General features: G+C 32.8%; 8 protein-coding genes across 15 annotated transcripts in view; 2 read left to right on the plus strand and 6 right to left on the minus strand.

Annotated features, from left to right (window-relative positions):
* Positions 1 to 7,725: 7,725 nt before the first annotated feature.
* Positions 7,726 to 10,195, minus strand: LOC112795844 (uncharacterized). Of its 2 annotated transcripts, none has more exons than XM_025838031.3 (2): positions 9,963 to 10,195; positions 7,726 to 9,429 (listed from the first exon to the last, which is right to left on the minus strand). In XM_025838031.3, the coding sequence occupies exon 2, from the start codon at positions 9,337 to 9,339 to the stop codon at positions 7,918 to 7,920; it is 1,422 nt and encodes a 473-aa protein (XP_025693816.1). In that variant the 5' UTR covers positions 9,340 to 9,429; positions 9,963 to 10,195; the 3' UTR covers positions 7,726 to 7,917. The 2 variants fall into 2 exon arrangements, with proteins under 2 accessions (XP_025693816.1, XP_025693821.1); XM_025838036.3 differs by having other exon boundaries at positions 7,726 to 9,465; positions 9,963 to 10,193.
* Positions 10,196 to 10,407: 212 nt separating this feature from the next.
* Positions 10,408 to 14,114, minus strand: LOC112795862 (uncharacterized). Of its 2 annotated transcripts, XM_025838042.3 has the most exons (5): positions 13,528 to 14,114; positions 12,186 to 12,243; positions 11,768 to 11,851; positions 11,454 to 11,595; positions 10,408 to 10,777 (listed from the first exon to the last, which is right to left on the minus strand). In XM_025838042.3, the coding sequence occupies exons 1-5, from the start codon at positions 14,021 to 14,023 to the stop codon at positions 10,499 to 10,501; spliced, it is 1,059 nt and encodes a 352-aa protein (XP_025693827.1). In that variant the 5' UTR covers positions 14,024 to 14,114; the 3' UTR covers positions 10,408 to 10,498. The 2 variants fall into 2 exon arrangements, with proteins under 2 accessions (XP_025693827.1, XP_072093392.1); XM_072237291.1 differs by lacking the exon at positions 11,768 to 11,851 and having other exon boundaries at positions 13,528 to 14,101.
* Positions 14,115 to 18,835: 4,721 nt separating this feature from the next.
* On the minus strand, positions 18,836 to 20,128 carry LOC112719023 (protein GOLVEN 7-like). Its single transcript, XM_025770246.2, has 3 exons — positions 19,963 to 20,128; positions 19,684 to 19,721; positions 18,836 to 19,305 (listed from the first exon to the last, which is right to left on the minus strand). Exons 1-3 carry the CDS (start codon positions 20,054 to 20,056, stop codon positions 19,096 to 19,098), a joined length of 342 nt encoding a protein of 113 aa, XP_025626031.1. The 5' UTR covers positions 20,057 to 20,128; the 3' UTR covers positions 18,836 to 19,095.
* Positions 20,129 to 48,796: 28,668 nt separating this feature from the next.
* LOC112795872 (DNA-directed RNA polymerase 1B, mitochondrial) lies at positions 48,797 to 56,622 on the plus strand. Its single transcript, XM_025838054.3, has 20 exons — positions 48,797 to 49,595; positions 50,122 to 50,418; positions 50,727 to 50,981; positions 51,067 to 51,200; positions 51,304 to 51,364; positions 51,513 to 51,571; positions 51,915 to 52,032; positions 52,131 to 52,244; positions 52,539 to 52,670; positions 52,773 to 53,189; positions 53,424 to 53,474; positions 53,828 to 53,898; positions 54,131 to 54,215; positions 54,424 to 54,576; positions 54,663 to 54,737; positions 54,861 to 54,950; positions 55,048 to 55,095; positions 55,364 to 55,478; positions 55,590 to 55,693; positions 55,773 to 56,622. The coding sequence occupies exons 1-20, from the start codon at positions 49,071 to 49,073 to the stop codon at positions 55,881 to 55,883; spliced, it is 3,015 nt and encodes a 1,004-aa protein (XP_025693839.1). The 5' UTR covers positions 48,797 to 49,070; the 3' UTR covers positions 55,884 to 56,622.
* Positions 56,623 to 57,038: 416 nt separating this feature from the next.
* Positions 57,039 to 60,347, minus strand: LOC112795896 (amino acid transporter AVT6A). The gene is made up of 5 exons (XM_025838086.3): positions 59,709 to 60,347; positions 59,034 to 59,186; positions 58,737 to 58,940; positions 57,929 to 58,394; positions 57,039 to 57,552 (listed from the first exon to the last, which is right to left on the minus strand). The coding sequence occupies exons 1-5, from the start codon at positions 60,136 to 60,138 to the stop codon at positions 57,414 to 57,416; spliced, it is 1,392 nt and encodes a 463-aa protein (XP_025693871.1). The 5' UTR covers positions 60,139 to 60,347; the 3' UTR covers positions 57,039 to 57,413.
* Positions 60,348 to 62,666: 2,319 nt separating this feature from the next.
* Positions 62,667 to 65,243, plus strand: LOC112795907 (uncharacterized). Of its 2 annotated transcripts, XM_025838117.3 has the most exons (5): positions 62,667 to 62,962; positions 63,071 to 63,645; positions 64,192 to 64,300; positions 64,375 to 64,695; positions 64,791 to 65,243. In XM_025838117.3, exons 1-5 carry the CDS (start codon positions 62,810 to 62,812, stop codon positions 64,806 to 64,808), a joined length of 1,176 nt encoding a protein of 391 aa, XP_025693902.1. In that variant the 5' UTR covers positions 62,667 to 62,809; the 3' UTR covers positions 64,809 to 65,243. The 2 variants fall into 2 exon arrangements, with proteins under 2 accessions (XP_025693902.1, XP_025693893.1); XM_025838108.3 differs by having other exon boundaries at positions 64,375 to 64,870.
* Positions 63,032 to 68,487, minus strand: LOC112795881 (putative pentatricopeptide repeat-containing protein At1g68930). 2 transcript variants are annotated; one of them, XM_025838067.3, is made up of 2 exons: positions 65,737 to 68,487; positions 63,032 to 64,781 (listed from the first exon to the last, which is right to left on the minus strand). In XM_025838067.3, exon 1 carries the CDS (start codon positions 68,436 to 68,438, stop codon positions 66,204 to 66,206), a length of 2,235 nt encoding a protein of 744 aa, XP_025693852.1. In that variant the 5' UTR covers positions 68,439 to 68,487; the 3' UTR covers positions 63,032 to 64,781; positions 65,737 to 66,203. The 2 variants fall into 2 exon arrangements, with proteins under 2 accessions (XP_025693852.1, XP_025693859.1); XM_025838074.3 differs by lacking the exon at positions 63,032 to 64,781 and having other exon boundaries at positions 65,330 to 65,985; positions 66,105 to 68,487.
* Positions 68,488 to 69,684: 1,197 nt separating this feature from the next.
* LOC112795912 (transcription factor bHLH49) overlaps positions 69,685 to 70,424 on the minus strand; it is a 4,286-nt gene continuing 3,546 nt past the window's right edge. For all 4 annotated transcript variants that reach the window (XM_025838141.3, XM_025838125.3, XM_025838149.3 and 1 more), the window contains exons 9-10: positions 70,367 to 70,424; positions 69,685 to 70,265 (exon numbers count right to left, since the gene is read on the minus strand). The exon at positions 70,367 to 70,424 is cut by the window's right edge and continues 30 nt beyond it. In XM_025838141.3, the coding sequence (XP_025693926.1) occupies positions 70,228 to 70,265; positions 70,367 to 70,424 (96 nt within the window). In that variant the 3' untranslated portion in view covers positions 69,685 to 70,227. The remainder of the gene's footprint in view (positions 70,266 to 70,366) is intronic.

Consider the following 70,424-nt stretch of genomic DNA (forward strand, 5'->3'; position numbering starts at 1 on the left):
TCTGATTCAGAGACTGACAAAGGACTGCTGATGCTGTTAGATTCTGACCTCCCTGCACTTGAAGTAAATTTTCTGGAGCTACAGAAGTTCAAATGGCACGTTCTCAATTGCGCTGGAAAGTAGACATCCAGAGCTTTCCAGAAATATATAATAGTCTATACTTTGCGCGAGTTTTGATGATGTAAAATGGCGTCAAAATGCCAGCTCTCTACCCTTTTCTGGCGTCAAAACGCCAAAACTGGCATAAAAGTTGGAGTTAAACGCCCAAACTGGCATCAAAGCTGGTGTTTAACTCCAAGGAAGACCTCTACACGTGAAAGCTTCAATGCTCAATCCAAGCACACACCAAGTGGGCCCGGAAGTGAATTTCTGCATCATTTACCTATTTCTGTAAACCCTAGTAGCTAGTTTCATTATAAATTGAACTTTTTACTATTGTACTAGGGGTCTTTTTCCCTATTTTCAAATTCACATGTCATTTGGGGAGGCTGGCCACTCGACCATGCCTAGACCTTGTTCTTATGTATTTTCAACGGTGGAGTTTCTACACACCATAGATTAAGGTGTGGAGCTCTGCTGTTCCTCGAGCATTAATGCAATTACTACTGTTTGCTATTCAATTCATGCTTATTCTTATTCTAAGATATTCGCTGCACTTCAACATCATGAATGTGATGATCCTTGACACTCATCACTATTCTCAACCTATGAACGCGTGCCTGACAATCACTTCCGTTCTACCTTAGATCGAGCGTGTATCTCTTAGCCTCCATTTCGAAAGATCAGAGTCTTCGTGGTATAAGCTAGAATTATTGGCGGCCATTCTTGAGATCCGGAAAGTCTAAACCTTGTATGTGGTATTCCGAGTAGGATCTGGAAAGGGATGACTGTGACGAGCTTCAAACTCGCGAGTGTTGGGCGTAGTGACAGACGCAAAAGGATCACTGGATTCTATTCCAACATGATCGAGAACCGACAGATGATTAGCCGTGCGGTGACAGTGCATTTTGACCATTTTCATTGAGAGGATGGGAGGTAGCCAGTGACGCCAGTGAAACCCAACATACAGCTTGCCATGGAAAGGAGTATGAAGGATTGGATGAAGGCAGTAGGAAAGCAGAGATTCAACAGGAACAAAGCATCTCTATGCACTTATATGAAATTTTTACCAATGAATTACATAAGTATCTCTATCTTTACTTTATATTTTATTTATCTTTTTAATTATTAAAACTCCATAACCCATTTGAATCCGCCTGACTGAGATTTACAAGGTGACCATAGCTTGCTTCAAGCCGAAAATCTCCATGGGATCGACCCTTACTCACGTAAGGTTTATTACTTGGACGACCCAGTGCACTTGCAGGTTAGTTGTGCAAAGTTGTGAAAAAGAGTTGAGATTACAATTGTGCGTACCAAGTTGTTGACACCATTGTGTATCACAATTTCGTGCACCAAGCACCCACAAGCAAATGGGCAAGTTGAGGCAGCTAACAAGGTTATACTGGCTGGGTTGAAGAAAAGGTTGCAAGATGCAAAAGGAGCCTAGGCTGAAGAGCTCCCTCAAGTGCTATGGGCTTATCGGACTACACCTCAGTTTACCACAAGAGAAACACCCTTTCGACTTGCTTATGGCATAGAAGCCATGATACCTGTTGAAATCAATGAGCAAAGTCCAAGGATGAGATTCTACAACGAGGTTGACAACGTCCAGGCATATAAAGAAGAACTCGAGCTACTCCCTGAATTTTGAGGACAAGCCTAGATAAGGGAAGTAGCATTGAAGCAAAGGATGCCAAACAGATATAACAAGAAAGTCATTCGAAGAAGCTTCATCCCAGATGACTTAGCTCTGATTAGAAATGACATCGGTGTCAATAAGTCGAGGGAAAGAAAACTAGCTGCTAATTGGAAAGGACCATATAAGGTTAGGGAAGTCTTAGGAAAGGGATACTACAAGGTAACTGACTTGAGCGGTACCGAGCAACCAAGGTTGTGGCATGCTTGTAACATAAAAAGGTACTATAGTTGAAAGCGAACTCCACTCCCTGGTGTACTCTTTTTCCCGATTTCATGGTTTTTTCACAAAGAAGGATTTTCCTGAAGGGGGTTTTAACGAGGCATCAAAGTGGAGGCTAAGGGGCAATAATCTTAAAGTCCCTTAGTAGCAAAAGGTACCTTCATCAATAAATAAAGATCTTTTCATTACATCTCTTTATAAATTCCATTATTGTTATAATTTTTCTATAAAACACACCGACTTAAACTTGAAAAAGCATGAAAATCTTATGTCCGACCTAAGTGGTCGGCAGGATAAAACGACAAGGTACAAGTCGGTGTAAAGAGGTTACAAAAAGACGATCATAATAACTCGGGAACATTTTGACCTACTAGTCAGAAATCTCAAGAACATCGAAATGCATCGAATAACCTAAGTTACAAAACAGTTCAATAGACAAAAATTGAACACGAAGGGAACACAAAAGAGATAAGGAAATCTATCAAAAACAAAGGCAGAAGTTATCCCAAGTCGCAAGTAACTTGGACAAAAAATAGCCTGCCCAAATAAAAGGTTTTTTCCAAAAATGATCAAAAGGTTTTTCATAAAACCTAACAAAAGGAATCGCGACAAAGCATGCACATATATCTTAAAAGCCCTTATCCAAAAAAAGGGGCGAATTTGATAAAATAAACTATTTTTTGTTAACGGCCATAAAAGGCCAAGAGAGTCAGAGACAACCACCACAAACATATAAAAATAAAATTGTTCAAAGAGGGGCCCATAAATCGGGCCCCAAATAGCTGAAATCAATTAATTGGAAGGAGGAATGGAGTCACCAAAAAGAAGGGAGCTCAGATCCGAAGCAGGAGTTGGAAGGGTTGGAATAGTCTCTTCAGCAGCAGAAATTGGGGCCTCTGAAGAACACAGTAGGTATCCTTCTTGTTGCTCCCCACGAGGAGGAGATTCAATAAGCCTTTGCCCGTGATTCTTCAACTCGGAATCCGTCTCAGGACGAGGAGGGGAGACAATATCTCCATCAACAACAATCTTGTCGGGATGGAGGGGAGAAAGGTCCAAGCCAGGAGCAATGACTTTGACTTGTTCCTTAAAAATCCTCTAAGCCTCCTCCGAGCTCTCCACCACAGAATTCTCCAAGTCCTGATAGGCCTCCCGATTCAACTCAAGCTGCTTCTGAAGATCAATGTTATCAGCGAAAAGCCGGACGTAATTCTGCTCCGCCTTCTCCTTCAACCCCTCCTCCATAGCACACTGACCCATGAGCTTCTTCTCTCTCTCTTGAAGCCTGGCCAGATCCTCCTTCATCCAGGCCACCTCCTCTGGAAGCCGCTTCTCCTCCTCTTGGCAAAGGACAACCCTCCCCTGAGGTTCCTCTATAGTATTTTGAGAAGAGCCCAAAGAACTCAGGGGAGTTTTGTCCAAAATATCAAGAAAAGCAATACAAACTCCAGCAGTCCGAACACTCCCCCAGACTATAATTTGAAGATGATTTCAAAGAAAAGCATCATCCATATTAATTTGAGTATGGGGGAAGATGTGATTTCGAACGAACTTAGGGCCATCAAAATTGGTCTCTCCAGAAGGAGAAGAGCCAGACTCCGAGGTCTTGCGCTTCTTCTCAGACTCAGAGGGAGGTCAGACTGGGGGGATAGGAGGAGGAAGAGAAGAAGCAGAGGCAGATGTTACCATAATAGGGCGAGAAGAGGTCCCCAGGTCACGAGGAGGAGGAGGAGGAGGAAGAGGAGGAGGAGGAGTGCCAGCAGCCCTCGCAGCATCAGTATGGGCCCAAGCTCTCCTCTTGGCGTCCTAGACTTTCTAGTAGGAAGCACTAGATCCATTCTTCACCATCTCTAAAAAGAAGAAATAAGCAATTAGACTACAAGTCAGAAAAACATCACAAGTCGGAAACTTCAGAAATGACCATAAAAAACTACCTAGCTGGGTCCGCACAAAACTTGAGAGCCCAGAAGAAACTTCTTAGTATCCAAATTAGGGGCTCTCCCCCAAACTTCTTGGAAGAACCCCACTACAGCCTCCTCAACCTCATCTAAATCATCTAGGTCATACTTTTCTACAGGAGAGGCCTCTAGCCAGTATAGAGAAGAGCGGGGGTTGGAGTTTTCATCAAGAAAAAAAGAATGGTGACCCTCTATGGCTCGGACTTTGAAAGAAAAATTTTTAAAGTCATGGAAAGAATCGTCAAAAATGGAGAAAACTTTCCGACATTGAATGGCCCGGAAAGAAATCCATTGCTGCTTATTGTTTTGCCCACTAAAGGGCTTGGTCAGGTGAAAAAGATAGAAAAAATCTTTATGGAAGTCGGAAAGTCTTGCTCTCGGCTAACAAGTTGGTAAATTTTCATGGAATCCCAAGAGTTGGGGTGGAGTTGAGTGAGAACAACTCGGCAATGGGATAACACTCCCATTTCAAAATCGGAAAAAGGTCAAGAAACCCCCAGACGGGTAAAAAAGCAATCGCACATGAAGAAGAAATGAGGATCAGAGGCAGTAACCCTGCCACAACAAACCCGATCTTCAAGACCCGTGGCCAGTAATTCGTACTTGGGCTCATCCTCCTCTAAGACACAAATCCTATGATGAACACGAAGTTCAGAAAGGTAGTCGGTATCCACTAAGAGTTCCTCCTCAAGGACGGTATCATCTACCCACTTCGACAGGGACTCAGAAATATGAAAAGACATCATTCCAGACAAAAGAAAACAGAGAAAAGAGAGGGAAAAGTATTTATAACACGCTAGGGGCATAAGTGTAAATCGATCCAATCATTAAAGAAACGCGCAGTTACCAATGTAACTGCTCCCACATGTAAATACGAAAACCCCAACGGACGCGACGGTTGAGTAATTTAAATCACGTCAGTTTTAAAAATCACGTCGGCGACGCACACGAGTTTAAATACTCGAATCCAACTTATAAATAAAAGATATTGGACTCGAGTAGGGGCACTGTTCATACCCTGACTCAACACTATGACCCGGGTCCAAATACACCAAAAGGCCTAGTCCAAGGATTGGTCTTCACCACCCATCGACCTCATTAGAAGATGTCGGATCCAATACAGACTCCACCTCAAAGAAGTCGGACTCGAAGGATAGCTGGCAGATAACATTTATTCAAATAAGTAACTGCCCCTAAAATCTCTAAACCCACTTCCAGGAGCTATATCTCAACTACCCTAAGATAAAGGGACGGTTATCTACCTTAAAAGGTGGAACTACTCCAACGGTGATTATTGGATCACCACTATAAATACACTGACGCCCTTCAGGTATCTCTAAGTTCCAATACTCTCAAAACCTGCTAAACCCTTTGCTGACTTAGGCATTGGAGTGTCTTTACAGGTACCACCCCCATTCTTTTATACACACAAGTCGGACGGCGGCTTCCAGACGCAAACCAAGTCGAAGACTATCTCATCTTGACGTTTGAGTCAACCTTACAAGCCCAATCCATTAAGTTCAAGTTACCCGCGTAACAAAAGTATTATTGAATATTGTGTATATATCTAAAATTTGTATATGTCAAAGTTATATATATATATATATATATATATATATATATATATATATATATATATATTGTGACTATCAAAGTTAAATATATAATCATATATATATAATTGTCGACAAATTCTAATTTAGAAAGTCTTGAGTTCGAACTTCACCTTCACCTGGTATATTTGGAAAAAAAGAAAAAAAACTTACATGATCACTTAACTCTCTACAATAAATGATCATAGTTAGGGTTTTGATTTGATAGATGAGGGTGATTGAAAAAGTGAGTTGGTAATGAAGTGGCAGCCTAATCTGTTATGTTTCCCGTAATATTATATTACAATTTGTCATTTAAAAAAAAAAAAAAAAAAACCCTGGCCAGTGAGAGTGTCCTAATGTGAAGCTTTAGATTTCATGGTTTGCATTGCAAGATACTATAATGATATGCAACAAACACATATATAAATATAATAAGGTGAAGAAAAAAGAAAAGAATTAAAGTGAGACTGAAACTTGTCTTCTTGTCCCCTTAATTAACCTTTCAAATCAAAGGTTTTTTTTTTTTTTTTTAGTTATGACATTCTCAAGTTTAATTTTCAGAGAGTAATTTGCATATTTAAATTTTAGTTTAGAGACTAATATATATATATAACATAATTTTATCATGTTAAAATGTAATTAACCCTTATAACGGTTAGAAGTCTCATGGTTTTATGCATACATTTATAATTTATTATATATGGTCATAATAATAACCCTAATATTTATAATGCATATATTTCTTTAATAAAAATAAAATAATAATGTATATATTTCTGACCAAATAAAGAAATAATTCTGGTAATTAGTAGCCATGAGTGAATTGATTGATGGAACTCCACCAACATGAATAGAGAGGAGCATTGTCACGTTATCTTTGGAATATTTTCGAGTTTCCAATAGAAATGATATATAAATCATTTAAATGAACATTTTCAGAATTTATATATATAAAAGTTAGATAATTAGATAATTTAAAATTAATTCATCCTAATTCAATTTAGTAAGAAATTTAAATACTAAATATAAATTTTTTGTTTCAATTTTTCAGGTATTTCCTGATTCAACAAACAAAGAATTGATCTGTTGTAAAGACCATTTTAAGTACCATTTACAAGGTTCTAAAAATTAAATCGGTTATCGAACTGATATAATTAGTTAATTGATTTTTTAACTAATTTCTTAATTTTTTATTGATTCGCTGTCAAATTTTTATCTTGAACCAGATCGATTTAGTGATTGATTTCTGGTTAACCGAATCGAATCGGGCGATTTGGTCCAATACTCATAACTATGACCATTTGTGTTAAATGATTAAGACTCTCAAATGAAAACATGTTGGTAATATAATTTGAAATAATTTGCTAATCTTACACCACAAGATATATAATATGATGTTACGTATAACTTAAAAGTTCTTATAATTGAGATATAAAGCAAGGCATCTAGGTCCATTTCAACAAATCAAAGTAACAATAATTAATATGTGTGTGATTATCTATGAACAATGGAAAGCTAAACAGCATACAAGTGTTAAGATGCATGTGAGTTAGAGTAAAATTTGTGTCAAGAGAAACCCTTTTTTATGTGTGTGATTCAGTCACATATAAAGAATAAAAGCAGGTAGAGGCCAAGGCACATGCCTGTGAATGATAGACAAAGGTTAGACATGGAAATTAAAATACTCTTGAGGCTCAAGTTTCATAGAATGTTAATTGAAAATTATGAGGATGAGGATTCTTAGTTACTCTCTACCTTTGGATTATGTGGGCAGAAAGAATGAAACATTCTTAGTCACACCATGAAATATCTCTCTATTATGGGTGTTTTTTTTAGTGTTCTTTTAAAGGTTTTTTTTTTGGTCATGTGATATAAAATTGAAGAATTTTTAAAATTTTTTACGGTATCTTTCGGTCTAACAAACTAAAATGATTGTTTCAGTCACTTTAAATCCGAAAAATTCCGTTGCACTTCAATGTACTCCAACCCAAAAATTAAAAAGAAACCTAGTTTTATTAAAATACATATTAATATTATCTTGACTCAATGATAATCTCTTAAGAGATTATTTTCAGCATTAATCCAATTATCCTCTGTTCCAAGGTCTTGAAATCCTTGCTCAAAGATGTGATTATTTTACACTGGATAACAATTTAAAGCACAAGTAAACCCCCAACATCAATGAAGATATGAATAAAATGTGTCATTACAAGTTTATGTCCCTAGATCGAGTATTATGAGTTTGAGCTTTACAATTAAACTTTTGAAATGTTTACATAAAAACAATTCAAGAAGTTACAAATTTTCAATTAGTACTGCAGTGCAGAAACTGGATGGTAAGACATCATATCTTGCTTATGGAATTTATCCATGATTCTGGAATCACTGATTTCAATTGCATGAGAAATGAATCGCAATGATCCGAAACAGGAGAAATCTGAGGCGATACAGCAGCAATAAGAACGAAATTTTCACCATTTCTTACATCTATCTTGTGCAGTTCACAGAAAACTTCATGCAAATGGTTTTCCAGGGACTCATAGAAAGACTTGCTCAGAGGAATGACATTAATAACAAGAATTCCGTTTTCGGACAGAATTGATTTAGCAGCAAGAAGAACATCCCTTCTAACAAATTCCAACGGCGGCGAACTAGTGCCGTTTCGTATGTCTCTTGAATCTAAATCTACCATAACAACATCAAAATTATGGCTGATCTTGGCATCTAAAAAGTGATCAAAATCATTATGCTCAGAACTAGCAAAAGAACTACCATTGTACATCTTTTTGTGGTCTGCAATCTTCTTCGTAAATTCAATTCCATCTCCGATAACAACTCGAATGGATTCATCAGCTTCCAATCCAAAATAGTGCTTTGCCACACTCAAAACTTCGCCATCGTTCTCCACACCTGTGACCTCAAAACCCAATTGAGTTGTCAAGAAAGTAAGCAAAGCTCCACCTCCAACCCCAAGGCATAAAGCTTTTGGTTTAAACCCATCTTGAATTTGCCTTGCAATGTTTTCGCTGATCAACGAAAGACTAGCCACCATTGGGGCCAAGTAAGGATGCACCAAAACCCGATGATCAAGCATAAACTCCACATCTTTGATGCTTACACCATCACAACTATGATCTGTTTCTGGAACTATATGAATCTCTGTTTGAATCAAATTAGGCATCCTCTTAAACCTCAACCGCCTTCGAAACTCTCTTTTAAGGCTACTATGATGAACACCATTCTCACTTTCCATTTCAATTTCAACATCTTCAACCAACATCTCACCAACAAGATATCCAACGCATCGATGAATTACTACACTAGAAATTAAATTGTCTTCATAATTCAAAAGGGCTATCTCAGGGATACCATTCTTGAACAGAGATCTAGGAGACAAAGCCAAGAGAAGAGGCTTAGACCACACCTCGAATCCCTGCTGATGCAATGAACATTCTAATGGACGATGATAAATATTCGATGTACAATCACCCTCCTTGGGTTGGTTTCCTACCAAAATTAAACGAGATATTCCCTGAGAACTATACAGAAGCTGAGAATGACCTGATTTGGTAGAGAAGATCCAATCCGCTTCACGGCCATCCGGAACTAACATGCCACCAACTTGAGGGCTGTCATCAGCAGGTTGGATATGCGAGTCAAGCACAGCAACTCGGAGCAGCGAATCTGAACAAGATGGATTCGGTATAGTGAAGCAGATAAAGCGAGAAGGATGAATGCTTTCGAATGCTCCTGCTTCAAGGGCCATCACTATAAACTCATCTAAAACAATTGATTTTAACCATAATTATCTCTTACATCATTGCTACTCATAACATCACCACACCTAAACTTGCACCTGCTCAATATATTGGAATCAACGAAACAAATACACCTTGAGAACGTAAAGGAAAATACAAAAATAGGGTAAGTACAAATGAAGCCATAAGGATGGATAATTAAACATAAAACAGAAAGCAAGTATCAAGCAAAATGTTAAATCAAACAAAAAACAGCTAGATGCAAGTTATTGCAGTGACAAGGATTTTAAAAACAAAACCACAGATACACTCATATGAACAAAGCAGATACAAATATGCAAGTACTGTACTTAATTCATGCAATGGCCAGAAGCTACTATTTTCTTTTTCATGATTATGATACTCATGTATCCATCAAAAGCTAGAAATCGAAAATGAAAATGAAAATACAAAATCAAATCATTCATTCCATTCAATAGGTGTCTCTAATTTCTTTCGGGCATTTCATCAAACACCTGGTATGCAACTGTGCAAGTAACCATAACAAAAACTAAACTAAAAGAGAGACTCAATTCTCAATTAAAAATTAAAAAAATTAAATTTAAAAATAAAAAAGACATAGATTAGCTACCGTAGTGAGAGGTGATTCTTAAACAGTGATGAGGTCTGTAGCATAAGCTTGCTACGATCCTAAGACTACTTGTTTTTCTTTTTTGGTGATACTGGAATCCTAAGACTTGAATACTATACGTGGTTGTTATTTTATTTTTGGTTGCCCAAAACCTTAGTCCGACTAATGATTAATCTGTCGTGAATCGGATTTCCATTTGAAAATCTATCATTGGCTATGATTGTTGCATACACAAGGTGAAATTTAGACCTCAATACTTATTTAAGTAGACGAGTGACTCAACCAACTCAAGTTAGTTATTTTATTTTATTTTTTTACTGACAGGAGTAGTTTTTTTATATATTGGGCTTATAGGATACACTTTACTTGGGATTAAAGCCCAATAAGGGCCCAAAATAAATCAGTTTGATTTTAAAAAACATGTCGAAAAAAAATTATTCACAACTAAGTACAACAAATATGCATTAATCATTGAGTTATTACATTGTTTTTAAAAGTAAAAAGAAAAAAAAATGGTGATAGTGACATGATGTTAATTAGATATGCCTCCAAGGTCTTTCAGCTAGTCTCACACAATCACTATGCCTATAACAATGAAGAAGATGGTCAATGGTCAACCCTGCAGCTTGCATGAAAGAGTGAACAATAACTGGGCCCACAAACCTAAACCCACGTTTGACCAAGTCCTTACTAAGGGCCTCAGATTTTGGGCTTCGCAATGGCACATTTCTTGGGTACCTGTATCTGTTTATTATTGGTTTGTGGTTCACATACCCCCATATGTAGCTACTGAATGATCCAAATTCTCTCACAATCTGTCCACAAATAATAATAATAATAATAATAATAATAATAATAATAATAATAATAATTTAATAATTTCTCATTAACAAAAATAAATAAATAACTAGGATGAATAATATTAAAATTAATGGTCAAAATAATTCTTAAAAAATTAATTATACATCAATCTTTAAATTAATTTTTAAAAGATATAACTGTGAATCAAATTATTTTTTTATGAATTAGATGATAATACGTTAAATTAAACGTCACGTGGCATGTTAATATAATGTTTGACTTATGGGTAATTTTTCAGATGCTATTTTGACCATTAATTTTGAAAAAAAAAATTGTTTTATCCTTCTACAATGTTGGATCATATTATACATGGTGCTTTTTTAATTTGTAAAAATTAGATGATATTATTAATTATATTGTATGTATGAAATTTGAAAGTTTTTTTTTTTTTGATAAAACATTTTGGGAGGTTAATGTAAGTATGAAAAAAATACATTAAGTGATTTAATTTTATTTATAGAAATGAAGTTATCTTTTCTCCATCTACTACCACAAGATAATTTGAGTCTTAAGAAATAAATACTTCAATTATGGGTTCAAAACTTCAAATAAATAGTATATATAACTGCTTAAGAAATTGATAAAAAAAATTGTATAGATATGAATATAATAATAAAAATGTGTACTTGCCTTCATTATGCATTTAGCATTGTCTACTATGCACATGATTCTACTATCTGCTAAAGAAAGTGCCTTGTTTGATATTATGTCCATGATTTCCTTTTCCTCCATTTTTGCAACAATATTTGGATCAAACTCAGCAAAAACTTCTCTGTGCCAAACACATATAATAATCTAATTACTATATATACCCATATGTATTTTTAATATAATTACTTAGAAAAAATAATTAAAACTTAGATACACAATTATTAGGAATATTTACATAATAATAATAATAATAATAATAATAATAATAATAATAATAATAATAATAATAATACCTAAGTGTTTCCTTTCTTTTTAGAATTTCTGTCCAATTGTAATCAATGAGCAATCCACACAATGCTAGCAGTTCAAACAATTTGCTGTTTCATAATAATTCAACCAACAATATAATCAGGAGACTTTAATTAAGTTGGAATCAATAATGCATTATAGGTTGTTGGTGTTTTTTTTTAAATAATTTTTTCTGTTAATATGTCTTTATTGATAATTACATATGTGCCAAAATATTATTGTTCTATTCTATGTTGTTAGTTATGATATACTTAAGAAAAAAAGACAACCTCTTTAATTTTTTTATTTTTTAAAAATGTAATTAATTAGGAACTAATTTTTTTATAATTATAATAAAAATGAAAAAGATAAAATAATAGGCTAAAATTATAAACATGTTATTATTAAAAACTCTATACTTACTTGTCATCATAAGCTGGAACTCCCCAGCATTCATCATGAAATTCTATATACACCTTATCTGCAAGAAGAAAAAAAAATTATGCTACTTTTTCTATTGTTCTATGTCAGCAATAATATTCAAACACAAGTTTTATGTTTAATTTGTATTAGTTAATAAAAAATTATAAATCTATAATGTTTTTGTGTAAGTGTATATAATCTCATTCATTCCATATTTAATATATTAGGTGATTAAAAAAAAAAGAACATTGTTAGAGTCAACTTATAAATAGTTAGAAGTAGGTGGAACCCAACCATATATAGTTGAGGAAGCTATGACTTAAAATTGTATATATATGGTAGTGTTTTAAATTTTTTAGATGAACATCATAAATGTTAGATCCAACAAGAATTTGGTCAACACTATTTTTCTATTTTTGTTATTTTTATTGTAACTGATTGTAACAAAGTACCAACTTTAATTTCATTATTTAATTTACTTCTTCAGATAAGTAATTAATTAAGTTAAGTAACATAAAATAAACAACTAAATTCAAGGCATGATTTGACATTTGAACTAAGTAGAAATAAATTAAACAATATGCTCTATTGAATATATCTTCATTACATAAAATAGAATCTTATGATAATATAATATATAGAATAGAGACTTGTTTTCAGAGGGAATATAATAATAATAAAAATATGTTTTGCATTTTTTTTAATAAATATTTAGAAACAAACCAATCCAAATAATATACAATTTCTTAGCATTATGATGAGTGGTGATGAGAACTTCAACTTAATTATTAGGTAATTATATATCAGATTATATTCAAAACATTCAAATCATTATTTTCGTTTAAAAGTTAACAATTGATGAGAGTAACAAAAGTTATAGTTATAAAATTTGTTCATTCCAAGAGAAAAGAAAGAGCCTAATGATATATAAAATTTTATTGGAAAAAAAAAGTTAATCTTACACACAAGATTCTTATATACTAGTAGATAGGGTTAACAATATATACAATAATAATCTCTATAATTAATAAAACACAGCCAAAATCTCTATAATTAAAAAAATTACTTTTAGGCCATAGGGGTCACAAAAGTAACAATATTACTACTATTGTATACTAGACTCATAATAACCATCATTTAATTAAAAAAATAACTATGTTACATATACCTAAAAAATAGTTACTAATTTAACTATTTATATAATAAATATATTAAAAATAAATTAAAAAATATATATATTTATATATAAATAGATAATGACTGATTTAGTAGCTAAATTTTCGTGGGCATACAATATTAATAAGATAATTAAAATGGAAATAAAATTGATCATAAATCATACCACTATTCTTTGTGATCCAATTGCATCTTCTCAATTCACCAGGCTCATCATCATCATTGTTGAGTAATATTGTTAGTGAACTTGGTTGTTGTTGATGATGAACAATTTTAGGCAGTGAGTTATTAATATTAACCTCGTCATCTCTAAGAACTTCATGACTAGTAGTTTGTGGTGAAATCAAACGCAATGCCAATGAAATCTTCTCATCAAGTGGAGTAGTATTAGTGACCGAATCATCAGCTTGAGACAATGAATCATTTGAGTTTTGAGACAAAGACAATGATATTGAAGACAAAGACAAAGAGGAGTTGCTTTTTTGAAGACCAATTGGGTAAACTTTCTTTAAGAATTTTGGGAAGAAACTTTGGCTCAATAATGCTTTATGATTATTATTTTTATTATTATTATTATAATTATGATTATTATAACGTGTTTCTTTCACACTCTTGCTCTTCTCAAGAACATGTTTTCTTACACTATTTGATTTAGACATCATAGAAAGAAGAAGAAGATGATGAAGAAGAAGAAGAAGAAGATGTTAAATTGTGTTGTGTTGATTGTGGGATTCAAAAAAATTAAAGAATATGGAGGGTTTTTATATGGAAAATAATATAGCATTTAAGTATGTAACAATCAATGATGTCTAAGGTGGTTGTTAAAATGTGAGTTTCATGCAATATGGAATTTTTTTTTTTTTGAATGTTTGGTTCTTAGGGTTCAAGCAAAATTTAATTATTGTGTGAGCATATAGCATTGGCAACTATTTTTTTTTCTTTGAAATGAAACTTCTGACAATGGCCCACTGAAAACATATTATAAAGTATGTAAGATTACATAAAATCTTTGTATTGAAATATAAAAGGTCCATATTGATATATACTAATTATAGTGTATATATATATAACTATATATATATATATATATATATATATATATATATATATATATTAATTATAAGTAGACTAAGACAGTTGATGGCATATATAATATAATGATTTTATGGTCAAACAGCACCATTATATTTAATTAGCTTCTTTTATATATAATTCATACAGGAATCTAAAAAAACAAAATATTGGGTGCTTTCATATATATATATATATATATATATGGCATTTTTTTGGCTGGCATAATTAATTTGTATTTAGTGGTGGTTCTGGTAATTCTAACGATTTTGAACCGCTATTATCACGTAGCTATAAAAGGCATAATTTATGTTGAAAAATTAATTTGCAGTCAAACACAGCATTGAGTGTGCAACAAGAGAAGAGGCTAAAGCAAATGGGTGCAACAATGAGGAATGCAGGGTCATACATAGAGGCTGAAACTGAATCAAGAAAGAGAGAAATTGGCAAGAAAGGTTATGGAGAAAATGTCTGTGGAACAGTTATCTAATCTATTGTCATTCTACAACTCAATGGGCCAAATTTGCAATGAAGTTTTGGAAATTAAGATTCACGGCCTTGAAATTGTCAATGAAATGAGTGTGTACCTATGATTTTGTTGACCATGGTTGATGTAAATGTACTAAGTTAGGTGTGTGCTTTAAATTAGGTGATGTGCTCTTTATTTTTTTGGTGGGATTTTGATGTGTACAGAAAATTAAATGATGAGAATCAATGTATAATATTTGGATAAATTTAGAATAAAAAAAGTAATTAAAATAGAGTTGATTTTTTATATTTTGTTTATGGATTATGATTTTTTTATTGTGAAATTTTAATAAAAAATTATTTGTTTAACGCGATAAAAATTATCTTTTTAAACGATAAAAAATATAAATTTTATTCGATAAAAAAGGGCAGTTTGTAATTGCCATTTTAAATAACATGAAATGTCAATTTAACCTTATAAAAATGACGGTTCAAAAACGTCGTTTTAACCAATCAAAACAACATTATCAAAGTAAAAATAGCAGTTTGAACTATCGTTTTAATTCTGGAAATAATGGCAGTTTGAACCGCTATTTTAACCAACTAAAAAGTGTCATTTTATTTGGAAATAATGGCGATTTGAACCGTCGTTTTAATCTATCCAAAAATCATCATTTTTATCAAGGTAATTATTGCGGTTTTCTAAAAATCGCCGTAATAACTAAAATGGTGCCCAAAATAATAGCGTTTCTTGGAGATGCCATTTTTGGTAATAATGACGGTTCTAACCGCCGTAATTTCCAAAAATAACCGTTATTTTAACTTTTTTTTGTAGTGTATGGTTATAATAAGATATGCTATATTTTCTTTTAAATTAGAAAGAAATTTCATTACCGCTTATGAAATTAATTTTAACCTTAAATCTTTTTTGCAATAATCCACACCACATTTTTTATTTTTTATAAAAATTCTATAACTTGCAAGATTACATATATACATTTGTATATTTTAAAAAATAAATAGACAAATATTATACTAATATCATTAATTGGTATGTCACACATTTGTATATCGTTTCCTCACTAAATTAAAGCTGGAACATGATTCACACGTTATTATGAAACGTATATAGATCCGTTTAAACCAAAGTTAATTATCAAAATGATACAAGAAATTTTATTCATCATTATCATTAATTGGTTTTTATAATTAAGACTCCTACAATATAGGGTTTCTTTTTTCGTGCAAGATAGAATCTGTTATATATAGGGGTTTCCTTTATCCTTTTTGGTTAGGCCGGAATTTTTTTCATTTAATTAACTTTAGCTTAAGTTTCAGTTTGATATAATTCTAAATGTTGCAAATTTTGGTTTAAAATTTTATAAAAATACTCTCTAATAAATTTTTTAAGTTCATTATTATTGAAGAGTAGTTACTATAATTTATTTTAATTCTTTTAAAATAATATATAATTTGAGTTTCTTGAAAAATCAAAATTTAATTATTTGGTTACTATTGTATAATATATATTTTTTTATTGCATGTTAGACGACTTTAAAACAAATATACACTAAAAATCACTAATAAAATCAGTCACTATTATTCTAATTATTTTAGTGATATATTATTTAATTAATAAATAAACATATATACAAATTATACATATATATTGAGTACTCCTAACTATTTATTCGATAATGTTAGAGAGATAATGCAAAAAAAATCCAAATTTATTTTATTTAATATCTATTAATTCTAACAATAATTAATAAATATTAAATAAATAAATTTTTAACTATATTTATTAATTTTTTTATTATCAAATATTTTCGTTATTAATCTAAGACAATAATAATGAGAACTCTTTTTAGTTGCAGTGTTTTTCTCAATGCAAGGTGGTAAAGGGGTCCGCCATGGCATTACATTCTTAATTCTTACTCTTAAAATTAAAATATTATATTATTATTATTATTATTAGTATTGTGCCTTTAATTCTGAGACATACCTTTGGCCTGCAAAGACAAAGATATACCATCCTTCATTCTTCTTCATCTTCTTTTTTGTCCTTAGTCATTTAATTTCCCCTTGAAAATTCTTGCAAAAAATTATATATATATCTTTGTTCTTTGATACAATCAATCAGCTTATCTAACGTGAGATTGAGATATTAATGATTTGATGTTGATTGTATATATTACATTATTTAAGTATCTATATGAGAGGATATCACGTGGAAGATAATATTATTAAAAAATATTTGGTAAAAAAAATAACAAAAAAAATTAGAATTTATCTTATTTAATATTTATTAATTATTATTAATAAATATATAATATAATATTATAGAATTAGATATTAATTAATATTATTTTTGCATGCACACCAACTAGAAAAAATGAGCATTGTTAATTAACGGTTATTAGAAAATAAATACTTTACACATGGATTTGAAAACATAATTATTGAAACATTTTAAATAAAGAGTAATTCAAAGATAATATGAGAGTGACAAATATTTTAAAACAAAGGAATAAACTAATAAAGTGAAGAAAACATAATAACGGACTTTAAAGTATAAACATCTATCCATAAACTTGAAACCAACAATAAAGGCATTTAGTAACCTTTAAGGATTTATACAACTAAAAGTTTTGTTCTATTAATGCCCAAAGTAACGTAATCCAACCGAAACTAGAAAATAGAGTTTAAATATATTGTCTAAGGTCTTAATAAACTTTAATAATTATTAAATAAATATAGGCTTGTTAAGTCGAGCCATATTACACTCAAATTTAGCTCATAAAAATTATGTTTGATTCACAACTCAATTAAAAATTTAAGTTTAATTACCAAAAATTTATGAATTAGTTCAAATTATCAATTATATATTATCTATTTGTCAATTATAATTTATGACATCTATTATAATTATATATAAAATTATATTTATCTGTAAAGTTATATTATATATATATATATATATATATGTGCATGATTAAATTATATATAATCTAATCGAGTCATAAATCGATGAGCGAATTTGTTCAAATTCAAATTCAAAATTTAGGCTCAAACTTAAGTCAGACGTTCATATATGTAATTTTTTGAGTTATTAATAAATTGAGTTCAAACTAACTTATTGAATTGATTTGATTTATTTTTAATTTTAACTTTATGTATGCATAATGAAAAGAAAAATCATAAAAATATCCCTTAAGATATATTTTCATCCACAATAAATGTTTGAATACTGATATTGACACAAGATACGATACGACACGAAATACGTTAACACACAAATTTTAAAATTTTATAAGATACGGAGATACTCATATGTGTAAAATATGAAATATTTTTTAGAAAAATAGTAATGATATTTTGATATTTTATTGATATTAAAAGATAAATTAATTTTTTAATTATTTTTAATATTTTATTTTGATTATATAAAGTATTTAAAATAGTTTTTGTTTTAATAAATAATAATATATACTATTTCTAAATTTATTTCAACAATACATGTTAAAATTAAAATAAGGTTGGACACACTGACATGTGATGATATTTAAGTGTGTCCAAACATGTTCGAAGAATAATTTTTTAATTTTTATTAAGACATGACATATCAGACGAATGTCGATGAATATCATATTCGAAATATGTCCGACACACGAATAATACAGCAACTCAACAAAATATCCGTACTTTATATATTTTTATATTACACATCTCCTTATTTTAAACTCTATTTATCTCCCTTATTTTATTTTATTTTTACCAAATTCCACAAATATCCCTCGATTGTTTTATCTCCGTTATTTTAAAACTAGAAGCTAATCTAACATGCATGAGTACAAAAACATTATACTTCTTGATTAATTAACCGGAGAATGACTATGCTAAAGGAGTAGAAAAAAAAATAAAAAATAATATAGTCCTAGCCAAGAGTTATTGCTATTAATTAGCTAACAAAAAGTTGAAACAAATTAAATACTGAAGGAACAAGTTAAAAGTAAAATACACATCACTTTGATTTGACATGTTTAACCTTACTATGAAAATCAAGATACAAAACACTCGTCTCATATATCATAGACACAAAGCATAAACAAAAACAAAAGTTCGTTTGAGTAAAAACAAGAAAATTAAAATATACCATATATTTCAAAATGAAAATATGAAATATATATTATATTCATTTGTTGTTCTTAGGTGGATGGTGCCTTGGTGAATGGTAATCGGCAGTAAAAGCCACAAATCCTCCATCAACAATCTCACCACCCAAACGACTCCTTAAACTTCTCTTCTTCTTCACATATTTTCTTACATTCTCCTTTCCACTTTTCTTATTGCCTTCAATTTCAACTTGGTCTCCCATCACCTTACTAGTGTTTACAACACTAACCTGTTTAACAAGTTCCTAATCATAATTAATATATGCTAAATCACCTTCTATTAATTTATCCAAATAAAAACACCTCATTTTTTAAAATATGTTTGGTTAAAAGGTAAAATATGGCTAAAATTTTGTATATACAACATAAAATTTATTCATAAAAATTTTAATTCGATCTATTTAATTTTTATGTTAAAATAATATTTACGAATAAAATTAGGGTGAGATAGAATTTTCATAAATGAATTATTTGTGTAATTTTACATATTATTAAATTCATGGATAACAAAATTTCATCCATTTTAATCTCTAACCAAATATATATACCCTTAATTATTATTATATAAAAGAAGATTAAAAAGATAATATATATAGTAAACAAATTACCTTTGTAATAACAGGAATGACATTAACTTCAGCTCCACCTGCATTTTATTTTCACGTTGAATGGTCAACATTTGAGTATCATAATCATATAATAATGTATTCTTACAATTATTAGAACAAATAAATTCTAATTATTTATATATATAGTTAAATATTATATATATGAGTGACTATTAATACATATATACATAATAACACTATAACAGTATAAATAATTAAAAAAAACTATATAAATATATGAATAAAAACATGAGAGATAAAGATTTAAATTAAAGAAACCTGAAGGGTGCAACCGAGCATTGGAGAAGCAAGAAGCACTAAGCAATAAAAATAAAACACAAAAAATGCTTCTCTTCAACATCACCATGACCATGTATGAATGTGTTTGTTTAATTTTTTCACTCTACTCTCCCTTTGGTGTATATATGTTTCTCCAAAATTCATAAATGGCAGAAAAGAGGGAATGACTCCAAAGGAACAAGTTGCTATTTATAATTAATCTAGTGTTGTGTTGATTTAATTATTTTAAAAAGAAATTAATAAAATAAAAATAATGTTAGTATAGATATACGTACACACCTATAGCTAGCTATATATTATTAAACCCTAAGTCAAAGATAGGAGCTATTCTTCCAACATTCGCCTTCTTCAAAATGTTTTCAAATCCCCATACATTCATCTAATGTCTCAGATGAATCTCATGCATAATAATAACAATAATAACAATAATAATAATAATAATAATAATAATAATTCAAGTCAAGGAGATAGCTTATGTGGTTCAAAATTACTTCCAATGAAAATAGATGGAGCTGCGAACCGATTCTTTGTAAGACTGTCCCGGTAAACGTTAAAAAAAAAAAATTAAAGATGCAGTTTTTTCTATCGATCTTTATTTTGCTTTTGGAGATGATGGAATTATGATAAAAATGAAAGTATGAAGAGTCAATAGAATATTTGTACAATGTATACAATAGAGGTTTATGGAATATTAGAGATATAACTATTAGTGTTATTTTTTTTTATTAGCTGAAACTTTTGGGATGAGTGGTATCATAACATGATATTAGAGCGTTAGATTCGAAAGGTGGTGAACTCTAAAATCAATTTAAGCTTTTGGGAAGATGTTTATTATTCCTAGTACTCGGATGGTTATTTTAGATAATATAGAGATGTTCATTTTGTAACTCAATAACCCATTATACACATTGTACAAATAGTCTATTGTCTCTCTAACGAGATCCATGACAAAATTCTTTTAGTTTTATTGGAGAATAATCAAAGTAGACATTATCACTGCGATTAAAAGCTTCTTTGGGGAGGTAAATTGCTTAAACATTTCCATCATACTCATATTTATTATCTTATTCTAAAAATTCAGCATGCTACCACTGAGATAAATCAGGCCTATTAGTCTTAGCAGTGTGGGATATAAAATTATAGTTTAATTACTCTTTTAGTCTTTATAGTTTTGTAAAATTTTTAATTAGATCTTTATACTTTTTTTTAATTGGATCCTTATACCAATTTTTTTTAATTAAGTCCCTCTTAGTAGTAATTGGCTTAATTTTATAGGGATTCAACTAAAAAAAATTGGTACAGAGACATAAATAAAAGAAAAAAAGTGTAGGAACCCAATTAAAAAAAAATTGGTACAAGGACTCAATTAAAAGGAAAAAAATATAGAGATCTAATTAAAATTTTTGTGAAACTATAAAGACTAACAGAGTAATTAAACCTAAAATTATCTAAAAAAAATTTGTGCATAGAATGCAAGGTGTGATTAATAGAGTTATTAGTGATTCGCAGAATGTCTTTATAGAGGGTCGGCTCATAAATAACAATATATATGAGTTTATGCACTATTTAAAAAATGGAAAAGTATAAGGAACCAAAAGTTTATTAGCCAAAAACTAAACAAAACTATATTAATTTATATCAATAATTAATAAAATTTTAAATTGATTAAATAAACCTAATTAAAACCTATAAAAATCTTCATCTTTTTTCTCACATTAATCTATCCACTTTTAATAATCACAAATTCGAAAAATATATAAAAGAACATCCATTTAATATGAAAAAGAAACATTCTAATACTTAGTAGAGAAATATCCATATATATTAACTCGTAAAAATTTTGAATTCATCCAAAGGTATTTGACTAGATTTTGGCTGATATGCTTTTGGTTCCTTAGCTTTACTCTTAAAAAATAAGTGAAACGAAAATCATGATTTAACTCTTAAACTGGACATGAATAAAGTATGTGATAAAATTGAATGGAGTTTTGTAAGTAATAACACGGGGAGAAGATGTGATTACTTGACCAAGCATTAAGATTGGATCGTACGCTGTTACTACGGGCTACATTTGTCATGTATTGGAACTCTATTTAAGGGTTTGTCACTAACCAATGAATTATTACTATATGTATAAGACGAAATTTGAATCTCTAATACTTATTTAAACATACTGATAAACTAACAACTAAACCAACCCAACTTGTTTTAATATTTAATCCTATGAGAATTTTGATCTTAATTAAGTATGGATTAATAGATACTAAATTAACCAAGTGTGAAGGCATGTGGTCCAAAGAATGTAAAGAAGAAGAAAGACATGAGAGAGTGTGATAAGGGCTCAAAGGGCAATGTGCCACCCACCATATATATTATTGGGAGAGGAGAAGAATGCACAAAGGTTGACACATACAACAATGGAAATGGAAAATGCTTATGATCACAATACCGTAGAATGCAAGTTAATTAATTAGGTGTGTTTTGCGTTTGTCTACCACCGTTTGTCTCATGCATCCATGCATGGATTTAATTTATTTCCCAAAAGCTGTGCTTTTATTTCAATTGCCGAGCCAATAGTACATATAGTACGTAAAACAATGTCATCTTTAATTATTATTATTATTATTATTATTATTATTATTATTATTATTATTATTATTATTCACACTGGGATTTCCCACATAGAAGAACATGAACATTTTGCAATTCAAGGACTCAATTTAAGTTTTGAAAATATATACCATATATGGGTAGCAAATTAAAGTTGTTCAAAATTAACTTTTAACTACTAAGCTTAGGCCGATGTATGTTGTTATGATTATTATTAGATATATATTACATTATAGTAAAAGGTTTAATTATGTTCGATTGTTCGTTAGGATGAATGGTCGGCGGGATATTGGTCAAGAACAACTAGAGAAAGGAAAGTATCTAGATCTGATCGTGAATTTTGCAACGAAGAGTGCTTCCACGAGCGTTGATGGGTTGGCGGGTGGGGCTACTTGGAAAGATATTTCGATTTTAAAGCAAATGTCTATATGATGAAACGACTAATTAGGGGTTGGCCATCTGATTTGAGCCTGTCTGTCTGAGAGCTTCTGTCAGCTGTTCAAGTCTTTCTCGAGTGGTAGAGTGACATGTGGGTCACTTTTGTGCATACGAATTGAGAACCCATTGGGTCAGTAGCTCATAAAGTAGAACTTCGATCTGTGTTGGAGTGAATAAGAACAAATTAATAAGTAAATTTTTTATATTTAAAAATATAATATATTGTAGCAAGATTGATTTGAAATTAATAGATCTTGGAAATTAGACAAATATAATAAGAATCAATGGAAAATTAAAATTAAAGGATAATTCAAATAGAAAAAAATGATTTAATTGTTTTGTTGGTACTTATAGTTTTGTAAAATTTTCAATTAGGTTCCTATACTTTTTTTTATTTTTAATTTGGTCTTTGCACTAATTTTTTTCAATTATATCCCTCTTGACAATAATTAGTTTAATTGTATAGGGACTCAACTAAAAAAATTTAGTATAGGGACCTAAATAAAAGGAAAAAACGTATAGGGATCCAATTAAAAAAATGGTGCAAAGACTCAATTAAAAGAAAAAAAAGTATAAAAATCTAATTAAAAATTTCACAAAACTATAGAGGCAAACAGAGTAATTAAACAAAAAAAATAGAAGAAATTGATTGCATAGCTAAGACTGTGTTTATTTTTGAGAATAGGACAAGACAAGACACTAAGAATAAGACATGACAAGACACTGATGAACAGAGACACAAAATTTTGTGTTCTTGTATTCTGTTTAGTAATAAATTAGAACAAATTATGAAAATTCAATTTATTCTCATTTCTTTCATTCAAAAAATTTGAGATGAAAAATATAATAATAAAAAATATAATTATGAAAAATTAACCAAAATAATGAAAGAAAAAATGAAAAATAAGTTGTGTCCCTTGTTAGTGTTTCCGTGTCTTTTCTGTTAGGATAGATACAAAATATACTAATTCAGTGTCTCTGGAGACATTGTCTCTGTTCATATCTCTCCTGTCAAATACGATTTTGTGTCTCAGTACTGTAAACAAACACATCCTAAAAGAAAAATGATTAAGCAGCAGAGAGCGAGCGCTCGCACCTTATGGATGTTTTGCAAATAAAAAATGTGATTTGTATGCTAAGTAAAATTAGCCACTAAAATTAGTTATTATATATTCATATATAAATATATGTATTATTTAGCTTATTTTTAATACATATTTTATCTTTTAGCATATATTTTATACTAATAACTAATTTTAATAACTGTTCATAATATAATTATAAAATTCACAAATTTCATTACGAGTATTACAATATATAATTAAAGGAGAGTGTTCTATCAAGCATTATTAAACCGATTATTGTTACTATATACTTTTTTGTATATAGGAAAGGAGTATATTGGTGTTATATCGAAAATAATATTTTCGATAAAGATATTATTGAACTCTTTGACAAGCGAATATTCAATAAGAATAGATTTCGATCATTGTTAAGTGCTAAAAAATATTTCAATCAACTTTTAAATACATGTTAGAATTAATTTTGGATTGGAATCAATTAGGTACTCCAATAGGTAGTCTCTATTAATCGATTGACGCAAATGTGAAAATCAAAGAGGCAGACTCGACGGAGGTCAGCTGTATCGAAGAAGAGGTTAGTGGTGTCACAGATGATATACAGAAAATTAAATCGAAGGCAAAGGAGTTTCAATCTCTAAAGCAATTTGTTAGTTGAGAAAAGAAGTGAAAATTAACTACATAGGATTCATCGAGGATGGTCAATCGATGAAGGAGAGAAATTTGATTGACTATTGCTCGTCAAGAAAGAGTGAAACAATCAAAAAAGTGAAAAAGTTAATAAGTTAAGATGGTCAGTGGCAGTTACAGACGGCACTCAAAGAGAGCGGGAACGGTTATTCAAGGATTGACGCACGTGGAAGTTATATCTGAATTTGATTGGTCGAAGACTTCTATAAATACGTGAAAGATCGAAAGAACAAAGGTTGGAATCTTTTCAGAGAAAACACTCACACTCACTCACATCCCAGCGACTTTCTGAGTCAATCAAGAGTCTTTTTCTTTGAAGGGTTCCTTCCATGTCTTTACTTTTCATTTAAATTCCCTGCAACTTTCTTTTCATGCAATTTATCTTCCTTGCAATGTCCTTTTTTTTCCTTTAAATTCAACAACTTTTATCCTTTCCAGTCTTTACCTTTTAATTTGCCATTTATTTTTCCAAACACTTTTTCTTTCTTGTAATTTGATTTCCCTTTTATTCAAGCCATTTAAGTTTTATTGTTCATTTTGAATTTCTGCAAAACTTAGTTCTTTCTTCTTCGTCATTGTCAAAGGCATAGATTTTGATGCAAATAAAATTGATACCTGCAAAAGAGGAGTAGGTTTCGCTCCCAGACCATTAGATATCGAACCACTATTGATTTGCTAAAAATCGACAAAACAAATTGACACGCCCAGTGGGACAGTTTTAAAATTTAATTATGTCAAAATTTGTTGCTTTCAATTGTTGCATTATGCATGTAGTGTTGATATTTGGTGCATACGATTAAGAAGTGGTATAATTGTTACCATGTTTGACGAAGTTTCAAATGACAATGCAGAAACAAGTAATGATGCCCCAATAACTACTATACAAATTTTTGCAAATTTGATTCCACATGCAGAGTATAATTCTGGGGAGAATATTGCAGTTATTGATGCAAGTGTTGGTGGTAGTGGGTGAAATTCACGCCCTAGGATCACCTCAGTGCAGAATCAACCGCAAGTAATCACAGGTTGGCTTCCATTTGGCCTTCCTCCTGGCTATATGTCTCTTATGGGCGGTTACACATTTTCAGTCAGATTTGGAAATGTGCCAGGTACGGTTTCTAACCAATCTTCTTTCTTATATCCCGACGTTAATTGAGATTACCAAGTGGGCTCCTCGTCGAATAATTCAGGATCGATGGCTGAGTTTCGACAATATATTGACGAAAGCCATCATGATATAGTCAACATGTTGACTCACCAGATGACTACTATTCTGAATCCTATCCTGGCTGACAATGAGTCAAAATATGATCTGTTTGTTAAACAAGTTGAGAAAATTGTTCGAATTGTCGATTATAATGAGGGACAGTCTATTCCCCAAGATTTGGTAGTAGACCAGGAGAACATAGGATATAATGAGGAGAATGTATATAACAATCTTGAAAGGAAAGAAAATATCCCTTATCTCGTTCGACGAGATCAAAATGTTGATGAAGTTTTGAATAGACTTCACACACAGCGTGGGTATCATTACCAGGTGACAAGAATTATCGAGGATGTCCTCAATAGAATGGGTATCAATGTGAGTCTCATGTATCAACCATATTTTATTTCTGCTTTTTCTTCTACAGTGCAAATGACAGAAGTGCCAATGAGTGTAAAAAATCCCAAAACAATTATAAAATTTACAGGAGAGGCTGGAGAGTCAACTGTCGAGCATATAGCTCGCTATATGGTCGAATTAGAAAATTTGACAAATAATGAAAACTTGAGAATGAAGTTTTTTCCTGCTTCATTAACAAAAAATGCTTTCACTTGGTTTTCAAATTTGAGACCCAATTTAATTTTAATGTGGGCACAATTGAAAAATACTTTTCATGCTCAATTTTATAGGACAGAATTGAATGTCTCGTTGACATACTTGCTTGCAATAGAACGAGATGATGGAGAATCGATAGATGATTATATAATTCGATTAAAAAATATTCGCAATCGATGTTACGTGTCGATCTCTAAAAGCGAGATCGTCAAAATAGCCATCAAAGGTCTTGGCTTGTATATACGTTGAAAATGACTCAATGTGCATATTCCTGATTTAGCCTATTTGGTTGAGAGAGTTTGACAAGTTGAAAAAATAAAAGAAGAAAAGAAGAAAGAAAGAGAAATGGTTGAATATGAGTTTGTCGAAGACAATATTCAATGATAATAAGTATTTTTGCTTTTGTCCATCTAGCAAAAAAAATCATAAAAAATAATATTTTCGACAAGTTATTGTTGAATTCTTCGACAAGCCAATGTTTGACAAATTCGAACTTTATCAAGTTACGGGTGCATATTGGAACACTTTGAAAGAAGTTGCGTACTCTATTAAGGTATGTACAAGTATGTCTGTAAAAAGAAGTTCTTGAGAAGCGGTTATTGGTAGTTGTTAGATATAACTGTGGAAAAGAGAAAAACTCTTTATTCAACTTTGAAACTCTATAAAGTTGATCAAATTTCAGATAAGAAAACGCTTCTCTGTTCACTTTGAAAATTGTGAAGGTGGAATTTTGAAAAAAAAAATTGATTATGATATTTTCGAGTCATCAAATATGACAACTCTCTGACCACAGTGATCCGAGAAGAAAAAGGAAAATTACCATGATTTGGGTAATATGTTGTCATAAAAAATTAGATGAGGTATCGAAAATGAATACGACTGAAAATATTCAATAAAATGTCGAAGATCCAATAGTTCGACAAACAACCACTTTACCTCTAGAGGTTGAAAACAAATACTTGGGGGCATTTCTTATATCGAAGATAATTTTTCTTCGATAAATTGAAAAAAAATATCATTGGCTCTTCAAGAATGACATGATGCTTCACTAATATTTTGTCATGCACTACGTGAAAATATTTGTGAAAATTTGTACAATATATAAAATTGATCAAATAATTATTTGGGGCCAGTTTTAAATTGATCAAGCCATTGAAAATCAATTTCGACAAAGAAGAGCTATTGGAGTTGGATGGATCAATAATTGGCAAGAGTTTGGTGATGGAGAAAATGAGAGAATATCAATAGTAACAGGCTCGATGCAATTATTTTGGTCGAAGCCGTGATAGAAATACCATCTTTTTGAGATCGAATTGGTGGTAATCAAGGTGGTCGACAATTGGATTGAGTTAATACTGGTGTTCCTTTTACCTCCTAATAAGGGGCAAAATCTTCTCCTTTAAATCGAATTGTCTTTCTCGGGGCAAAACAATTGAAACTCCATTTCTAAAAATGGATTCAACTATGTTGATGAGAAATATTTTGAGGAAGAAATTGAAGAAATGGCTGGTACCACCCTCGAAAATATTGAATAATAGTAAGTATTTATACTTTCTTCCTTCTAGTCGAAAAAATAAATACTTAGGGGGCATTTGTTATATCGAAAATAATATTTTCGATAAAGATATTATTGAACTCTTTGACAAGCCAATATTCAACAAGAATAGATTTCGATCATTGTCAAGTGCCAAAAATATTTCGATCAACCTTCAAATACATGTTAGAATTAACTTTAGATTGGAGTCAATTAGGTACTCTCTATTAATCTATTAACGCAAATGTGAAAATCGAAGAGGTATACTCGACGGAGGTCAGGTGTATCAAAGAAGAGGTTAGTGGTGTCGAAGATGGTATACAGAAAATCAAATTGATGGCAAAAGAGTTTCAATCTCTAAAGCAATTTGTTAGTTGAGAAAAGAAGTGAAGATTAACTACATAGGATTCATCAAGGATGGTCAATCGATGAAGGAGAGAATTTTGATCGACTAGGGCTCATCAAGAAAGAGTGAAACAATCGAAGAAGTAAAAAAATTAATAAGTGAAGATGGTTAGTGGCAGTTACAGACGGCACTCAAAGAGAACGGGAACGGTTATTCAAGGATTGACATACATGGAAGTTATATCTGAATTTGATTGGTCGAAGACTTCTATAAATTAGTGAAAGATTGAAGAAACAAAAGTTGAAATCTTTTCAGAGAAAACACTCACACTCACTCACATCTCCAGCGACTTTCTGAGTTAGTCAAGAGTCTTTTTTTTTTTTGAAGGGTTCCTTCCATATCTTAGTTTTCATTTAAATTCCCTGCAACTTTCTTTTCATGCAATTTATCTTTCTTGCAATGTCCTTTTTTTTCCTTTAAATTCAACAACTTTTACCCTTTCCAGTCTTTACCTTTTAATTTGCCATTTATTTTTCCAAACACTTTTTCTTTCTTGTAATTTGATTTCCCTTTTATTCAAGCCATTTAAGTTTTATTGTTCATTTTGAATTTCTGCAAAGTTTGGTTCTTTCTTCTTCGTCATTGTCAAAGGTATAGATTTTGATGCAAATAAAACTGATACCTGCAAAAGAGAAGTAGGTTTCACTCACAGCTCATTAGGTATCGAACCACCATCGATTTGTTAAAAATCGACAAAATAATTGGTAATGATATTAGTTATGATATACGAACACTGATATAAATACTATACGACACGAAATACACGGATATACAAATTTTAAATTTTTATAAGACACGAAGATATAACATATATGATTAAATGAGTTTTAGAGAGGTGAATTTCTGTGTGCTCCCATAGAGATGAGAGAGAAATTGAGTGAGAAAAACACGTGAGTTGATGAAGTGATTTTGTTATAACGGTGAATCACACCTTTGTATTATATAGTTAGACTATATATATAGTAACAGTTTCGCTAGGAAACCAACTAGGAAGTAGCTGACTAGAGTCAATTAGTTGAAAAACAAGAAGTTTGTTATAAAAAAGAAAAAATAACTTCCCATTATCCTAATTCATATAAAAGATTGGTTTGAGTTGGTTTATGTTGTAGTTGGCTCTCTAAACTTGTTCATATACTGCTAACAATATAACTAATTAGTCCTAGTCAGCATAGAGAAAATACAATTAAGTCCTTAATAAGGATATTAACTTAACTAACCATACATCAAACTATGTCAGTAAGAGTGAAGGATAAAAATATTTTTACTCTCCAACAATATATATAAATATAAATTATTTTTTAAATAAATTATAATAATAATTTAATATTTTATTAATATTATAATATAAATTAAATTTTTAATTACTCTTTATATTTTTTTTAATTATATAAAATATTTAAAATATTTTTTATTTTAATATATATTATTTATAAACTAATTTTAAAAATATATATTAAAAAAATTAGATATATTGATATATAATAATATTTAAATATTAAAAAATTTCTTAAGACACAAATACATGTGTATGTCGAACAAATATCAAAAGGTATTTTATCTTAAATATATCCAAAATATATACTGGCACATAACTAAACAAAATATTTATTATTCATAGGATATTAGTGAACCCTAAACCCTAATAATATCACGGCCACGTATCCTCATGTGTGTGATATTAGACTACTTAGCTTTTAGTTACATCTCATTTGAATGAAGTATTATGCTGCAGTTCCTATTTATTGTCTTCTCCTGAGTTGTGTTGGGTCACGGATGGATCTAGAGGATTGAATCACAACTATAAGTAATTGAACAAAACCTACAAGAATGGTAAGATCAGAGGGCCATGATTTTTGCATCGAATCAATAAAAAATAAAATTTGCTGAGACTTGAAAACCACTATGCATCGCAAATTCGGTTTAATCAGCACTTGGAATGAACTTCAAATAATACTTGAAACCTAATTAATTTGAGTTAGTCAAATAATTAATTTATTTATTTGTTTAAGTAAGTATTAGAATTTAAATTTTATTTTATACACATAATAATTTATTGACCAACAATAAATTTTTAAATAAAATTAAACTTAAATCTACAATAAATTAATCGATCTTTAGTCTGTCAAATAAAAAAATACTATAAAGAACAAAAAAATAAAAATGACACTTAAAACCAGTGGGTTTTGTCCTTGATGACTGTGAAACTCTATATCTATTTTTCATTAAATATATAAAATTTACATTTATATATATGTACATGCAAAGGCCCCATTATATGTAGAGGTGGGAAATTGTGCAATATTGGACACCAATGTGCGATATAATTCCAAAATCACATGGCCACACAAATCGGGTTACAAGTTTTAAGAAACAACAAGTTTGGGTAGATATCACAAAAATTGAAGATCATGTTGGGGAAATAAATTAAACAAATAAATAAGTTAATTACTAATTTAGCATCCAAAAAATTTAGCTAAGGACAAATTTTTTTTTAAATAATGTTATTGATAAAACAACTTTAAGATTATTTAAAAATATGATAAAAATAATTAATAAATAGTATATTTTTTATAAATAATAAAAAAACTTTTATATTTAATAAATAACTTATCCTTTTCATTTAAATTTTTATAACAATATTTAAAAAAATATCTAAAAAATACACAAAAAATAGAATAAAATTTAATTTATAGATTTTTCTTTTTATTTTTCAGAAGACGTGATCATTCATAATTAAAAAAAAATTCACTTGATATAAGATGACTAAATTTAAAAAATAAAAATATCTTATTTTTTTAATAATAATTACAAAAATTTGCATCAAAAAATAATTTTAAAGTCTTTTTTAAAATATATATTTATTATTTAATTTTTTATCGTCTTTTTAAAATTTTTGAAAACTTATTTATTATCATTAGTATTTTTTAAAAAAATTTTTTTCAGTAATATGAATTTTAAGGTACTATTTAGATAGTTTAATTTAAATAAGTATATGGGAGACAATATTGTATTATAATTGAACAAAGACTTAAACCTAGCTAAGAGATTGGTCTGACCTACTTATTTTACATTGATTGAATTTCATAAATTGGCTTAGAAATACAAATTAAGAGATGTGATAATAATGATAATCTATGGATTGAAGCCGGAGACACTATACACATGACACGATATAACACAAGATACACCTAACACATTAATTTTAAATTTTTGTTAGACACAAAAATACAACACACATATATAAAATATAAATTTTTTTCAGATAAAATATCTAATCAATTTTTTGTTAGTTTAGAATCAATTTTAATCCTATAAAGTATTTTAGATAATTTTTATATTAATAACTAATAATAAATATTATTTTTAAATTTATTTTAGGAATATAAGCTAAAATAAAAATTAAACATGCCAACTCATAATCATACTGAGTTTTTTTTTTATATTTTATTAAGATATAATTAAACATGTATATCAAACTAATATGGTGTTTAAAATATATGTAACACATATCTAAATATAGTAATTTAATTAATAAAGGATAAAATATATTTTTTATTTCTAAAATTTGACAAAAATTTTAAAAATACTCATAAATTTTATTTTATTTCAATTTCGTCCTAAAATTTTTGGATTTACATTAAATATACCATCGACGGCTAAATTTTCAAAAAATTTAAGAACAATCTAACAATAATGCATGCAAATTATGCTTGATTGCTTGTGTTGAGAGTTGTTCTTATGAAATTGTTGTTGAATTGGTCTTAAATTTTTTGAAAAATTAATCGTTAGGGATATATTTGATGCAAATCTAAAAATTTTGGAACAAAATTGAAACAAAATAAAATTTAAGAGTATTTTTAAAATTTTTGTCAAACTTTAAAGATAAAAAATATACTTTACCCTTTAATAAAATATCCATACTTTTTAAGTTTCAATAGTTAGATGGAGATTTCACTTAGTTTATTTAAAAGCTTTATATTAAGCTTTGGTACCATCAGAAAAAGATTATGGATTAGACTTAATTATGCAGAACCAAAACAGAAAAGAATTGAAACCTAAACTTGTAAAAGAAGATTGATATTATTATTGATTAATAATGTGTCATGTTTTTTTTTTTTGGTGAAACAAAGGGGGTTCAAGGACCCCAACAAGAAAAAAACAACAGAACAAAAAAGCAAGACAAACTAAGACCCTCTTATACGAAGGGTCCGAGACTATCACAAAGAAGGGCATAGCTAAATTCTGGAGGGGCTCTGTCAAAGAGGTGCAAACCAAGGGGGAGGTCCTGACCCTTCTTAGCAAAAAGATTTGCTACCAAGTTAGCTTCGCGAAGATTATGCTTCCAGCCAACATGTTGTATTCGAGCCGCCAGGACACAAATATCCTGAATCAGAGGGGCACAAGGGTGGCTTGGTGCTAACCACAGATGATGAAGTTGATAGCAGAGGCTGAGTCCGATTCTACTTCGAGGTTCTGGTACCCATTAGCTATAGCAATATTCAGACCATGAATTATCGCCCACAATTCTGCATGCATAATTGAGCAGCTGCCCACATTGCAGGAGAATCCTTTCAAAAAACTCCCAATTGAGTCTCTGAAGACTCCCCCACACGCAGCGTTACTCATATGTGCGTACCAGGATCCGTCCACATTCAATTTAATGCATTCTCCGTGAGGCCGAGCCCAGCTTATAAGGCATTCACTATCACCCTGGATAATCCGATGACTTCGGTTACTCCTGTTCACTCTAAGGAACTCTTCAGACCGTGCTTGGATCTGATGCACAGCATTAGGAACAAGAGTATACTCACCATTAAACACCAACTTATTGCGAAAGTACCAAATTGAGGACATAGCAACCCCAAATAAGCAGGCCCAGTTATTAGAAGCAGTAAGGTTTTGCAGCAACCAATCGCTAAGACAAGTATTAAAGAAGGAAGGTAACTTATTAGGGGGATTAGGATTTCCCAAATGTTCCTTGCATAGAAGCAATCCCGCAGCACATGAATGGTTGACTCTTCCTGGCAGTGGCATCGGGGGCAAGAGTCAACACTAGTCAAATGTCTACGCTTTCTTTCTGAATTCGTCAGGATAGCATTATGCGCCACCAACCAAAGGAAGGTTCTGACACGTTCAGGGCCTTGCCACTTCCACACTAAACAGAAGACCTTGTCCGGAGACTGCTGGACCTCTCCTAGGCTCTGGTACGCTGACTTGACAGTGAATGATCCGTCCGAGGAGGCTCCCTAGGCTATGCGATCAGCTTCTTTCCATGGGGACGGGGGGGAGATAGCAACAATTTTCTTGATAATGTGCTCCGGCAGCACCTCTTGCAGCTTTCCAACGTCCCATTGCCTTGAGACATCAAGGAAATCCATTAGCATATCATTATAATTGAGGTTGACACTTACCTGGCTTGTCATTTCGCTGAGCAGCCCCACACCAGAGACCCAGTTATGATTCCAAAAATGAATTTGGGATCCATCCCCAACTCTCCAAATGCAGTTACTCTGAATACTGTCCCAAGACGAACAAATACCCTTCCAAAGATCAGAGTTGCTCCTCTTTCTCTCCACTCTGGGTATAATATCATTACCACCACCATATTTCGATCGAAGGACTCTAACCCAAAGAGCGCCTTTCTTCTCTATAAGACCCCAACCCGCTTTTATCATAAAGGCTTGATTCATCAGGCTTGCATGCCTAATGCCCAGTCCCCCAACCTGTTTTGGCTCACAGACTTTCTTCCAGCTAAGTAAGTGTATCTTCTTTGTTTGATGAGTATCACCCTAGAAAAATTCCTGCAAATGCGATCAATAGTATTACAAGTGGCAGATGGTAAAATAGCAGATTGCATATTATATATGGATTTTGAATATTATATTATTGAGCTTGGAGTTTAACTCTATGGAATATTATTGAGCTTGGAGTTTGACTCCATGGAATATTAAATTATTGAGTTTGGAGTTTGACTTTATAGATATTATTTTTGAGCTTGGAGATGCGCGCACAGAGGGACTGTCAAATGGTTAACTACCGGGACATGTCGGGCTGGCTATATAACTGACAGATGAGACTTATCATCCATAGGACATGCATACGTCATGTGCATTTGTATGTTTTGCTTGGGTGTGTATTGTTTTGGTTTGCTTAATTGCTTAACTCTGCTTATCTGCTACTTGTTCTATTTGTTTAATTGCACCTATGTCTGCGTTTTCCTTGTTTGAATTGTATGTGTATATTTTCTGAAAGACCCTCTTGGCAGAAGTGTGGGGGGGAGGAGGTTGTTCCACCGGTGATTCGGAGGGTTAAAGGAGACAGAAAGTGAAGTGTTAAGTTAAAGTTAGATTTAGAACTTGAATACCTTAGATAACTTACCTAATTTATGGTTTAGTTGGGTCTTTAAGCTAAAATATGAATGTCGGAGTTCTAGAAATGCCTCTGGCTTTTTCGGGACCTTTTATATTAACTATGTGGGAAGATTTACCATACTGAGAACCCCCGGTTCTCATTCCATACATATTTTTGTTATTTTTCATATGCAGGTCGAGAGGCATCACGTTGAGCGTCTGGAGACCTTCCTTACAAGCGAAGACCTTCCATATATATTCTAGCCATTAGCTTCGCAGGTCGAGTCTGGAGCTTAATATCTGTATTTTGGAACTCTGATATGTATATTATGTTTTCAGCTTTCTTTGATCTTGTCCATTCTGTCTTACGCTTATACGTATGAGTGTGACACGATTTTTTTTAAGGTTCCTCGTTATAAAAGTATTTTCAACTATGTTTATTTAAGTCTTTTCTTTTAGAGGTCCTAATACCTTGCCACCTCTGCTTACGACTTAAGTGTAAGGCTCTGTGTGGTAGAGTATTATATTATGGTATCAGAGCAGTTCGTTCTTGTAGAGGCTGAGGGACGGACTGACTATGCTTCTGAGCATACTCTGGGTGTGTGTATGTACTAATTAGGATATCTAATTGATAGATATGGCATATTTGTTTATGAGTACGCATTTGAAACTTTGAAACATTAGAGTTGAGATATTGAGACTAATCACCTTAATATCACTTGTTTGGTGTGAACAGGAACCAAATGATGACTCGTGGATGTGGACGCGATCGAGGCAGAGGACAGAATATTAATGCGAAACCTGAAACAAATATGAATAATCCCATGGACTTTACGAATTCTTTGGAAAACATGGTGGCTGCTATGTAAACAACGGCTGAGGCCATTGGTCAGCAAGTTAATAACGGAAACGGGGTAATGGCGGAAATGGGCCGATGACCTTAGCAACTTTTCTGAAGATAAATCCAACAACTTTTAGACGAACCACAAATCCCACAGAGGTTGATAATTGGTTTCAGGTGATGGAAAGAGCCTTGCAAGCGCAACAAGTGCCTGAAGATCAGTGTGTTGAGTTTGCTACTTATCAGCTGATGGATGAAGCTCAGTATTAGTGGCAAGGGACCCGATGCCTTCTGCAGCAAGATAATGTTGCAATCCCTTAGGATGTAGTCCAATCCGAATTTTATAAGAAGTATTTCCCAAACTCAGTAAGGACGGCAAAGGAGCTTGAGTTGTTACAGCTGTAGCAGGGTCCTATGTCAGTGACAGACTATACCAATCGGTTTGAGAAACTATGCCGGTTTTCTAGAATTTGTCACGGTGCTCCGGAGGATTTTGAAGAATGGAAATGCATAAAATATGAAGGTGGTATGCGGAGTGACATTTTGAGTACAGTGGGTCCAATGGAGATCAGAATATTTTCTGAATTAGTAAACAATAGCAGAGTTGTCGATGATTGTGCGAGAAAGGCAGCATTGGACAAGGGTGATCACCGAACTTTTGTTAGGAGAGATCAGGGGAGGAACTTTGCGCCTAGAAGACAAAATTTCAATTGAGGTGGTTATGTCCCACAACAACATTTGGGTCAGAATAACTTTCGAGGATTCAATAATAACAACAACCAGCGAAGAGGCAAAGGAAGGCATATTTGGAATCCTCCCAACAACTTGACATGTAGGAGATGTGGGGCATATCATCCTAATTCTCCATGTAGAGCTAGAGTAGGTGTATGCTACTACTGTGGTGGAGCCGAACATCTGTCTTGGAATTGTCCAGAGAGGAAGAGACAGGAAGCTGAGAAAGTTCAGCAGCAGAGACGTGTGTTTACCATATCGGCGGATGGTGCTGAAAGGTCAGACACTCTGATCAGAGGTAAATGTGAAATTGGTGGTACAATCTTAATTGCTTTATTTGATACTAGGGCATCACATTCATTTATATCATTTGAGAAAGCTAATGAGTTAGGATTGAAGATTACCATGCTAACATATGATTTGCATGTACATACTCTTGCCTCTGAGACCGTCGTAACTAGATTAGGTTGTCAACAAGTTCCGTTCCGAATTAAGCACCGAATTTTTGTCCATGATTTAATTTGTCTACCGATGACTGGCCTCGATCTCATTCTGGGATTGGATTGGTTATCAAAGAATCATGTTCTACTCGATTGTTTTGAAAGATCACTGTAGTTTATGTCGGAAGGTTCAGAAGGACCGGTGGTGGCGAATGGATATTATTTGAATTCTGTCATGGTGAATTGTAGTGGAAGTGAATGTTCGGAACTCATACTATTGGCTGCCAGTGTGTCGAACGATGAACAAAGTTTGAATCGGATTCCAATTGTGAATAAATTTCCAGAAGTATTCCCTGAAGACATACCTGAATTTTCTCCTTCTTGAGAAATCGAATTTGTAATTGAGCTGGTTCCTGGAGCAGGACCAATTTCAATTGCACCTTACTGAATGTCGCCTTTAGAGCTAGCTGAACTTAAAGCTCAGCTAGAGGAGTTAATAAGTAAGAACTTCATTCGTCCTAGCGTTTCTCCATGAGGAGCACTAGTATTGTTGGTGAAAAAGAAGGATGGAAGTATGTGGCTGTGCATGGACTACAGACAACTAAATATAGTGACAATAAAGAATAAATACCCATTGTCAAGAATTGACGATCTGATGGACTAATTGCAAGGAGCTAGTGTCTTTTCCAAGATCGACCTAAGGTCTAGTTATTACCAGATAAGAGTGAGAGATGAAGATACCTCGAAAATCACTTTCAGAACTCGATATGGTCACTATGAATACACTGTGATGTCATTTGGGCTGGCAATGCCCTTACTGTGTTTATGGACTATATGAATTGGATATTTCGTCCTTTCCTGGATAGATTCGTTATCTCTTCATTGATGATATTCTAATCTACTCTAAGATTGAGGAGAAGCATGCAGAACACTTGAGGATCGTGCTGTGGATTTTGAAAGAGAGAAAGTTGTATGCTAAACTTTCTAAATGTGAATTCTAGAAGAATGAGGTAAAATTTCTAGGTCACGTAGTGAGTAAGCAGGGAATAGTTATGGATCCTTCTAAGGTTGAGGCAGTAATGGATTGGGGACGACCTACATCAGTGACGGAATCAAAAGCTTCTTAGGTTTAGCAGTATATTATCAGAGGTTTATCAAAGGCTTTTCACAAATTGCATTGCCTTTGACAAAGTTAACTCGAAAGGATGCGACATTTGCCTGGACATCAAAATGTGAGGAGAGCTTTCAAGCCTTGAAGCAGAAACTGACTACAGTGCTTGTGCTTGTGTTACCCAAACCTAATGAGCCTTTTGAAGTGTATTGTGATGCTTCGCTGAAAGGTCTGGGGTGTGTGTTGATGCAACACTGGAATATGGTAGCTTACGCATTACGTCAGTTGAGACCTCATGAGATAAATTACGTAACTCATGACTTGGAATTAGCAGCAGTTGTATTGTAGTGGAGATTTGGAGGCATTACTTGTACAGAGTAAAATTTTGAGTCTTCTCTGATCACAAGAGTCTCAAGTATCTCTTTGATAAGAAGGATCTCACCATGTGAAAAGGAGGTCGATGGAGTTGCTGGAGGATTACGACTTTGAGTTTAGCTACCACCCAGGGAAGGCGAATGTTGTAGCGAATGTCTTGAGTCGAAAGTCGTTGACAGTCGCTTGGATGATGATTAAGGAAGAGGAGTTGGTGAGCAAGTTTGGGGATTTAAGACTGGGTGTCAGAGAATTTAATGGGAGTGTATGCCTGAACCAACTGTAGATCTCTAGTGATTTCAAGTCCGAAATTTTAAAATCTTAACAAAACAGTCAGGAGTTATAGAAGGTGTTGCCGACAATCGAAAAGGGAAAGCGATGGGGAGTTTCGTGGGACGGATATGGAATATGGAGGTACAAGGGTAGGATCTTCTTGCCGAATGTTGGGAATTTGCGGCAAGATATCTTGAAGGAGGCGTATAGGAGCGGATTCTTTATCCACCCAAGAAGTACCAAGATATACCATGATCTAAAAGCAATGTTCTGGTGGCCGGGAATGAAGAATGATGTGGCATTGCATGTTTCAAAATGTTTGACTTGTCAGAAAGTAATTGAGAGCTAAGGTTACCTATCCTAGACATTGACCACAAAAATATGATGATTATGAAGAGTTAATCCTACTTAGTCAACCCTACATCGAGGATAAGTCAAGTAGGCATAGTTGATTTCAATCCATAAGTCTTATGTCAACACTTAGGGTCACATAGAGTCAATAGAGACCAAATCAACTAACTACTCTAATGTATCAAATAAGAACGGACATCATTGACTCAAGGATCACCAAAGTCATCAATTTCAAGCCAAGAGTGGAGGAAAACTATGTAAAAACTAAGCCAAGAATTTTATCAAACACTTGGTGTGCATGAAAATAGAATAACATTAAATTGCATGGAAAATAAAATCTAACTACCAAAAGCAAGACATGATAACAATAATTAAAGAAAATAATAAATGAACATAAAACATAAATTGCATTAATTGAAAATTAAATTAAGAAAGTGTCATAAACATAAAAGAACAAAAGGAATGAAAATAACAAATAGAAGGAAAGAACAAAGTTGCAATAATAATAAATGACAAGAAAAAGTAAAGGAAAACAAGAATTAAAAGTAGAAATTACAAGAAATTAAACTAAAGAACCCTAATTCTAGAGAGAGGGGGGAGCTTCTCTCTCTAGAAACTAAGAGAAAACATCATAAAAATTAAACCTAATTGCCCCCTCCCCCTTCACATGGAAGGATGCCCTCTTTGATATAGCACTCAATCAGCTTCAGAAGGTCCAAAATTGGGCTATAGAGGCCCAAAAATCGCTCCCAGCTATTTGCAATAAATGAGTCACGCGCTGGGACTTGTGCGTACGCACACATGCTGATTTTCTTCTTGTGTGTGGGCACAGGTGTTGATTTCCATTCTGTGCGTGGGCACAGGTGCTGATTTTGACCCTTGTGCGTGGGCACAGAAGGTGTGCATGGGCACAGGCTGAAATGCTTCTCTCTTTTGATTTCTTCATGTTTTCTCCCAATTTCATGCTTTTCTTCCACTCTTTTCAAGCCATTCCAACAAAAGTCTGCTATTTGAATGAATAAATGTGGGTTTATATGATGAAATTCACTCAAATCAAACCAAAATATATCGTCAAATATTGATTCATCAAACACCAGAGACCATCCGGAACATTACAATCTTTAGAAATTCTGCAATAGAAGTGGGAAAGCATTGTCATGGATTTTGTGTCAGGTTTGCCAAGAACTCGAGTTGGATTTGACGTGGTTTGGGTGATTATGGATCGGATGACGAAGTCAGCTCATTTTTTACCCATTTGGATGAATTGTACGTTAGAGGAGCTAGCACGTTTGTACATCAAGAAAATTGTAAGGTTGCATGGCGTGCCTACCACCATAATCTTTGACAGAGATTCTCGTTTCACTTCAAGATTCTGGGGGGCGTTTCAGAAAGCATTTGGAACTCAATTGAGTCTAAGTACCGCGTACTATCCCCAAACCAATGGCCAATCAAAGAGAACAAGCCAAGCCCTAGAGGAAATATTGAGGGCTTGCGTTTTGGACTAACCGGCGAGTTGGGATCGGTATATACCGCTAGTGGAGTTTGGGAATAATAACAGTTACCATGCGAGCATCGGAATGGCTCCGTATGAGGCTCTATATGGGAGAAAGTGTTAATCTCCGCTATGTTGGTATGAAGCTGGGGACACAAGTTTGTTAGGAACTGAGTTATTAGCTGAAACCGCCGAACAGATTAAGAAAATCCGAAACCGAATGCTTACCACTCAGAGTCGTCAGAAGAGTTACGCCGATCAAAGATGGAAACCGTTAGAATTTAATGAAGGAGATCATGTATTTCTAAGAGTTACTCCAACAACAGGAGTGGGTAGAGCGATCAAGGCAAAGAAATTGAATCCTCGTTATATCGGTCCGTTTCAGATTCTGAAGAAAATTGGACTGGTGGCGTATTGAATATCTCTACCACCGCATCTTTAGAACATAAATTAGTTCAATTGAGAGAAGATCTAACGCTTCAATTGACTTTGATTCGAATTAACGATAGTAGTATTAAGCGATTACGCGGAAAAGAAGTCACATGAGTAAAAGTTGCTTGGAGTCAAGCTGGAATTGAGGAGCACATTTGGAAACTTGAGTCAGAAATGAGAAAAAACTATCCGCACCTATTTTCAGGTAAATGAATATGAATTTTTGGGAGCAAATTTCTTAATTAGGTGGGTAAGATGTAAACACTGTAAAATTAATAAATAATTAGCCAATAAATAAATTATTATTCATAGAAATTAGAAAAATCAATTTTTATAATTTAGAGGAGTAGAAATATTGAAAATACGAATTTTGACACTATTTTTAAAGATTTTGGCCCAAAATCAGTCCAATAAATCGAACCGGTTGAACTGAGCCCAAACCTGCCCAAGGCCCAACCTATATAAACTTTCCAACGAAGCTTCCTTCTTCATTTTCATGTGTGATACGCTGAAAGAAGAGAGAATCACGCTGAAAAAACCTAACCCTCCTTCCGAAAATTTAATAGTCCATAACTTTTAATCCAAAATTCTGATTGATGAGCCGTCAGCAAACACGTGTTCGTATCAAAATTCTCTTCAATTCTATCTGAACAAAGAGCAAGAAATTTGCATTTTTTGTCCAATTCTCTCCCTTGTCAATTTCGTGACTTTAGAGTTTGGGTATTGAAGAATTGAATAATTTTGATGGTTTAAGTGAACTCTAGTAGCAGATAATCACTGAATTTTGTTCAATTGATCCGTGGGTAAGCTAAAAAATGGTTAAAACCTTGTGAATCATTGAATTAGTGAACCTTATGATGATTATAGTGATATTGTGTGAAATAGCTGGTTGATTTGGAGTTTAATTGGGCGGTTTTGGAACGAAATCCAGGTAATTGGGGAAGCTTGAAGCTTGTGAAAGGAGAGGTTTTTTAGGTGTTCTAAGCTTAGGGAGAAATCGGCCAAGGTATGATTTTGTTTTCTCGTAGTTAATATTTAATATCACGTGAAAACTTAGGCTAAAAGACTTTAAGATAGGAATGAACTGAATGAATTATTGATGGATTGTGTATATGGTATATGATGTGTGGTTTGGCTTTTGTAAATAATTTGCTATTGGAGTTGGTTGGTTTTGAGAAAAGATTTAATATTGTGATTGGTTTGATTTTGAAATAATTTGATACTAGAAATGATTTGAATGATTGAGAGGTGTTTGGTTTGGTGGTTAGGACCCTTAAAAGGTGGCAGAAGTTTAAGTTTTAGAGGAGATACTGCCGAAATTTTTATAAGAATTGGAGTTTTGATTTAAAATGTTATTTTAAAAAGAAAAAGATTATTATGTGGCTTGTATATTTGAGACTATTTGTTGACCCTCTGTCGCAAGATGTGATCGGGCACTTTAACTTTCCGAGTTCCTCCATGGGTATGTCGGAATATTAAATTACTGAACTTGGAGTTTGACTCCATAGATATTATTTTTGAACTTGGGGATACGCGCATAGAGGGACGGTCAAATGGTTAACTACCAGGATATGTCGGGCTGGCTATATAACCGACATATGAGACTCATAAGTCATAGGATAGACATACATCATGTGCATTTATATGTTTTGCTTGTGTGTGTATTGTTTTGGTTTGCCTAATTGCTTAACTCTACTTATCTGCTACTTGTTCTATTTGTTGTAATTGCACCTCTGTCAGTGCTTTCCTTACTTGAATTGTATGTGTATATTTTCTTAAAGACCCCTCTTGGCGGAGGTGTGAGGGGGCGGGTTGTTCCACTGGTAATTCGGAGGGTTAAAGGAAACAGAAAGTGAAGTGTTAAGTTAAAGTTAGATATAGAACTTGAATACCTTAGATAACTTACCTAATTTTTGGTTTAGTTGGGTTTTTAAGCTGAAATCTAAGTGTCGGAGTTCTAGGAATGCCTTTGACTTTTTCGAGACCTTTACATTAACTATGTGAGCACCTTCACTAAGACCCCCTAATTCTCATTCCATACATATTTCTATTGTTTTTCAGGTGCATGTCGAGAGGCACACGTTGAGCGTCTGGAGACCTTTCTTACAAGCGAAGAACTAAAGGAAGAAAAGTTTGAGAATATTTGAAGTTTTGAACATTTTTGAAAATTTGAAAAGAAGAAATAAGTTTGCGAAACAATGATTTCAAAAAGACTTCCGCTAAGCAAAAACTTTGATATCTAAATCGTTTTCTTTGATAAAACGCCCTTTAAAGGAACAAATGCACATATTTAGGGGGAACTCTTGCAAAATTTTTTTTCTCCAAAGCTTTCTATAAAACAAAGTGCATTATTGTTGCTTTCAAAATCATTTATAAATACATATCCTCAAAATTGGTTTGTCATTATCAAAAAGGGGGAAATTGTAAATCATGTTGCTTGTATGCGAAATTTGTATTCGTAGGTTTTGATGAATGACAAACCAACAAACGACATGAAGAGTCAAACCAACAAACAACTTGAATGAACAAGCATGAAGAGTTGAAAGCAAACACAACAACAACAAGAAACTCAAGTCCACAACATTTGAAGACAAGTATAGAGTCTTAGGACTTAGGTAACTTCTTGTTAAGAACCAATTGCTAAATCTCTCAACACACACTCACAAAATGTTTTGATGCACATCTTGCAATTCGATGCTAGCCAAAAGGTTTTAAAAACTTGTTTTCAAAGGTACAAAAGCATAGGAATTGACTCCAACAAGTTTGAGATCAATCCTAAGCATTTTGAAGTGATTTTAAGCCATTTTTTAAGGTTTGCATCGATGCACACTCATCTTGCATCGATGCAAAGCATGCAACGACTTGTTGCATCGATGCAAAGATGTTTGCATCGATGCAACCTAGCTGAAAATTCAAATTTCAGCATCAAAGACACATTTGCATCGATGCAAAGTGTTATGCATCGATGCAAATATTTCAAAAACATAAAAAACGGCTAGTTTTGACATAAATGCTCCATCCCATTAATTCCCCAACGTTTCTAAGGTTTGGGGAATCTATAAATGGATGGATTGAAGCCTTATTTCATAACTTTGAGTATTTGGAAACTATCTAGTTCATATTCTTTCATTCTACACATTTTTAAGTGATATAATACACAATTTGAGAGAGCAATATCAATTGGTTCAATAGTGCTAAACTTGTAATCACACACTCTTCTAGAGAGCACTCATTTCATCTCAACAATTCTTTGAGAATTGTTTTCTTGTACACCTTGTAAATTGGAGTGTGATCTCCAAGGTTGAGTCAAGAGTTGTAAACACTATAGTCGGTGAGGATACCAAAGAGGTATACTAAGTACTCAAGGCAAATCTTAGAGAAGGTATCTCTAAGTGGAGTGGGTTAGTATACGAGTGGTGATCATATACCGTGAGGTGTTAGAAACTAAGGACTCGGATTGTAAAAGGTTTTGCGCGAGCACCTTGAAGCTTGGCAATAGTGGAACTTCTCAATTGCGATTGAGAAAGAAAGTGGACGTAGGACAAGGATTGTGCCGAACCACTCTAAATAGCGTTTGCATTTCTCCAAACTCATCTCTTCAATATTATTGTCTTTTACTTTTAAGCAAATAAATTGTGATCGAAAAGTAGCTTCGTAAGTACTTAAGGAGTGGCTTAAGTCCGATTGGTGAAAAGCTTGATCAATTTATTTGAGTTGGTGTCTATTGGAAAGTAAAAGCTCCTTATAAATGCTTAGCAATTGAGTTAAGCTCTTGGAAAAATACTAGTACAATAACACTTTTATATATTGTCTTTAACTTTTGTAAAAAGATTCATTGTTATTGCAATACTCAATTCACCCCCCCTCTTGAGTAATTGTGCATAGGTTCTACATCTTTTAGACTATCATATTTTGTTTTAGGCTATATATATATATATGTTTATAAAATCTCCACATGTATATTTTGTATTTTGTCCCTCCTAGAGGTTGACTTGGAGATACATGTGTTTATTTTGTAGTTTGAGTTTTATTTTGGGTTGTATATACATATACTCTGACCAGCCTTAGTTTCGCAGGTCAAGTCTGGAGCTTGATATCTGTGTTTTGGAACTCTGATATGTATATTATATTTTCAGCTTTCTTTGATCTTGTTTATTCTGTTTTACGCTTATACGTATGAGTGTGACACGATTTTATGTTTTCATTTTTGTTTAGCTTATTCTTCAAGGCTCCTCGTTATAAAATTATTTTCAACTATATATATTTATTTAATTCTTTTCTTTTAAAGGTCGTAATACCTCGCCACCTCTACTTTACGACTTAAGCGTAAGGCTATGTGTGGTAAAGTATTACAGTAGACATAACATGACAATCAGACATGTTAGCACGACTTAGATCTTCAATAGCATATTTATGTTGATTTAAAAATATAATTAGCTTCAGGTCCCATAAAATAGTGAAAACTACTCAAATCTTGAGAGAAAAAATATTGTTAAGATCTGTTATTAAATTGTCAATTTTAAAACTATTATTGTATGTTATAACAATGTCATCAATATAAACAAAAGAGATAATAGAATTATTATTTTGTTTAACAAACAATGAGTGATTAGATGTTGTGTGCTTGAATCCAAACTGCATTAAGAAGTATGATTTAAAATATTGAACTGGGTTCGTGGAGCCTCTTTGAGGCCATAAATGGCCTTTTATAGTTTGCACACAAGATTAGGTTTTATTTGAATAACTTTGAGACCGAGACATGCAAACTTGTTCTTCAAACTTTTTATTAAAAAAAAAATATTGTCAAAGTCAAACTGTTTCAGAGATCAATCAAAAGATAAAATAATACTAATAATAATTTTGATTGTATTAGGACGAATTACAAGACTTAAAATTATTAGTGGTTTCAAACTTATTTTAAATAGTAACAATTAACTCAATATGAAAACAGGACCATATCATATCTTCTATTTTTTTAGTTGTCCAAGGTATTTTCTAGTTTGACAGATCAAACACTAATTTATCGCGGATTTGAGCTCTAGTTAAAGATTTACCATTAACCAATAAATTGCTATATGCACAAGACAGGATTTGAATCTCCGACACTTGTTTAAAAGAACGAGTGAGTTGACTACTCGACCAACCTAAATTAATTGACATATCATGTTTTCTACTCTTGAAGCAAGGAGCAACAACTTAACAACATCAGCAATTAAATAATGATAATAATCTTAACTATTTGTTCAATAATTTTCCAATTAGTCCTATGCAACGATAGTAGCAGTTCTTCTTCTCCAAATTCACCATGGCTTCTTTCATGCTCAAGCTAAGCAATAATTGCATACCATCTCCTTCCATTAAGGTTCCACTGCTCACATATACTAATATAGTAATATGGACAATATAATTCAAATGCTGCTATAGCTAGAGCACCATTTATTCAAAGAATTTTTTAATGTGTAAAATTACACTTATATTATATATAGCATTTCATTAAGTAGGTGGAATGCTACTATATATTTTTTTTGCATGTCATGAATAAAGTCAACTACGTGCACCGATTTGGTTTTTGATTGAAATTTTAGAGATTAAATCGATACACATAGTAAATTTCAATTATCATTTTAAGAATTCAGTTATCTGAAATAGACTATTCTAGAGTGTATATTATTGTATTCTAGAGCTTAGTTTAATTTTGGTCTTAAAAAGAAAATATGGAAAAGGATGTTGGTAATTCCAGAATCTAAAGCTGAAAAAAGTTGACATTTTTTTCCAATTTTTTCGGGTGAGTAGTTTGGTCTGTGAATAAATCAAATTTTCAATCTTTTTCTATTTCAATTCATGTGAAAGGGTGAAAGATTGAATTTTGAATTGGTAATGATAACTTATAAGAGTTTAAGAGTTTCAGTTGCTATATGAAGTTGAGTTTCGTGATTCAAATATACCCAAACTCTACAAATTTAGGTACAACTAATTTCAGCTTGAAATCTAACTCTGCTGTTATTTAGTAATGATTACATTCTTGTGATCTTTTCAAATAAGTTAAACCACTTAAATTCTACTCTCTTTTTTACCATTCTATTTTTGTTATCAGGATGAAAAAAAAGAAGATAAAAAGAACTAAAATATAGAAATATTGGATCCCAAACAGTTTATCATTTTCATTTCTAACATAAGATCTCTTTTGACAGATTAATGAAAGCATAAGCACTTGGAGACAGTTATAATTTAGAGTTTATGAAGGGTAGAAGAATTTTAGAGGTTAATCCAGATCATCCTATCATCAAAGACTTAAATGTAAGATCCTAGTTCAATACTATTGATCAATAACAGTCTTTAATTTATCAAACTTAAAATTTTTGAATGGAAAAAGTTATTTAAAATGTGTTTTTTTTTTTTTGCACTTTTTGAAAATTTTAAGATATAGAATTGCATATCTTGAAAGTTTAGAATGTAAAGTGTTCTAGCATTAACACAAAGTTTGAGGAAGGGACACACTAAATTAACTTGATAATTACCTCAGCTGCTCATTCTATGGCTAAAAAATTACACAAAAATAAATATAGGTGTAAGTTTTATAGTTGTAATTTTGATCAGAGTTTTAAATCTCTTTGTTTTTGTTTTTTTTGTAAGCAGCATTTAAATATTCACTGTAAATACAAAACACGCCGAATAAATCAAGATTTTTTAAAATAAAAAAGTTAGTAAAACGAAGAGTTAATTATTCTTAAATTAAGATAATAAAATAGATATTTCATGAGAATTATAAATTTAATTGTAATTAACTCCTCACTTTATTATTTTAGTAAGTATCTAAATTTCATGTTTGCTTTAGCGTAACACATGCTTTTAATGCAAGTAAAAATAAGTTATTTGGTCAGATTAAATGGTCTTTTTCTTTTTTTTTTCAAAGAAAATATTGCACAAATAATATCTATGATATCTAGTTAGCAGTAGTTACTACTCAATAATTGAGTCTAAAACACAATAGGTGAAAAATACTAAAATAATTAAGATATAAATTATTATTTTTACTCATAAAAATTTATAATATTAATAAATTTATTTATGAAAATTTAGCATATTGATAAATTTATTTTATTCAGAAAAATTTATAGTTATTGTTGACATATAAAGACAATCATGAGTAGATACAAAACTAATTTTATTTATTTCTAAATAAAAGTAATTTACTCATAATATATCCTTATCAATTCCTCTCAATTTAGCCTTTATATAATTACAATTCTACTATGTATGTATTTTTATAGCAAATATCATCTTAATATAGTAACAATCAAATACGTTATATATATATATTTTTTAAATACACAATTAATTCATCAGAACTACAGTAATAGTACCCTAATAATATTTTGCATACAATTATATCATAGAAAACATTTTAAGTGCATCGGAGAATACCGGTGTACCAGTTGTTTTAACCGTTGATTTGAATTAATATATATTATATATTTTTTATAATTCAGATCAACGGTTAAAATAACTAGTGCACTGATACTCCCGGCGCACTTGAAATGCTTCCTATATCATAATATATATATATATATAAGGGAGAAAGATAAATATATTACACTTTCTAATTACAATTCATATAAATTTTTACTAATTAAAAATATAATTTTTTTTTTTAAATACGAGATATTTAAATTATTTTATTTAAAATATATAAAGATAGTTAAGTTTTTTAGAGGAACTTAGACATTGTGGGAGTTTTTTGTCATTTGAAGCTTTCTATGGACAATCATATCCGTTTTTTTATTAATTTTTCAAAAACTATTTTATCAATAATATATTATTTTATCAGCTCTAAAATCTTTCTGAGTGTCAAGTATCGATTTAATATTTTTCTCTATTAATTATGTGTTGAAAAAGGGTTTTACAAGGAAACAGTGGAAGAAAGATGAGATAGGTTTTATGAAGGGTTTAGAGAGTTCCTCTTGAAGGCTTTAGAGGCGGCTGCTACTTCTTGCGCCTCTCACTCACCACATTCTAACTTATTTTCTCGGGAAAATCCCCCCGTCACTTTCTCATGACCCAAACACCATCAACCTGCAACTAAGCTCTCTCGATCTCACGCTTCCACCGTCGCAAAAATGTGGACCTACTTAGCGAAGCGAGCTTCCTCAACCAAGTTCAAGCTACCCTCCGAATCCTTCTACTTACCTTCATCTTCCAATTCCCGAAGTTTTTCTCGGCATTCGAATTTTCTCGAGAAAATTAAACCCGGCAGGACCCAGATACTACCAGGGTTCCAGTTTTTGGGTTTCGATAAAGTTGGAGTCTTTGCACCGAGAAACGAACTGGGTGGATCCAGTTTTTCGTTTTCTGAGGAACACTTTGGTTTTTCTAAGTACTTGAGGTTAGCTAGATATTATGGTAGCGCTGCTGAGGCTATTGAATCCACTACTGATACGGAAGATGATTGTCCCACTTCCAATGAGGTTCAGAAATTGTTGGAGCATATGTTGAAGGAAGAAGAGAAGGGAAAAGCAAAAGCCCAAGTGGAAACGAAGAACGGTAGTGTTGAAGGCATGGCTAACTACAAGTTCAAGATGCTTCGGAAGAGGCAGATAAAGGTAGAGACTGAGGCATGGGAAGAGGCAGCTAAAGAGTATCAGGTATAGAAGATGGTGGAAAATTGAAAACTTCAAATTTATATGTATATATGTCAGATACTTTGTAGTAGCACTAAATTCAATCAGCCCAATTTGATTGAAAGTCTCCGCTTAATAGACCAAGTGTACCCAATTGCATATATATCTAGTTATATCCCAATTTTAAAAGGATTTGATACTTAATCTTCTCATTTTGATCATGAGGGTATTGCAGGATTCAACAGTTAGATTGATGAAATTTAGTGTCTCTAAGCATATATAAAGGAAGTTAGCAAGTTAGAAAAGCATAATGTGTTCTTTAATGGCAATTTTTTGTTTTCTGAAATTCGGCATGTTTTGATCGCCAGGATAATATTACGGTATCAACAGTTAGTTTGTTGAAATTTACTGTCTTTAACAATTTATTCAATGAAGTATATAAAATAGCCCTTGGTGTAACTGGATCTATTTCCTAGGGGTAAGAGAGAGAGGGAGAGGTGTGGTGTGTAACCTAAGTAACTTAACTAACTAAAGTCATATTCGATATCAGGAGCTATTGGATGACATGCGTGAGCAGAAGCTTGCACCCAATCTGCCTTACATGAAATCGTTATTCCTTGGTTGGTTTGAGCCTTTGAGGAATGCAATTGCTGCTGACCAAGAGTATTCCAAACGCAATGTGCATAGGTTGAGCCATGCTCCTTATTTCAATGAGTTGCCTGCAGAGATGATGGCTGTGATCACAATGCACAAGTTGATGGGGTTGTTGATGACCAACAGTAATGGAGTAGGCAGTGCCAGAGTGATCCAAGCTGCTTGTCAAATAGGTGAAGCCGTTGAACACGAGGTATGAAATATTGATCTGATAAGGGAAACAATCTAATATTTGAGCTATAATTTGTATGGTAATTCCAGTAATCTAGTTTGGTTATGTGTCGTGAAACTTCCCTTGTGTTACAATCTCACAAACGTCAATGCTCAGTCAGATGAAGGCTATGGTTAATACAGTGCTAATGTCGCTTGGATTTTGTGTTCAGAAATAATGTGGTCAATTCCTGTTTTTTGGTTCAAATTAGATTGTTTCTTCTATGAATTCAAAATAATCAAGTTTTCAACTTTTCATTAACTGAAACTGTAACCTTGTATGTGGATCAGGCAAAGATATACAGATTTATGGAGAAGACAAAAAACACGAAGAGTGCAAATGCCGACAAGCCTGATGGAGGATGTGCTCCTGAATCCATAGAAACGGGCAAACTGAAGGAAGAGAAAGAGAAAATGGCTAAGGACCAGAAGAGACTCAGGAAAAAGGTTTCCATGTTGATGAAAAAACAGAAGCAGCAGCAAGTGTTGGGAATTGTTCGGGGTCTAGATGCTTCAAAGCCTTGGGGACAGGAAGGTCAAGTAAAGGTTTGTGATGTTCTTGTTGTACCGACGAACATCGCATGGAAGATATCTTATTTTTATTTTATGACATAGTTATTTTGAATTCCAGGTTGGTTCCCGTTTGATGCAATTGTTAATAGAATCAGCTTACATTCAACCGCCTGCTAATGAAATTGGAGATGCTCCACCAGATATATACCCTGCATTTAAGCATACTCTTAGAACTGTGACAAGTGATTCTCAGTGAGATTTGTAGCTCCTCTCTTTAATCTTTTTTGTCACAATCAGTGTCTTTAATGTTCTACTTCTCTTTTGTTTCTCACCTGAATACTTTTTGCTTGATTAGGAGTAGGAGATATGGTGTTATTGAATGTGACCCACTGGTGCTCAAGGGCCTTGAGAAGACTGTAAGTGACATTTTAAGGTCTCATATCCACATTTCTGAGTAGGTTATTTAGACAGATTTTGTGTCTCTGTATGTCCAACATCACATTTTCTTTCATACATTGAAATTCATGAAGTGATGCTAACTTCAAACTGTATTTACATCAACAGGCTAGGCATATGGTCATGCCCTACATGCCAATGCTGGTTCCGCCTATTAACTGGACAGGGTACTTCATATACTTTTTCTTAAATAATTTTATTTGTAATATTCTGCAAAGCTCATTGAACCTTTGGCCTTTGTTAGCCTAGTTTATTTTATTTGCATAAAGCCAAGTTGCTCAAAGTTTTTGCAACTAGCAACATTTGAATCATAAGTTCCTTTTTGTTTTCTATTTGGGATAGCAGAAATTCAAAGATATTTGCTGTTCCAATGTCATAGCCTTTTTTTTTTTTTAATTCAGATCATAATGGCACAAAGCTTGAACTTGTTCAGCCAATTAGGTTGAACTGTTTTGATTGCTAATTTATTTATTTATTTATTTTTGGCGAAAATGTTGCAATATTTTGTAGGTATGACAAAGGAGCATACTTGTTTTTGCCATCATATGTTATGAGAATACATGGAGCAAAACAGCAACGTGAAGCAGTTAAACGGGCTCCGAGGTGTCAACTTGAGCCTGTTTTTGAGGTTGGATCCCCCCCCCCCCCAACCCCCACGTGCTTGCATCTGTACATGCCCAACAGTCAATAGATGTTGAAATTAATTCTATTATCATTTATGGTCAGGCCCTTAATACTCTTGGCAGCACCAAATGGAGGATAAACAAAAGGGTGCTCAATGTTATAGATCAAATATGGGCTAACGGGGGATGTCTTGCTGACTTGGTGGATCGGGAAGATGTGAGTACCCGACAAACTTTGTTGCTATGTTATTTGTCTTACCCCCATATACCTTCAAACCTTAGCCCATTCAACTTCATGAAAATGATCATGATTTATAATTGCTTCACAGCAAAGATTTGTATATATACAAATAAAATATTTCCATGTCACCAAATAATTAGATATGGCAATTTTGATACTCCTTTTACCCTTGCAGAAAGAAACTAAAGCTGCTTAAAAGAGAGTAGAAATTAAACTGACTTGGGTGGATGAGTCAATATGTTTTGACACTATTTCATCTTAATCTTAAAGGTTCCCCTTCCAGAAGAACCAGATACAGAGGATGAATCAGAAATCCGAAAATGGAAGTGGAAGGTCAAAGCTGCCAAGAAGGAGAATAATGAGAGACATTCACAACGATGTGACATTGAGCTTAAACTTGCCGTAAGAAGTCTCCTAATATTCTTCAAATAGACTAGTAATATGAAATTATTTCCATGAGAGAGAACATGTCAGCACCAACACATTGGCTAATTTTGGCTGTAGGTTGCACGAAAGATGAAGGATGAAGATGGCTTCTATTATCCTCACAATCTTGATTTCCGTGGGCGTGCATATCCCATGCACCCACATTTGAACCATCTTGGTTCTGATCTATGTCGAGGTGTACTCGAGTTTGCAGAGGGGCGACCTCTGGGAAAGTCGGGATTGCACTGGTTGAAAATACATCTGGCAAATTTGTATGCTGGTGGTGTGGACAAGTTATCTTATGAGGGTCGAATAGCATTTACCGAGAACCACGTGAATGATATATTTGATTCTGCAGACAGACCACTAGAAGGAAATCGTTGGTGGTTGCAAGCAGAGGATCCTTTTCAGTGTTTGGCAGCATGTATCAATCTCTCTCAAGCATTGAGAAGCCCCAATCCTGAGGCTACAATTTCTCATATGCCTGTGCACCAGGTATCTTCTGCCGAGATTTCATAATTTTTATTTGGGAACATATGTAATTGTGTGATTTGGCCTTCTAATTGTAGGAAAGTTCAGTTTAAACGGTGTACTACAATATTGTTCTGTTATTTTCTATTCATTTGCCATAAGCATGCAAGTTATGAAGTTGAGAATTGAGAGGGCAGATAATCATAGTTATGATTCTTAGCATTAAAATTTCTTTTTATATTTCCCCACATTTTGTAGGATGGTTCTTGCAATGGCTTACAACACTATGCAGCACTTGGCAGGGACAAGGTAATACATAACTGAACATTTTGTAGATGTTACATTGTTTCCATTGTACTGAATAATATGGTCTTGGTACTGCTTAACTTTTGTGTATCATGGAAAGATGGGATTGTTAAAACTTAAGATTTGATGCTCTAATTTCGTCAAAATGTTAACCACCGCATTTTATATTTGTCAACAAGCAGCTGCCCCAGCATTATACCTAACAATATTTGATACATTCTTTTTTAATTTGCCTTTGAAATAAAACCCTTTCTGTTGTATGGTCGATTGAAATTTTTGCAGTTTTATCCTTCTCTTTTTCTTCTTTTTAATTGTGGATCATCTTAGATTTTCTGCATTCCTTTTTCTTTTTGAAGTTGGGAGCTGCTGCGGTTAATCTTGTTTGTGGAGACCAGCCTGCAGATGTGTATTCGGGCATTGCTGCCAGGTAATCAGCACTGTGAATTATACATTATAGACTGCGGAATAAATTATTCTAATCGACGAAGCAATTATCAACTTTTTTTTTCTTGATGCCACTCTATCAACTCAAGGAGTTGGTTGCATTTGCCCTTGCATTTGTAGTAACCCCTATTCCCTTCTTGAATTCTATTATCATTTATTTCTCGTTTTCAATAATCTACCTGTTTGATGTTTTCATATTTGGTATTATGGTGCAGAGTTCTAGAAATAATGAAGAGGGATGCAGAGAAAGATCCTAAAACTAATCCCAATGCATTGCATGCTAAGCGTCTGATCAGCCAGGTCTCGGTTCATTTTCAATTTTTAAAAGATAATTTTATTTATTAAAAAATGTTTGTTTTAATATTCTAAAATGAAAGACATGCATGTTAGACTAAAGATTTTGCTATGAATGGTGGTTTTTGTTTTCCTCCTTCGGAATGTGAAATGACACCTCTATGTCATCCACTGTTACATTAACTAAACACTTTATCATTATTGACACCATTAGGTGGACCGGAAATTGGTTAAACAGACAGTGATGACTTCAGTCTATGGAGTAACTTATATTGGGGCCCGAGACCAGATCAAACGTAGGCTAAAGGAGCGTTGTGCCATTGAGGAGGATTCGGAGCTGTTTGCTGCTGCTTGCTATGCCGCAAAAGTAAGAGAGAATTTCATTCTTTGGTGATGTATATACACATTTCCGAAGCCGAGCATTGTTATCTACTGATGATTCTCTTTTCATAGACAACTCTCACTGCCTTAGAGGAGATGTTTGAGGCTGCAAGAAGTATCATGGGCTGGCTAGGTGATTGTGCTAAGGTATGACTAATTTTGCTTTGAATGGCATCACTTAAAAGAGTGAGTGAGTGGTTCGATTTTTTATGCTTTTAAAATATATATAGCTAATGCTTCTAAACTTCATATATTTGAACATGGAATTAGGTGATAGCTACCACAAACCAAGCGGTTCGGTGGACTACTCCCCTCGGGCTTCCTGTAGTACAACCGTACCGACAATTAGGAAGACATCTTGTAATATTCTCAATTGTCAGCCTTATCTTTCATTGTGTATAGTATCTGAAAATCAATGAAATTAAATCATTAACATGCACAATTGAATTCAATGCAGATCAAGACTTCCCTTCAGATATTGACATTACAACGTGAGACTGACAAGGTAACTATTAACTTGATCATAACTGTCAAAACAGACCCCATGCTACAGAATTGTGTAGTTACTTTAAAAACTAATTATAGTTCTATTCGAGTCACTGAGTGTCGTGAAATCCTGTATTTGTGAATCAGACTCCTTATTTTGGATGATTAAGATCATGGTTCATCTTGACATTGTATAATTTAGACTAATTCATGTTTTTTTTAACTGAATTTCACTATCTGGTCTCTTCAATGAGATAAATATTTAAATTATCGCATTTATTTTACAGGTCATGGGTAAAAGGCAGAGAACAGCTTTTCCACCGAATTTCGTTCACTCTCTTGATGGTTCTCACATGATGATGACTGCAGTTGCTTGTAAAAAAGCAGGGTTGAACTTTGCAGGTACTTACTAATTATGTAATTCATATAGTAAAATATATAGCACATTCATACTTGTATATATCTATATGTACATTAGAGTATTCTTTTTAATCCGGAATTTCTTAATTTCAGGGGTGCATGATTCGTATTGGACGCATGCATGTGATGTTGATGATATGAACAGGATACTTAGGGAGAAGTTCGTCGAACTCTATGAGGCTCCAGTATTAGAAAATGTAAAGTATCTCTAGTTTAGATTACAAGCTTCTTTATACAGAATTATTTACCTTTTTCTAAAACTTTTTTTATTAACAGTTGCTTGAGAGTTTTGAGAAGAATTTCCCAACCTTGAAGTTTCCTCCCTTACCGGAGCGAGGAGACTTCGATCTTCGAGAGGTTCTGGAGTCTCCTTATTTTTTCAATTAGACTCGAACCTAAACGCGAGTTGCCTATCTAATTATAATTCCCCTTGGCTTCATCCAAGTATGATGAATTTGGTATTATACCTAGTTCCTACTAGTCTTGCATGAGATTTCGAAAAGCTCAAGAACAAGACATGAAAGAGGACACAAAAAATGCAAAGCAAACTTTGGGATATGGCAAATTCACTGTCCAATAGGAACCAAGAACTTCCCAACACAATGCTGAACAGATATGCTTTCATCCATGAAGAGATGTCCAATGCCAAATCCACTCTGTTTATATAACAAGGAATCACATGATCCAACCGGGGAATCCATCTCGGTCCGGCGCCATCACTGAATATTGATTTACAGGTTTAGAACCCTGCTTGAATCAGTTGTAAAAGAAGATTCAGCAATATACAGCAGCCAATCTGTTTTTTGGTTCATAGTTGATAACACTGCTGAATAGTGTGATCATTCTAAGTACCAAGGAGATTTTCATCAGATGGCATGCTTCAGAAGAACCAATTTCTTTTCTTTGTTTTTGCTTCTTATATAGGTTTGTATTTTTAGTTTAATTGTTATTCTTTTTGTGGATGATGGGGAGAGGAGAAAAGATGAGAAAGCATATGTACCAGTTGTTTTTTTTTTTTTTGAACAAGAGAGCTCAACACAATAAGTGGAGTAAGAACAATCAGTTTTTATAACTTGATAGAAATGTAAAGGCAAATTTATATCAATAAAAAACATTATTACCTGAATTTACATACTTGTATTCTCTCTGTTTCTTTAAACTTTCTCATTTAATTTTTGTTTTCAGGAATAAAAGCCTAACTTATTAAATTATAATAACCAATCCTCTATGGAAAATTAATTATCTTGTTTGTTTATAGGGAAAATATTTTATTAATTTTAATATTTTTAATATAAAAAATACCTAATTACAAAATTAAAAACAGTTTAGGAATCAAATTGAAAAGAAAAAAAAAATATAAAAACCTAATTAAAAATTTGGTAAAATTATAAAAATTAACAGAATAATAAAACTATTTTAATTTGATGTATAATCATATAATGATGCTTTTTTAGCTCTTCTTCTCTCTCTCTCATTTGATACTCTCTTATCATTATCCATTAATCATTATAGTGATTACACTTTTAATTGTAATCAGTAATATTGACACTAAAAGTATTCATTTATTCAAGGGGCAATTAACATTAGAAAGAATGTAGAATCAAGTACCAAACTAAATTGGTAGTTGATTATTACCATTCTCCCCAAAACTAAATCTGCTAGGCACCACTTAAGTTCTCTGAAAATTATGAACATTACATGTAAAATATGTTTAAATGTTCACATAGTTTTTCACTTTTACTTTCAGTTCCTCTTCCAAAACTCTTTGCAGTGAGTCTTGCACTTCACTTTTTCAAACTCAATCCAAAAACAAGTTCATTCTCTGGTTTCATTAAAGTGTTTGTTTTGCTTAAATTGCTTGGAATGAGAGTATGGAACTTTTATCTATCAATGGTTACTTATAGGCACTTTAATCAGTCAATGAAGATCATCAACTTCCTTCCTGAACATGGAATTGGCGTTACTGTATATCGCTATGATGTTTGAGAATATGGCAAGAGCGATCATTATAACAGATAAAATCTTGTCCTTCTTTGATGCAATGCCATGGGAATCCCTGCAAAACCAGAATTATATGTCAGCTTCGAAAATGCATCTATGACATAGCTTTTTGAAAGTTCATAGCAATTTCAATCCCAATAGCTTTGTTTAACATGGGGGAAAAAAATTCCGGGGAAGCTTTCATTTACTCTAGCTTCTGCCGTGGATTAGTCTTACTTCTACAGAAAGCAAAAACTTGACACACTCGCATTTCACGCCTGTGAAATCGAGTTCATAATATACAACACTAGCATCCTACTACAAAGGGTTGTAGTAGGATGATGAAAGGGTTCAACAAAAAGATTCACATAAAGATTCACTACAAAGGGTTCAACAAAAATCAGCATGATGAAATTACCAAAAAGTAATGAACTGTGACTAAGAAATCGCACCTTAGAGCGATCGCAGCTGGGAAAATAAACCCAAGGCAAACAGTGGCAGTGGCTCCAGTGAATTGAAAAGCATCCCATATGCTTGGTATAAAGTTTGCAGCTATGTACACTAAAGCAACAAGTCCGCTGGTGATCGAGACAAATCTACACTGATCTGAATTCAGTGGCCTAGCTGAAGGAAAGATGAGATCGTCAAAATTGAAGCGCAACGAGAAGAAGATCACCGGGAAAACAAGCATGAGGTGGAGAGCATAGCTAATGCGAACAACGTCGTTAAGGAGACTGCTGTAAGGGATGCCAAGATCAGTATCAAAGTTGGCTAGCACATCATCCAGAGTTGATTCACCAAATAGGAGGAATCCGAATAAGGCTGTAAGAATATAGATGCTCGAACTCAGAGAGAGTGATGCGCGCACAACCGGTTGTATCAACGAGGAGTCTCCTAGCTCCTTGTCTATTGTATGAACTGCAGAATACAGAAACTTTGGTGAAAAAATTCTTCTAACACCTAAACTTGCTTAATATTATTGTTAGTTACATCAATTATGCAAGTAAACTAAAAAAGCATACATAAAGAACTATGTCATATTAGAAATCCTAGGAAGTATTAATATACAATAACCATATTCTCAACAACAGAAGAAAAGAACATGATTTGTAAGTCATAATTCATTTTATTATGCATTGAAACCCATGAAATCCACCCTGCTTTTCTTCCGCTCATGAAATAATTCCTACTAGGACATGTATCAGACAGAAAACATTGTTCACTGCTACATTTGCAATAGCGAAAAAAAGTACGACTTACCATTGTAATGGCACACAAATGCTGTCACAAGAACTGGAACTGCTGTGAAGAGATTCCATAGAGATGCACTATCAGTAACGTTTGGAAGTAACCGCGGACTAGCAATACTGCCATTAAACAATTTAAACAGTGTGATTCCTGCAGTTATGACTAGAAACACGATCGCCAGAGCCACCGCTAAAGCAGAAGAATACCTCAATGAATCTGCATACCAATACAAGAAGATTACTCAACTTTGCCAAATGCTCCAAAATTATGTAACATTGCTAAAAAACTTGATAGTATTGTTGTTGCTACCTATTCTCTTAACAAATGCCAATGGAGCAAATATGAAAAGGGTTGTAACAAGAAGAATGAAATAACGGCCAGTCCACCAGCATTCACCAAACCATCCTTCTAGCACACCAAAATGGTGAATTCCACTCGACGATGTTCCAGAAAGCACATCACCTAGAAATCCATCACAAAGCAAAAACAAACTAAACAATTATTGAATAAAAAATAAGGGTAAGTTTGTTTCATACTTATCTTGCCAACATTCACATATTTGTATGAATTTTATAAAACAATCAAAACTTCAAAAAGGTTGTCTTCAGCTTTTCTAGAAAACCCTAAACAGAGCAATTTCTAAGCAACATCAATTTCCAGTCACTTCAACTATAGATTATATATTCACATATAAATCAAGCTATAGAATTACTTTTCTGGATATCATAAATAAACTAGGCACTCTAAATTCATCCACTTCAACTAGAGAAAGACAATATTCAATATTCAACACACAAAATAGAAACCAAGTCTTGGTCAATTGCAACACAAAATACACATTGAAATGAGTTAAACACTACATATATTTATACACAGATATATAATAACTGATTTTTAACGTTCACATAGCATTTTTGATATATTAATTTAGTTGAATCGATATTTATTTCGAAACAGAACAAATACAAAGTTTGAAATGTATACCAATTATAATCATATAGACAACAAGTATCCCAAGATTATTGATGAAAACAGATATCTGAAGCACCATTGTTCCAAGTCTTCCAAAAGCAGAACCCATGACATGAGCATAGGATGAAGCTTTTGCAACTCTGCTGAACCTTAGGAGTATGTCAAGAGAGGTGTCAGTGAGGAATGCAAGGAAGATGATTGATGAAATGCCAGGGAGAAGACCAAGCACTTTGATTGCTGCTGGTAAGGCCATGATTCCAGCACCAATGATTGTTGTTGATAAATTGAACACTGACCCAACAAAGGATGCACCATCACCATTACCATCATCATAATCATGATCTCTCTTTGTTGGTAGCAATGGAGAATGTTCATTAGCATCATCATCATCAATGATGAGTTGCTTCTTTGTTCTTGTTGGGGTGTTGTTTTGCAGTGTCATGGTTATTGATGAATGAATAATCAATGAATGATTGAAGAAGCTTCTCTCTTTCTCTCTCTCTCTCTCTCTCTCTCTCTCTCTCTCTCTCTCTCTCTCTCTCTCTCTCTCTCTGAGTTGTCACTACTATATTTATGCAATAGCCTCACATGTTATGGTTTTTATGGTTTTAGAACAAACAATCGTGTGTCTCGTGTTCAAATATCTATCAGAAATTTTAAAATATGTTCAATCAATATTAAAATAACCTCCAAAATCAGATATAAATTGAGTTACCTATTTTTAAATTAAATAATTAGACTAATTAAATTTATTATAATAAAATAATTAATTGCAATAGATAAATAATTAAATTTATTTATAATAATATAATAAAATTTTCTATGAGATATTAAATATGTATTTTTATACATAGTAACTAATTAGTGGCTAATTTTTTTATTATGTATACGTAGTATTATCGATTTTTTATTTTGTCTTTAAAATAAAAATATATTAAAAAATAAGGATTTATTTTTGTTTTAAAATAGCAGAATGGTAACAAAAAAGGAACAAAATATGTTTTGTTGTTGAAACGGATATGAACAAACAAAACTTTGCATTTTCTGATAAAAGTTGAAAGGGACAAGTTTTGTTTTGGGAGAAAAGCTAAACTGATTAATGGAATTATAATCCAACTTGTTCTTGTTCTATATTCTTATTTTGTTTCTTTAAAAGAGAGAGATAGTTAAATGAAGAAAATAAAAAATTTCCTGGAAAATTTTAAATTTTCATAAATCTTATAACAATAGAAAAATTAAATACAGATATTAAACTTTTTTTTCTTTTTCTTTAAATGGTATATTGTAATGATTAATCTCAATCTGTTTCCTTTTTCTTTCTTGAAGCTAAACTTTGCAGTTTGCCATGCTTGCATTCTTATCCTATACGGTTTTATGAAAGGGTTGTTGAATACTTGAATGGTAGCTGCCTATTCAGCCATTTTTTTATATTATTATTTTTAAGAGACATTATTTTTTAAGTCTCTTTCAAATAATTTTAAAGTTTTTATTATTTAATATTTAGTGAAAGGAATTAATTATTGTGAATGATCAAAAACAGTGTATTCCACTTTTTTTATGTATAAGCATGTGACATGTAAGACTTGAATATTCTAGAAAGAAATCATAATCAAAATAATATTCTATATATTGGAGACTAACTGTAATTTGTGAATTACCAAAGAATTATTATTTTTTGTGTTTTATACAAATATAAAAAATGTTTTGCTAAATTGAAAAATACATTTTGTAATTATTTTTTAAAATTTAGAATATAAAAAATAGACAGTATGATTTCAGTTATTTTAATTTTTTTTTGTTTCTTTCAAAATTAGAAAACGGACATGCAATTTCACCACATAATAATTTTTTCAATTGTTAGAATATAAAAATCCGACAGTACAATTTTAAAATGGTACAAATTTTTTTAAATGGTAGAAATCGAACCATTTGATTTTACCCACCTAATATCATATTATTGTTATTCACCCCTTCTTCCAATATGTGTGATAATCACCCTTCTTGCTACAATATAATAATTAATTTGTGTGGAACTTTTTCTTTAAAAATGGCATTATATTTTTGTGCCGTGCAATTATGTATCTTTTAAAAATTGTCCGTCATTCAATTTTTAAAAGAGAGACTAAAAAACAAGTAACTTTCTATAAAAGATAAGTAACTTCTTATAAAAGTAGATATTTAAAATAATTAAATAATATTATTTAAATCAAAAGAGTGAATAAATACTAAAAATTTAAAGGATAAGTAACATTTCTTTTTTTTGTGTTACACTTACAGTATTTACTATGGACAGGGGCTATAGCTAAATTCTTTTACACCAAAGAATTTCCAAAAGAACATTGATGCTGGCCAAATTGCCAAAACATCTTTCATATACACTACTAGAATTCGAACTCTTGACTAGATCCTTAAACAATCTAATTAAATCTCAACTATCCTAGGTTTTGGAAACATGCCTCTTTTTTTTGTCGTTATATACTTAAAATACAGATTTTGGCCGGCAAAAGAAAGAGAATCTTTTGGCCGGCAAAGGAATCAAGCAACTCACAACTTGGCCTGTTAAACAAAAACTTAAATCTCATTCACTTTTCCTAAATTAAATTCTTAAAGGAAGTATTTAATTTTGATACAGTGACAGTGTAAAATCGTCCAATCACATCTGTTCTTTTGGATGATCATTTACGGAATCAATATAAAAAGGAGTTATTTTAACTGATGTGAAATTACGTAATTACTTGTTCCATATATGGTTAGAGACTTGTTTTCCTTGTGTAAAGAACAACACAAAGAAAGTTGAGTGATTGAAGAGGCACAACATAGTTCCTCAAACTAGGTTAGTTTAATTCCTATAGCAGTTGATCTATATACTGTAGTAAATAACAGACATCTAAAAATAGAAAGCAGTTGATTTGCCGTCTCGACGAATATTTGCTATAATTATTAATTTGTAAATTGGCCTTATATAGAAAGGATGAGATAGCTTGGTACACCTTAAACATCATTCATGATGTGTATACATGATGTTGTGGACCAAGCAAGGTTAGTGTGCATTTAACTTCGAAGCACATTCACACAACAAAGAAGACACTCATTCAGATCAGAGTGAATAGAGAATGGCTTCATTTTCAGTAGAGGAATTCATAGGAAATGGAGTTTTGAAGGAACTGCTTCCTAATTTGTTGGAAGAAGGTTGGGAAGATGTGCCAACCCTTAAGGTTATGAATTCAGAGGATATGGATTCAATGAACATGACACAAAAACAAAAGGTATTAGCCATTAAACTCCTCTGAAACCTGCATTAAACTCTGCTACCACTATTTGAACTTCAGTAAATTTAATTTAAACAAACAACTTTTCATTTTCTTATGTTGTAGGAGGCACTTGGAATCAGGACATACCTGCATGATCGCGGACTGATGCAATATGCAGATAAGATAGAGGCCTGCGGGAGAAGTTTGCCGGAGCTTCTCAATTTAAGCACTATAGATCTTTCTGCTCAGTTTGACATGAAGAGGGGTCATATCGCCCGCTTCATAAACAGAACCAGATTCAGTGACCCCCACGGATTACAAGCACTCTCTGCTAGAAGAACCAGCATGAGCTACAAAGAAGATAGGATCCCAAAGCGCCTTTTATCTAATGGCTCCAATAGCATGATGAGATCAAATGAATACTCACTGGCTGAACCTAAGATTAAAGAAGGATATGTCTTCAAAGGGATTGTGGCTAGTGAGCCAGCTGATCCTAGAGCATGTGGCTGCGTGCAACCTCCTCCAGTCGTTGACCAAGTTGCTCCATATTCTGCTATTGAAAATATATCAGTTCAAAAGCTAACACCGGAGTATAAGATTGGCATGGAACCATTAGTGAAAACCAAGACTCCTCCAATGAAGGCTTCAGAACTATGGAGACATAAACCGGCTGTTTTCCTGTGTCTACGACGACCAGGGTAAATTCTCACAGTTTTCCATTCATTGCAAACAACCTATTTGCATAATCATATGCTTGTACAATACATTCACATGAAGGACTTCAGACAAGTAGATGTTAGGATACACAAACATGAGACATGCAAATAAAGCAAAATTAAAACAACAACAAAGCTTTATCCTACTAGGTGGGGTCGGCTACATGGATCAAAAGACGCCAGTAAACCCTATTATCTATCATGTCTAAAGTAGGACAAAATATAATTTAAAGCCATGTGAAGATTTCTAACCTACGCTCAATACTTATAAATATGCTTCTGTTGTTTAGGTCTAAATTCTAATGTGATAAACCATCTCTTTCAAAAATAAAATCTATTAGGGGAAATCAATGATTATTATATACAGCAAAACCTCTCATGTTCTGTTGTCTTATAAAACTTAAGTTGTTAAGTGAAATCTATATAGTTTCATATCTAACAACCTACGCTTACTTATAAATTGTGCATTTCTATACATCATGTAAAATTGAAATTAGCTTCATGGTGTTCCTTAAACATGGGAAACAGGTGCATCATGTGTAGAGCAGAAGCACACAAACTTTTCTCCCAGAAGCCAATATTTGATGCACTTGGGGTTCAACTATTTGCTGTTCTTCATGAGCACATAGAGGCAGAGGTATTAACAGACTTCAACTATCACCATTTCTTCTATCAATCAACTTAAACTCACCTATTATTGCTGTGGTGCAGGTAAAAGATTTCTGGCCTAGATACTGGGGAGGTGTTGTACTTTTCGATCGGGGAAGGGATTTCTTCAAAGCTCTTGGAGGGGGCAATCTGCTCAAGGAAAAGTTCCTAACGGGATTTCTGTTGAATCCTCGAGCAATTTCCAATTACAAGCGAGCCAAGAATATGGGAATTCACCAGAACTTCAAAGGCGAAGGCGAAATAAAGGGTGGATTATTCATAGTAGGGAGTGGAAAGGGTGGAATCGCTTACCAATTTATCGAGAGGAACTTTGGTGATTGGGCACCCCTGGCTGAAGTCATTGAGATCTGCACTCAGATGCAGGTAACTAATCATTGTTTCCTCCTTTTCAATATGATTGTTGGTCGCTAATAATAGTTTTCTTTCGGATTTTACTATATTTTCTGAACCTGATGCAGAACCAACAGCAAGGTTAGAGGGAGTATAACCAGCCATCAAACAAATGCATTCACTATTTCACTAGAATTCAGTTTCTTGCGATAATTCCATCTCGACTACAGCCAGTATAATGTTCTTTGCACTCTAGAAGTCTGAAGCAGCTCAAGTAGCCTCAATTGAGCAACTCTATTTTGACTTCCAATATAAATTATGCAAATCAGATACATTACTTTTTACCTTTCTATCTCCTGCCTGCTGAAAAGTATGTACTTATAGAAATTGATGTTATATCATCTTAGGAACCAGGATGAAGTTGTGAAACTTCGTAGTGTTAGAAAAGGGTTATAAAGAGTGTTAGAGATGTAGAAAGAGGAAGCTGAGAAATTAGTCAATGAAGTCTAGTAGATCAGGAGATCTCTCATGTATCACCCTTTGCAGTTTCATATTCAGCACTAATACCCATTTCTTTAGCATTCTGATCCCAGATCTAACATATATTTCAGACTGTTTGAACAGAGTTGCTCAATTTAAATGAAGGAAAACAGAAAAGACTAAGAAAAGAACCAAAATACAACATCTTATCTGATTTGTGTTTATCAACTGCAACAAGAAAAAAATGTTGCGCTTACAGATAATGCAATTTATTTATTTATTTGGTATGCTCACAAACAAAGAAATTAAGTAAAGTAACATTAGTTAGTCTATAATAATAAAACTTTCTTCCACTAAGTTAGAAAACTGATAAATTAGTAAAAAAAATAATAATAATAAAGAACTCATATATTGCCCTATGATCATGGTATCATAAGCTCTTCAAATGGGGGGAAAAAATCAGATGTGCATTTTGGAGAAGTGAGTGTTTTCTGGCTTAAACCCGGGCCTTCCTTGAACAGGCCAGTGCAATCATTAACACTGTCAGCTGCCTCGGCAATAACAATATCTATAAGATTGAAACGAGAAATTGACCTCTAAGATCAGCATTCAGCAGTATCTATCCAAGTGGCCTCGTTGATAACGTAGCCTTGCCACTAAAAAGCCGCTCTGCCAACATGCCATTCCATGCCCAGATTGTGAGATTGTACCCTGGCTTCTGACTTGATCAGCATCTTTTAATGATATTGTACGGTAATAAGAATGTGCGTAGACTACATAGGTATCCTTCCTTGTGCTGTAAATTCAAATCATGGTCATATCAAGTCTCTTCCGTTCTCCCCCCTTCAAATTAAGACAACCAACAATGTTGAGTCATATGCCAAGTGAGGACCACAATCTGTCATCTAGTTCAAGTTTTTATAGAATTATAGGATAGCCAAAACAAATGCATTCACCCATACTTTTGAAGAAAGTGGTCTCATAAGTCTCAGTTATGCCAGATCTCGTGTTTCGTTCATCACATTTTGAAAGTCTGATAAATCTCTTTACACAAGTGGACTTCACCAAAAGTCTCCACAAGAACACGTTCCATCTTTAAACAAGTGGAACCGGGCAGCATCTCTCACTAGAATTTCCCTCTGGGTGATCTTAGATATATACTTAGTGGCATTGTGGCAATCCCCACAAACCCTCAAATTTTTAACTACTCGTATGGGAAGACCAGGAGGAATAAATACCAACCCAAAGGCAATAGCAAGCTTTTCACTATGATGATTAAGCATTCTTAATTTCTCTGAATCCCCAACATCATGCAGAACAGAATTCATATCAGGCACATATCCTTCTTGTATCATTTTGTCATGCAACTTTTCAAGCTCAGAATATATCCGATCCAAAAATGGATTTGACTGATCATCTGCAGAGAAAATGTATACTTGGTTCTTATATTTGATCCAGCTACATCCTGGTTCCTTTCGCAGTCCCTTATCTCTCATCCCTTTTCTTAATTTGGCAACTTCTTCCCATTCCCCTTTGGCTGCATAGATGCTGGAAAGTAAGATGTAGCATGCAGTATTATGTGGTTCTAATTCCAAGAGAGACTCAGCAGCCCACTTGCCAATTTCCATGTTCCCATGGAATCTACATGAACTTAATAAGGTTGACCAACCAATTCCATCAGGACCGAAAGGCATCCTATTTATAAAATTCCTTGCTTCATCTAATCTACCAGCTCGACTAAAAAGGTCAATCATGCAGGTGTAATGATCTTGAATTGGCGTAATTCCATGTTCCTTAATCATCGATTCAAATATCTGTTTTCCGTTCTCTACTAGTCCTGCCCTACTGCAAGCTGCAAGAACCCCGATGAAAGTAACCTTGTCGGGTTTCAAACCATGTGCTAACATTGTTTCGAATAACCTGATTGTTTCATCGGCTTTACCAAACTGTGCATATCCAGAAACAAGTGCTGTCCAAGAGACTTCATCTCTGAAGGTCATTTCATTAAAAAGTCGATGGGAGTCTTCAAGGCTCCCACACTTCCCATATAATGTAACTAGTGCATTGGAAACAGTAAGAAAAGAAATCAGGCCAGAAACCAGAGCCCTCCCATGAAATTGGGCACCCTCTTCTAAGCTTGCAAGGTTTGCGCATGAGCTAATTACACTCCCAAGGGTAAAATCATCTGGCTCGATCCCAAAGTTTTGCATATCGCAAAAGACTTTAACAGCTTCTTCACTATAACCATTCTGTCCATATCCCACCAACATTGCGGTCCAAGAGATAACATTCTTGCAGGACATCCTCTTGAAAACCGTTTCTGCTGATTTTATACTCTTGCATTTGCAATACATGTCAACAAGAGCACTGCCGACAAATATATTATCCTTATAATCAGTCCTAATTATGTAAGCATGAACCTGCTTGCCTTCTTGCAAAGCCATAAGACCACCACATGCAGTTAACACACTTCCAAATGTGTACTGATCGATCTCTAGATTTTCCAATCTCATCTCTCTGAAAAAATCAATAGCTTCTTCGTGCAACCCATTCTGAGCAGACCCTGTGATCATTGTTGTCCAAGAAATCGAATCCCTCTCTCGCATATCATAAAACAAACGCCTCGAATCTTCAATCCTACCACATCGCATAAGCCCCATCAACAAAGTATTATACAAAACCACATTCTTCTCTGACACTTCTTCAAAAGCCTGCCTTGCAGAAGATACCATTCCCATCCTCAAGTACATATTCACCAAAGGACTCCCAACAAAAACATAACACCCAAAACCGAATTTCACCACATGCCCATGAATCTGCTGTCCCAAATAGACACACCCCTGATCAGATGCAAGAATAAGCATCGTCGAGAGCGTGATCCTATTCAGATGGTACAACCCATCATTCAACATCAAGTTATAGGCCTTCACTGATTGGTCAAGGGAACCACAACCAGCATACCCCGAAATAAGGGAATTCCAAGACACCACATCACGGGTTGGCATGGCAACAAACAAGTTTTCCATCTCAGAAACATGACCCAGTTTTGAATACGCAGAAAGAATGCTGTTCCACGAGTATACATTCGGTTGGGGCATTTTGTCGAACACCGTACGTGCATATCTGATTCTGCCGAGTTTTGCATAAGAGCTGATGATGTTATTCAATAAGAATGTTTCTGGGTCTACGAAAGCCTTTATTATGAGGCAATGGAGCTTCTTGAGTTGGTTAATATTGCGGATTTCGCAGCAAACTTTGAGTAAAGAACAGTAGTAGTTGGAAGAAGAGGGTGGCATATTTTTTTTTAAGCGTTTTGTGGCGCGAAAAAATGGTGCGTGCTAAACTAAACCGAGAAAGCAAAGCTTTTATAGAAATTGAATAAAATTAAATTATACTATGAGTAAAAAAAAAAAAAAAAACTAAAAAACGAGTTTTACTTCATATAATTTTCTTTTAAATAAAATTATAAGATTTGTATATTTCAATTTTCAACTAGTATTTTGTTATAATTCGATATTATTTTATTTTAATACATATTTTGACATTTTTGTCAAACATTTATTAAATTACATTTCTCACTCTGACAAATTTATTACATTACAATATATATGCATATTAATATTATGAATTTAATTATTTTGTTAATCTTTTATAATTTTATCAAATTTTGAATTAGATATTTATAATTAAAAATTTATAAATACATCAGTATACTAAACAAAAAATTATAATTAAATTTTTACTAATTAATCTTTAAAAAAAAGAAAAAATATCACACAATAGTTACAAAATATTCTATAATTTATCATACATCAAACACAAAAACAAATACTTTAAAAATATTTTAAATTTTTAACAAAAAGTTAGTTTGAAAAAACTTAATTAAAATTGTCTAAACTCAATTACAGTTTTAAACTATAAAAATTTAATTAAATATTGATAAAGAGAAATATTAGAGAACCATCAGAATTTATTATTTTTAATTGTTACTTTTAGCTATCAACTCAATTCCTTTAGTTTAGTAATCAAACAACGTACTTTACCTCACACTTTTAGATAATTGATGGTTAATTGATGGTTAAAAACAACAAATTCTAATAACCCTCTAGTATTTCTCTTGGATAAAATTATAAAGACTAACAAAATAACTAAACCAATATTAAACTATTGTATACATTTTATGTGAAAAAAATAATAAAATTTTATCTTATATAGTTTAGACATGTGAAAAGAAAATTAGCAAAACACCTTATTAAGAAGGTAGACAAATGACAAGTGATAAAAAAAGACCTAAAAAAATCATACATAAAATAATCAAAAGAGATATACGTTTTGACAATCTCACTATAAATATGATACATAATAGTATACAATTCCCTTATTTGATCCATATAATCGACCATACCTAATGGGATAAAACTTTTTTGTTATTGCAATAGTAGTAGTAGCAGTAGTAGTAATAGTAATACTGTAGTGGTATACATTTTGTCACACCATATGGAATTCAATGATACTCACATTGCAACAATGAAACATAGCTGATTTTTGGCGAATGTAGCAAACATTACTTTATAAATATGTGCAAGTAGCAAATAAGCATCAACTGAAAAAACCAGGAGCTTGTTACACCAATTAAAAAGGATAAAAAAGGGCTTTTGCTTTTGCTCATTCTGTTGATCAAACTTGGTGCAAAGCCACAAGAAACATTAAGAGTGGTAAGATCCCATCTTTGCATTCTGCTTAAATACATATTATACATTCAATGAACAAACTCCACTTCATCAAGCAGATTCCACTTCCAAACATACATTGAGGATATCTATTTTCGTGCTTGAAATGTAAAAAAAGAAACACAAAGGAACATCCTTCAATACTCCTCTAATTTCCTTCTATGTAATAATCTAGAGTCAGTTCCTTCTTGTATGTAACTCTGCCCTTCAAAGCCTTCATCTAGAAGGTGTGTTGCGGGTTAAATTTGATTCGATTCGAGTATCCGGCATTCTGTCTTGGTAACTTAGATCCGTCTGCTCCACGGTGTGCCGAATTGGCTAATGTACGAGGATGCATGGCATGAAGACTTGAACATCAAGGTTCAGTTTTTGTTTGACCCGAAGGCGCAGAACCTGCATCAACATGAAACGTCAAGATTTTTCTTAGCTTTTCATTGGCAAGAGTTATGTGCAAATTGGAAAGGTTCATTCGTAGGCAAAAAACCTTAACTTACCATCCAGGTCTTGGCAACTCGGAGGGGCAGATGTCGGAAATGTCATCTGTACAACGTT

This window comes from Arachis hypogaea, chromosome 1 (assembly GCF_003086295.3).
Source record: "Arachis hypogaea cultivar Tifrunner chromosome 1, arahy.Tifrunner.gnm2.J5K5, whole genome shotgun sequence".
NCBI classification, from domain to species: Eukaryota; Viridiplantae; Streptophyta; class Magnoliopsida; order Fabales; family Fabaceae; genus Arachis; species Arachis hypogaea.

What these genes read in the sequence shown, in the direction of transcription:
- LOC112795896 (XM_025838086.3), bottom strand. Translation starts at nt 60,138, where the DNA reads ATGACACTGCAAAACAACACCCCAACAAGAACAAAGAAGCAACTCATC. An exon ending in GGCATTTGTTAAGAGAATAG is followed by an intron (nt 58,941 to 59,033) that starts GTAGCAACAACA and finishes ATTGGTATGCAG; the next exon opens with ATTCATTGAGGTATTCTTCT. An exon ending in CCAGCTGCGATCGCTCTAAG is followed by an intron (nt 57,553 to 57,928) that starts GTGCGATTTCTT and finishes CTGGTTTTGCAG; the next exon opens with GGATTCCCATGGCATTGCAT.
- LOC112795872 (XM_025838054.3), top strand. Translation starts at nt 49,071, where the DNA reads ATGTGGACCTACTTAGCGAAGCGAGCTTCCTCAACCAAGTTCAAGCTA. An exon ending in AGGCAGCTAAAGAGTATCAG is followed by an intron (nt 49,596 to 50,121) that starts GTATAGAAGATG and finishes ATTCGATATCAG; the next exon opens with GAGCTATTGGATGACATGCG. An exon ending in GACAGGAAGGTCAAGTAAAG is followed by an intron (nt 50,982 to 51,066) that starts GTTTGTGATGTT and finishes TTTGAATTCCAG; the next exon opens with GTTGGTTCCCGTTTGATGCA.
- LOC112795907 (XM_025838108.3), top strand. Translation starts at nt 62,810, where the DNA reads ATGGCTTCATTTTCAGTAGAGGAATTCATAGGAAATGGAGTTTTGAAG. An exon ending in ACATGACACAAAAACAAAAG is followed by an intron (nt 62,963 to 63,070) that starts GTATTAGCCATT and finishes CTTATGTTGTAG; the next exon opens with GAGGCACTTGGAATCAGGAC. An exon ending in ATGAGCACATAGAGGCAGAG is followed by an intron (nt 64,301 to 64,374) that starts GTATTAACAGAC and finishes GCTGTGGTGCAG; the next exon opens with GTAAAAGATTTCTGGCCTAG.
- LOC112795881 (XM_025838067.3), bottom strand. Translation starts at nt 68,438, where the DNA reads ATGCCACCCTCTTCTTCCAACTACTACTGTTCTTTACTCAAAGTTTGC.
- LOC112795862 (XM_025838042.3), bottom strand. Translation starts at nt 14,023, where the DNA reads ATGATGTCTAAATCAAATAGTGTAAGAAAACATGTTCTTGAGAAGAGC. An exon ending in TTGGATCACAAAGAATAGTG is followed by an intron (nt 12,244 to 13,527) that starts GTATGATTTATG and finishes TTCTTCTTGCAG; the next exon opens with ATAAGGTGTATATAGAATTT. An exon ending in AAAAGAAAGGAAACACTTAG is followed by an intron (nt 11,596 to 11,767) that starts GTATTATTATTA and finishes TGTTTGGCACAG; the next exon opens with AGAAGTTTTTGCTGAGTTTG.
- LOC112719023 (XM_025770246.2), bottom strand. Translation starts at nt 20,056, where the DNA reads ATGGTCATGGTGATGTTGAAGAGAAGCATTTTTTGTGTTTTATTTTTA. An exon ending in TGCTCGGTTGCACCCTTCAG is followed by an intron (nt 19,722 to 19,962) that starts GTTTCTTTAATT and finishes AATAAAATGCAG; the next exon opens with GTGGAGCTGAAGTTAATGTC. An exon ending in TCATTCCTGTTATTACAAAG is followed by an intron (nt 19,306 to 19,683) that starts GTAATTTGTTTA and finishes CTTGTTAAACAG; the next exon opens with GTTAGTGTTGTAAACACTAG.
- LOC112795844 (XM_025838031.3), bottom strand. Translation starts at nt 9,339, where the DNA reads ATGGCCCTTGAAGCAGGAGCATTCGAAAGCATTCATCCTTCTCGCTTT.